Below are 70,841 nucleotides of genomic sequence, written 5' to 3' on the forward strand. Positions count from 1 at the left end.
CCGGCCAGCTGGGAGCTGCCTTCCTCCCTGTCGGGGCTATGAGCTGCCTCCTTTAGGGATGGTTCATCTGGCACCTGATTGCTGCCATCCCCCTTCCCATGGCTCCCACAGATCCCCATAAAACCAGTGCATTGTGTCCCAAATTGGTGCCCCATTGCTGCTGCTCAGAGCTCATCAGCGCTGCTGCGTCTTGAGGCTGCCCAAGTAGGAAAAAAAATTATTCCGTGGCAAAGATGAGTCTGTGGAAAGTATGGCCTGAAGCAGACTGTCAAAACCCAGAGCAGGAAAGAGAGTTTTCAGTCTTTTTTGGATCTGCGTGGGCAGCCAGGACCTCGTATCACCTCTGACTCCGGCAGGCAGGGGCTTGCCCTGGTGTGGGAGATGCTTTTTTCTCAAGGGGTGCCTCTGTGATTTGGGCTGCATCAGCTGCAGCGGGGTGAGTGAAGGCACAGCCTGAGCTGGCTGGAGGACGCTGAGGCTCCTGCAGGCTTATCTGATGAGCAGCAGTTCAACAGGGATCCTGTGATAACGAGGACACTGTGATTTGCTGCTCCTGCTGCTGGATGTCAGCGTATTTTTAATGCCTCAAGGACAGCGTTTGACTAGGGAGAGAATTCCAGAAATGGCAGATTGTACTTAATTGGTGATGTAATTAGTAACGCAATTATAAATTGTCTAATGCCAGCAGTGTATTGTGGCTAATAACAGCCTGTGCCATGAGAATACATTTGGATCCTGGCTCTGGGCTTGCATCCTGTGCTGGCTGCTCCCACAGCTCATCAGCAAGTTACAAAGACCAAATCCTGGTGGATCCTTCCCTGGAAGGAGGCTGGGTGAATGGCTGCTGGTGGAACTCCTGCAGTACTCCAGCAGCATGTGCTGACAACGCTCTCCTTGTTTATTCCTTGAAATCCCAGCTGCGTGGAACACAATCGTCCTCCTTTCCTTTTTCCCCTCCTTTAGATCACAGGCTCTCTGCACACAGGCAATATTACTGTCTCTGAATCTGTGCTTGGGTTTTTAAGCCTTGAAACCCCTGAAAGTTCCCATTTCTGTGTGGTTCATCACTGAGATGGCAGGAACTGGCTGGGCTCCACGACCAATATCAAGAGCAGTGGCAAAGTGTGATAACCTCCTGGAGGTGCTTGGAGGAGAGGAGGAAGGAGCACAGAGCCCAATAATTTGAGAGTGGACTTAACAGTGTGGCTTGGGTATTTTTCAACACACTGATTTCAGGACAGGAGATTTATGTTTGCATGAGTACCCATGGAAATGAATGTGTCTGGCCATATGCCTCCCGTTACAGGATTAAGATCTTAGTCAAAAATTCTGGCATGAAGAATACTCCTATTGGATGTAGCTCTAAGAAAGAAAATAGTTTTGACCATACGAGGAGAGATTATGAGAACAAAGATGGTTCTTTCTTGCATAATTATTAAATTATCATTATCCCATAAGTGCAAGCTTCTGGGTAGCTCAGTTAGTGTCTTAAAGCAAACATTTGTTATAACTTGCTCCAGAGTTTTCATCACATGGCTTTAGATTTCTCTAACCTCTTATTCTTCCACCAGTCAGCTGAATAATTAAATTGCTAGTCTGGGGGTTTTATTGTGCTGAAAATCTGCAATTGAGCATTTGTTGCACTGAAAATGGACACATTTCTTTTCCAGATACATTTGGACACAGTAGGGATCTGGATCTCTAGTGATTTCATTTATAGAAGTTCCACAAGTGTTAAATGGTATTAAATTAAGTGAAATGAAACACTCTGAGTCTAAATATTTCACTTCTCTGTATAAATAGCTTCTTCCATTATTGAAGCATAAAAAGTTGCAGGCTTGCCCCTACATTTCATCACGGTGAGTGAAGATTTAGCCCTGGGACACCTCGTAAAGGTGATGAGTGTCAGTGTGCCCATGCACCACTTTCCCATCTGTGCAAGGTGAAACGCAGGCAAACAGCCTTTTCATTTCCTCACCTTCACAAAACGCCTCACAGTTTGTTTTCCCCTGGCCTATCTGGAGCTCTGGGCTGTTGACACTACACATTAATTTTTCTTTCGGAAGCTGTTTGTATTACGGAGCCTGGCACCGTATCTTCCACAACCCAGTGAGTAACACTCTGTGGTAGGAGCTGATCCTGCAGAACGGGTTTGACACAACCCCGTGGCCTCTGCTTTCAGAGGTGGACATGCACAGACATCAGGGCAGGGAGCAAGTGCTGCCCAGGACACAGAGGGATGAAGGATGAAAGCTCAAGCTTTGGGGTTTATTTAAAAAGCAGCCTCCAGTGAAGCTTATTAAAGGCTGAAAGAAGGAAACTAATGACTCGGCTTTCAGGAGCAGCAGCTGGCCAGCTGTTCCCCCCACAGCTAATCCCTGTGTCCTGGTGGAGGTTTACCAAAATTAGTACTTGCTGACTTTCATGTCAGGGAAGCCTTTAATATTTGGTTCCTCAAAACCTGAGCCCTGACATTAGCAGGGGTTATGGAGGCTGCGTTGAGGTAAATCTTATTATTTCACAAGGTTGATTGAGTTTGTCTTGATTTTAGACGGCTCAGTGTGTGTGTGGTGCTCTCCTCAGGCTTGACCCACTGCCTATTGAAGTCACTAAAAGACTTGTGTGGATGTCAGCAGGGTTTGGGTCGGGCATTCAGAATGATAATGATGCCTTTTTAACCCAGTGACATCACTCAGAACCTGTTCATTACATAAAAAACCAAACAGATTTTGGGATATGTAACCAACCCTTGCCATTCTGTTGGCAGCAGTGTTTGGGGAGGTGCCCACCCCGTGCCAGGGTGTAACAGATGGGGATGTGTGCTGACAACAGCACATTCACAGCACAGAATGGAAAAATACCTGCCTTGGTTTGCTTAAACTCTTGTCATTTAAAAAAAAAATCTTCAATTACCGGTGACTAACCCTTTGAGTAGGGCGTTTTTGAGTAAAACTGGGCTGAGCTTTGCTCCGTGGTGGTTTGTGAAGCTTTGTGAGCATTGTCGGGATGTCTTTTGAACAAACACTAAACAAATGGTGCCAACCAGAGGCAGTTGGGTGTTCTCAGTGTTTGGATCTCCTGTCCCTGGTGTATTTTCTCCTCTGAATTATAATCTCCCTCCCCTTGGTACACAGACCTTTTGAGCTGACCCATCTGTTAAGCATCGTGTGTCTCCTGTAAAAGAAAAGCTTTTTTCTCTGCTCAGCTATCTGAGCCCCTGGAAATCTCTTGGGTCTACATCCTTTAAGGTTTGATGCCTTCCAAATCTCTTCTCTCACCTTGATTTCTGTCTGTGGTTTGGGCACTCCCTGCCTCGGCCACTCTGCTTCAAAATACACAGAGAAGAAAAATTTGCTGCTTTTTAGACAGAAACCACTGGTGTTGTTCCTCCCTTGGTGGTTTCTTCCCTGGAATGGGAGTCACCAAGGTTTCATAATAATTTGTTATCACTGTTTTGAGAGCTACACATCTGAGACCCATGAGCAAACACTGACCCCAGACATGGTCACTGAAGGAGCTGAAAAACACCCTCCAGTAATTAACTGTTCATCCTGAAATATTAATTACCCATCTCAGAAGAAAATTAGGAGGGAGAAATCAGGGTGCTTCCCTGCAAGCAGGGTAAGGACAGGACAGCTACAGGTCTCCAGAGGGTTGGGGTAGCACTGTGCCCTAAACTTGGGGTTGTCCTCAGTGTCCTGCCCCCCACCACACTGCCTGCCTTCTGCCAGCCCACCTGCCTTTCACACACCACTGGGAAAAGCATTTATTTCGTTCCAGCTCATGTGAGTGACTGAGAAGTCTCCAAAGACACTTAAAGTATTTAATGTGTCTCACAGGACCTATTGGCAGGTTTCTGCAGGCTTTCCTTGGGAAGTTGTGGCTGCTGAGGGATGGTGGGAAGTGGGTGGGGGACAGACCAGGAGGTTTTGGAAGCCTGGGCTGCTCCCTGTGGTGCCACCACCAGCCACTGCTCAGGAGCAAGAGCTGAGTCTGGCCTCACCCCATGCTCTTGCCATGGCTCCTACTGCTGCCCCGTGTTTCACTTCAAATTAGGATGATTTGCATAGAGAACGCTGGCTGTGTGGGTATTTTTAGGCTGATAAAATTACAGAGATAAGCTGGGACAATGAATTGAATCAAGGGAGTGGCTTTGGGCTCCTGTTTCCCCTGCAAACAGCTCCTGCTTTATTTATAGCTGCACGTATGTGCGTGCATGGCTACGTGTTCACCTCTTTCCCGAAATCAGATCAAATCTTCCTGGCACAGATGACTCCCAGTCCATGTTCCCTTATTTATCAAAGGCCCATCACATCATGTTTCATGTCTGAGCCATACCTAGAAACGCATGAAGCAGAGCTTTTTTGAGCTGAATTAAGATCAAATGAGTAGGAGGTGCAGCTACGAGCCTTTGATGTAGACAAGCCAGGAAAGCTCTCTCCACGGCGAGGGGCTGGGAGACACCCTCTCCTTCCCAGCACAACTCAATTCCCTCTTCTTATAAATTGCTCAAGTAACTAATAGCTTAAAAGGGTGGCTCCCATGTGCACTCATTGGCTTTCTGATCGCTTCAGAGCTGTCCATCTGACTCGCAACGAGATCTTTGTCTCCATAATGCTGCTACAGGAGTTGGAAGAGTAATTAATAACATTACAACCACTCTCGATTTACAACCACTGCTAAGGCTGGCCAGGGAGTAAAACTGTGTTTGGATTTAGGCCCGCTTGTTTTAATCAGGCTGCTGAAACACTTTTAACTTGTTTAAATACCTGTGAGCCTTGGTCTAAAGTGATTGTTTCTCTTAGTCACGAGGATGTATTGCTCCGGGATTGAGCTTCAGCGTGAGCTGTATGGCTGGGGAATGGGTTGGGCTGTAAATACCCATAACATGGTGGGCATGGGCTGTGCAGGGTGGAGGTTTTGTGGTTACAGGACCGCCTGTGATGATTTGCACGTTTCAGACAGAACTGGGAAAAGGAAATGGAAGCAAAGCCCACGCTGTCAGGGCTGGAGGGAGAGAGGAGCTCAAGGCTTTACTTTGTTTTACAGGATTTTAGGTCAGGGCTGGTCTGCGAGGGAGGTGGGAGACAGTGCTGTAAGTTTTGTCAGTCACAAATCTCTCTGCCTTTCCTAAGTAAAGCAGGCCTATTAAACAAAAACCCCAGGTGCTGCCCTGACTCGTGCCGGCTCAGGAGCTGCTTATTCTTGAATATCAGGTTGAAAACCTTCAGCTGCCTTTGTGCAGATGAAGCAAATAGATCAGAGTCCCTCTTGTTGGACTCTGAGGCAAAACAAACACAGCAATGTGCTCCAACCTGCAAGAAGGGGATTTCTCTGGCTGTTTATCTCCTTATTGGGAGAGCTGTCCCTGCCTGTTTGCTGTGCTCTCTGCTGGACCGGGTCCTCTTTGCCTTTCCTTTGCCCCCTTGCCTCTCTTCTTTTTGCTTCTCTCACAGAGCCACTGGGGCTGATAAAAGTCAGCAGGGAGGCAAGGCAGACTCCTTTGAGTGGGGTTCTTCTGTCCCAGTTGTCCAGAGTCCTGTGCAATCATAGAACTCAGACACTTAAAATTACATCTGGGTGAAGAAACAAAATAAAGCCTAACGTACAGTTCATTCTCCCCCAAAAAGGAATAATATTGGAAGTTAATGGCTTGTCTAAAGCCATCCATCTCTTTCAAGGCTTTGAGACTTCAAAAAGGCCAGGCTGGGCAAATGCCCTGAGATGACTGCTTCTACTAGCAATCCTGCTGCCCCTTGAATTTATTCTTTTAGGTTTTATTGTATTTTCTAAATCACAAAATTAAGTTCTTTCTTTTGTATGTCTAGTGCAAGGTGTCCCTGCCCACAGTGGGGAGGTCAGAAGGCAATTATCTACAAGGTCTCTTCCAGCCCAAACCATTCTGTCACCATTTGCGAGGACTGACTGATCTCCAGCAATCATTCTATCATTTTGTGTCCTTTTGGTCCAGTACAACCCTCCTCAAAGGACTGGCATGATCAGCATTTCTTGTCCAGGAAAGTGAGCACTGTACAGAGATGTCACCTCCATAGACATTGAGATCTGATGCAACTTACAGACTTGAGACTCAATTTCAGAAGTTTAAAATGCTTCAACTGCAAACCAGAGGGGTTTGTGTCCTAAACTCTTTTGACAGACATTTAGCTACTTTTTCTTGTCTCATCTTTTTCCTACTAGCAGCATTTCACAGTAGTTTTAAGCACATGGATAGAAGATATGAAAGAATATTGAGTGGATTGAATTATTTAATTTAATAACTTATAACTCATTTGATTTCCATAAAAGTGACAAACAATTATTGCACATTCCTCAGGTCAGCCGAACACCAAGATGAGAAATATCATGTTCTCATGCCCTTACTTTGATAAAATAGATTTTATGGTCTTGAACAGGGAGAAGGGGTTACCAATGAAGAGCCAAAAGTGAGATCAGCTCATGTTGTTTGTCTTTGGGCAGAGGATAAGTCCAAACAACCAAGCTGAAGTCTCACTTTTATCCTACATGATATTTCTGACAGTTAGAAACCAGGGTGTTGCAACACTGATTTAAACGAACACAAAATGTGGATCCAGTTCTGACTGTAAAGTTTGGGATCACCTTTATTTCTCTGGCTTCTTCAACCCTGACATGGAGGACAGTGATTCGGTCAAAGCTGCCTAGAAAAGTACTCTCTGTACTTTTTTATCAGCAGAAGTTTCCTTGATCACCATGTTCCTGCTATTTTCCAGGCTCTGATATTAACAGCATGAGTTGCCTGTAAAGTAGCACAAGAGAGGGAAACACCACAGCATCTCTTCCTTCTGAGCAGCCTTTCCAGACTCCTTTTCTTGGTTGCTAGGACAATCTGGGTACAGCAGCACTTGAAATGACAAATTAAAAAATAAGTCCCTTTTCCCAATTTTAGGTGCTACAGCAATTAAACACAAACAAATTAAATGAAAATAATTAAAGTTCAAATAGAACCTCGGTATCATTAAAGATCTGCAATCATATCTGTGCAGAGCCATAGTAATTACAATGCATGCACAGTAATAGAAGCCTAATGGTTGCAAAATGTTCTTTGGATTAATTGGCTTTGGCAGCTTACACACTCACATGATTTTCTACATTTTTGCCCATCCTGACAATCATTCTGTGCTCTAGGCAAGCTTTGCCTGAGCTGTCTGTCTTTATAACCATCACATTATTCTGGCTTTTTGAACATCATAGTGCAGTAGTTTGCCTCTCAGCATCCAGTATGGTTTAATCATGTCCTTATTTGTGCACTATTGTGCAGGGGATGGCTGCTCCTTCCCCTTGGAGAGCAGGCAGCTCACACAGGAATGCCAACGGTGTTCCTGGAGCCATGGAAGGAGACTGCTGGGGCCTGTGGGACTGTGGGCAGTGACTGTGATCACAGAGAGGGGCAACACTCAGGGATCAGCACAGAAACAACAGGAGATCCTAGCGTGGGCTAGGGAAAGAATGCCAAACCATGGCTATTTCCATGTGAATAATGTTCATTGTAAAAAAAACACCGAGCAAGGGCTGGGAGCGTGGCCTCCAAACCCACTCTGGTCTGATAAACTCATTCCAGAGCTGCTGCAGCTGGGAGAGAGACATCATTGCCTCTAATTCCCCTCAAACCCAGGGCAGCTCCAGGTCAGCAGGACCATGACCCAGAGACATCCTGTGCCCCACGGAGGGGACACCACGTCACACATTGCCCCGTCCTCACAGCAGGAGAGGATTTTACAGAGCTGTAACTCTGACTCTGCAAGAGCTAAGGCCCATGCATTGAATTAGATGACACTTAAGCACAGACTTAAGTGCCTCGCTGCATCAGGGGCTAAATTGCTTGGAATAAGGGAAGATGACTTGCAACAGAGAGGCCACAGCACGGCAGATTAAGCCTGCCTTTAAAAGTTAGAGTTATGGAATTAAATCAGCACCAGTGTTGGCACTAAAGGGAACCTGCAGGAGGATGCGGAGTGGTGGAAGCAATTTTTTTGTTGCTCCTTGCTGCGAGTTTCAGAAACGCTGCAATGTGGTCCTACCACAAAGGTGCTATCACTTCTGAAAAGAACAATGGCGTTGCTGGTATCTTACAGAACGTCTTGAGGGAAATGAGGAAAACGTCCTCAAACTGATCTACAGCTTGGATCCTGCAAGTGACGTGGGTTTATTTCTGTCACAATTAAGCTGTGCAGTGCATTAAGCAGGGAGCAGCAGGGGCTGTGCACCGTGGGAAGCTGCAGGGAAATCCTTAACCTGCGTGGTCTGCATGCAGAGCAATGTGTGTGCTGGAACTTTGAAATCTGGGCTTGTTTGAAGCTGAAACTTGAAAGCAAACCTCCAGGGAGGAAGCAATGTGAACTTTTTTTTTTTTCTCCAAACCCTGGAAACTAAGAGCACTTTCTGCTCACAGCTTCACATAAAGTCAACTAGATGGGCTCTGAAAAGTCTCTTGACTAAGCATCGATTCAGGATTTCAGATCTGCTCCTGCACCCAAATACAATGGTGTGACTGGAGCTGAGCCATCTCTTTGTGGTTCTGGACTCCAACTAAAGCAGGAGCAGAGTGAGAGGATCCTCAGCAGGTGCTGCTCCTGTGGTGGGTAGAGGAACATTCCTGCAGCAGGAAAAAGCCCTGGCTGGTGGCACTGAAGGTGTGACAGGGTCAGGTCCACAGCACAGTGACCTCCAGGTACCAAACAGCCTCATCCCAGCCCCTTTTGTCATTGCTAACAGGGAATGTTGGTTGGAAGTTTGAAGAAATGTCTTAAAGCTTTCCCTTCCAGAATTTGGGCTGAAATAGTCCAGAATGTCCCATCCTGTTGCGTTTGGGCCTCTTCCAGCTACCCTGCAGGTTGTGGGACACTGCAGCCAGCTTTAGGAGGGCTGTGCTGTATCCCCTGTCACCTGCAGTTGTGGTATGAGCACACTGCAGCTCTACAGCCCCTCCCTCTGTACCAGCCCCTGGCTGGAATGGGCCACTGAGGGCACTGACCCTGTGTCTTTGGAGTCTCAGAGATGAGCCACAGGCTGCTGGTTTCCCAAGCCAGTTTAGCACAGCCAGGGCTGCACGAGGGGTTCCTGTCAGTGCTCGTTGTGCTCATTCTTGCAAAGCCCATCAGCAGGGCTCTCTGTATGGACTAGAGAGTGTCCATGGGGGGACCCAAACAGCACAGACCACCACGGACCCCAACCCCATCAGCAGGGTCAGTAGTGGGCACTGGGAGTGGGGCATGATGCAAATTCCAAAGCAGGTCCTATTTTGGGACACGAGCTGCACAAGCCAGCGGGACCTCGCTGCCTGGAAACCTCTACACTGTGTTCCAAATTGCTAATCAGCTTGCCTGGCAGAGCTCAGATACCTTCTAAGAAACACATTCATTTTCAGAACCCAGCCCTGGAGCCAAGGTCACCTCTCTGACGCACCCAGACAGTACAGCCTGTTGTGACAGTCCTTTAAAGAAAGATTAAACACACGTAATAGGCAGGCAAGGCTATGGAGGTCCCATCTGTCTGAGGAAGAGTCAGAAGTTAATTTAAGTGACTCCTCCAACATGTTGCCTAATTCCAGTGGCAGCAGAGCTAATTAAGATGGAGTTGGTCCAGGAGAGTGGTGGTGTGTCAGTGGCATGGAGCAAACACTGCCACAAAGGCACCAGCAAATCACAGCCACTCTAACGAGTCAGTCACTGGGCATCCAGAGCCAGAGGAACTGCTCAGCAGCATCATTACCCAGATATCTTGGTCCCATTGATACCTTCATGAATATTTCATACTCGTTTCCCAGCAGTCTGTACTGACAACTTGTGACACGGGACTAGCTGGAGTAAAATGCACTTAATATGCTGTTGCTGGAGCTGTAAATTTATCATCAGATGTTATTTTCTTAAGAATACTCTTCCAAGAGCCTGACCAGCTACTCAGCGACTCAAATGAGCTCCAAAGGCCAAAGAGCAAGCAGAGCACTTCTCTAATGAGTGTTTTAATGGTTGTGATAGCACAGAGCAAGTCAGCAGTGTGGGTCTGCAGCTCTTCTCAGGGAATGTGAAATTAGCAGATCCCCGAGGATGGCAGCAGCAGCTTGAAGGGGCTGTGCCTGGAGAGCAGATGCACATGGGGCTCATTTTTCTCTGATGGGAATGAGTGACTTGGTGCAAAATTTGATGGCTTTTGTAGAAGGGTGATGTGATGGGAGGTCGTGTGTTTCTGTGCCAGATTTGGGGTCATTTTCTTTTGGTTTTTTTTACTGTCTACTTCACTTAAACTCTGCTTTTAAAACCCCTCCATGTGGGGAGGGTGAGGAGTGTCAGGCAGGGAAGCTGAGGCTCTGCTGCCATCATCGCTCTCCCAGAAGTGAAGCCAAGGAGGATGCTGTAGTCTCTCCCAGGAAAACCAGCCATGGAAGAGTGAAGGATTTGAGGTACTTGGTCCAGGGACAGCTGTGGGCAACTTTTCCCACCAACCCCAGCTGAACGAGCAAATGAACTCTGTGTATTTTACTGCAACTCCCAGCAAAACTGAAGCATTTTGTATGGATAAAATATGTAAGAAGACCCTGGAACAGTGAGGAGCAGTGGAAGGTGGCATTGGGCTGGAGAGGTAGAGCAGGAGCCACAGCAGCGGTAAAGCAGGTTCTGCTTGGGCGTGCTGGAAAGCTGAGAACTTGCTGGGAGAACTTGCTGTGACTCTGTTGAGGGAAGTGTCAGGCTCGCCAAAGGCTGGCTCCGTGTTCAGCGCTTGGATGGGATGGGAGCCAGCACGGTCAAGGCACCTGCCAGCGCCGCAGATGGCCGGGGCAGCCAGGGGCCGGTGGCCGGGGGTGACAGGAGCCCCGGTGACACAGCGGTCCCCGCGGGCAGGTGTGACTCAGAGCCCGCAGCCCCGGCTGTCACCGTGGGGATGCTCCGGCTGCTCTCCTTGCGGTCCTGTGAACCAGCAGTCCCGCGGCGGCTGCCCCGGCAGTGAGTAATGGCAAAGGTTTTCTCTTCCTTTCGCTTGTTTTCATAAGTCTTTGAAGAAGCTGCTCCTCCTCTGCCCGCTGCCCTCCAGCCGCGGCTCCCGGGGCAGCAGCAGGAATCTCCTCCGGCCGTGCAGGACTTTTCCTGCCCGGGGAAACACCAGAGCCACAGGAGCACGGGGATTTCTATCAGCCATGGGTTTTAATTAATTGCCCCCATCCCAGCTCCAAGCACCGGCCGTGTCTGCGCCAGGCAGGTTCCAACTCTGGCAGTGACATGGGGAAAAAAACCACAAACAAAAAAACTAAACCCATAACTTTTCAGTAGAGAAGAAGGAATTGCAGCTTCAGATTGAAAGCAAGCTATACGTGTTTACATAAACCTTTGGTTTTTAAGCCAAGGCTGTGATTCAAGGGGAGGGCCCGGGCTGCCGGGAATGAAAGCAGATCCTTTCCTGTCCTGTCTGAGCTCCTGGGTTCATCCGCGCAGTAAACACGCTGCAGGAGGCTGGCATGTCCCACACTGTCACCTCTTGCAGCCGGCAGTGGAACAAATGGCAGTGATCTCAGCCTCGTTGAGGACAGCTCCGGAAGGGCACTGATCCCCTCTTTTTCCATCACTGGATTTACACCTGGTGCAAAGGGGCTGGGAGCAGAACAGACATTGTCTGAAGTGAAGAGCTCCAAGAGCCCTTGAGGCAATCTGGCCATGAACCTGGTTGGCTCTAATGCCCCTCGTCCATGGCCTTTGCACTGCTCTCTTCAGCAATTTAGGGGCTCAGACATTGCGCCGTTTTTTCCAGCACACAAAACGGGTTACTAAGGAACACGGAGATAAAAACCACAACTGCAGTGTTGTGCATCATTGTTTCCCTGTGTGCCTACATCAGAATTTCCCTGCAGAGGAGCCGGTGCTCCTCAGGCTTGGCAAGGAGCTGGCCAAGGGCCGGCAGGAGCGGGTGGCAGGGGGGATGCGGATGAGCAGACAGAAAGCCCTGTGCTGGTGGAGGCAGGGCGCGTCGAACGGGCGATCTAGACGTGGAGAGGAGGCAGGAGCAATCTGGGAGGAATCAGCTGTCAGGGAGGGTCTGCCAGGGCAGATCGTGCTCTGGGGCAGGGCACTGGCTGCCTGGGCTCCGCAGGTCCCTGGCAGCCCCGCAGCTCCGTGCTGCAGCTCGGTGAGCGATGCTGACAGTCGCATATGGCATCGGGCACAGCCCCGTCAGCCCCCGGCGGGTCCCTGCAGCAGCGTCCTGCCAGCCGCTGCACCCAGCTCTGCCGGCACAGAGCTCCCCTCGACCTTCCTCAACCCGCCCTGACCTTCCTCAGCGCACCGAGAAACTCAATTCCCCCGTGCGCTGGGATCCCAGGGAGCTGCGGCGTGCTTCTCACTTCCTCACTCCCAAAACTTGTCGGGTTTGGGGGGTTTGGCTGAACCGTACAGCTGTGTTTGCAAACAAAAACTGGCCAGGGTTGTGTCCTCGCGTGTTGGGAAGCTGTGGGGCTGCCTTGGTGTGGGGAAGGTGCGCAGCTCCCAGCCAGGCACAGGACCAAAGGGATGGTGTCCCACCAAGTGTCACCCACAGAGATGCTGAGCTGCGATCTTGGGACGTGGCTGGCAGGACATCTCCACTTTTAAGGCAGATTTGGATTGTCTGGGCTGGTCATTTACTTTGCCTCTAGTTACAATGCAATCGATTTTAAATTTGTTGCATGTTTAAGCAGCACTTAATCAGAAGGGTCAGATGTTAATACTATATAATTTGTTTCTTCTCAGTTAACTTTCAAGCAATACGCTGAGAAAGATTAATTCTGCATCTCCCTGTCACCTCTGCAACTGGGGCAGCAGCAGAATTGCCACAGACATTGCGAGTAGCTTCCTACATTTTATTCAGTTGAGTTCATTTTTATCTCTTTAATCATAAAAATATAAAAACAGGATGATATTGCCACTAGTAATTATGTAACAAGCCACTGGGCAAGAAAGAGCACATTTAAAGTTGTGGTATAAGCAAAGGATATTTTGGGGGTTTTAACGACCTTGAGTATTGAAGCTGAGAGAGTGAAACAAATGTATGGGGTTACAATGCATTTAAAATACAGGAGGGAAATAATAAATCAGCTGAATAGTTGTAAGGAAATTGAAAATTGTGGAGAGAGAGTAACAAAACTACATGGAGATTGAAGGACTTACGTCTGTTGCTAAGAATGGTAATGAGAATATGCAATTTGAATAGGTCTAAACTGCCCTTGAAATATCATTATAACTTATTTGAAAAGACATATACCATTTGTATGGTTTTCCCAAATGCAATATATTTCCTTGCATCTTCGTTCATTGAAAGCCTCGGAAATATGTCTGAAATAAACCCATAGTGGAGCTGAAAACAACAGAATGTTCCAGGAAATCAAATCAAAAGAATTTTTTTTAATCAGTAGGGCTTCCACAAGGAAGTTTCATAGCTTAGAGACAGAGCAGCAGGATCCAGGTTAATTCTCCTTTCTTTTGTTTTCCTCCTGTTAATAAATGACCAAAGGGAATGAGGAGCATCGTTCGCTTTGCAGAGCAAACCATCGCAGCAGTGCTCTGCTGAACATCAAAATGCTGAGTGCTCATTTTGTTAGTGCTGCTTATTTCTCTCTCTGTCCCACCAGTGGCTGGACACACAGACTGCTGCAGCTGCTGCCACTGCCCGTGGTGTGTGTCAGCAGGAAAACGGGAATGCCAAGGAGCAGCGGGGAAGTCAAAGAGGCAAAGGGATTTAGAACTTCATCCAGGGGTAATCAAAGTCATCAGGAACCATCCCAGAGCCTCTGCAAAGGCCCTTTCCCTGTAACCACCTCTGAGCCACTGCAACAGGGGTTACTTCATACCTTTCAGCAGAGAAACAGGAGAAATTTTGTTTGAAATTTACTTTGAAAGTATGTGCCAATCTCCCAAATATTATTTCCAGCAAAAAGGCCACTTAACAACTACTGCCACTGCAGACAGAAGAGGAAAATGAAGTGTTCCTCACCTCTCAATTGCCACTGTGCAATGAGTGCTGGTAAATGGCTCTGAAATAGGGGTTCTGGGTTGCTCCAGTTGCATTTTGATAAACTTCGAACTGATGTTGTAAGCAGTTCCAGACAGGGATAGCTTAGACATTGTTGCAAGTCACCCACAAGAAAGTGGCGGGGTTTATTTTAAAAGGTTGCTGCAAGAAATAGTTCAGTAATGAGAACTTAGAGGGCTTCAGTGTTTCTAATGCAGCCTCTCCAGCCCAGTCCTGTAAGGGCTGGAACTGTGTGGGCAGAGGTTGCCTCTTCCAAAGAATCAGAGAATCCTTCAGAAAAGATCTCTAAGGTCATCGAGTCCAGCTGTTACCCCGGCAGTGCCGTGGTCATCAGTAAACCATGTCCCTCAGTGTCACATCTGCACACCTTTTACATCCCACCAGGGACAGTGACTCCATCACTGCCCTGGGCAACCTGTTCCAGTGACTTTCAGTCAGGAATTTTCCCTGAACAAGGCACAGGTTGCTTCTTTTTAACAACTATTCCTCTTCATGTGGGTAAAGTCCACAGTTTTAACTGGCTGTGAAGAGGCAGAGGAACAGAAAAGGAAGTGGAAATAAAGTGAGAGAAAGACATTTGCTACCATCCAAACAAGCAGGTTGGGTTTTTTTCCTTTCCTGAAGGTTTGATGAAAATCAAACTTACAGTTCCCCCAGTAGCCATAACTCTGCTCCTGGCAGAGAAAGAGCAAGACATAAATATAACCTCATACCCAGTAGCACGTGTGACATATGTGCAAGGAGGTGAGTTATGGGTACTGTGGGGACCATGATTTTGAATGCTCTGACTTGGGAGTTTGAGTTTTCAAGTCCAGTGTTTTGTGGAGTTTCTTTCTTTCCTTTTTCCTCCCTATAGTTATAAAGTGTATTACTGCTCTTGCTTTGCTTTGCTCAGGCAGGGCAATTTGGATCCTGCAAGTTGCTGAGAACTGTGTTTTTTATGAGAATTACAGAAACATAGAATGGTTTGGGTTGGAACCTTAAAGCTCCCCTAGTCCTAGCCCCCCCTACCATGGCAGAGACACCTTCCACTACACCAGGTTACTCCAAGCCCCTCATCTTGTGCCGAGAAAGGCAGTAAAAGGAGGATGAAATCCAGGGCTGTTCAGTGGTTGGAAATCATGCAGACCCGTGGTACATAAGTGGCGATTCTGATCATATACATGTGAATGCAAACACGACCCTAAATGCCCAAATCATTTCCTTCCAGTGTTGTACAGATTACCAGGAGAGTTTCTCCCGTGGATAGCTACATATGTTCTGGTTTTGGAGGTAAATCCCAACCTGATACTGCATCTAAGGAGACATCTGTGTTTCTCTATGAGGTCAAAGCCGTTTTTAAGACTTTTTATGTTTCCAGGACTGCTTCAAATATCTTCCTCCAGCAAATCCACTTGGCTAGAGTAAAATGGAAGCTACAGAACTTTTGTGTTAACATGTGTTTTGAAAAAAGATTTGGCTGAGGCTAAGAGAACTTTAGTGGAATTCATCCCCAAGCTGGAGAGTGTCTCAGATCCACAGGTGTAAGTTCACTGAGCAGAGATAAGTTCAGATAAGCTCTTAAATGCTCTGTAGATTTTTGAGCAGAGTTTGTAAATTTGAGTCTGTGCCGTATCACCATGTTAAAAATACATCCAAGCAGGCAGGTCATCCTCTAAATATCCTACCCTGCTGCAAATCCTCACTCCAGGAATATTTAACCATTCCAGGCTTACTGGAGACCTATGTAAGAGGGAATAATGTGGCATAAATATGCTCCATCTGACTGTTTCTTGCTATGCTTTGTGTAAATTTAACATTCGCGTCAGGTGTCAGCGTAGCTGTTGGAAATCTGTAACGCTGACACTATTTGGTAATAAAATAATAATCGCCGCGTGTATCTCTGATGGAAAGAGATTCACATCCTTTTGAATCCCTAATTGTGTGCCACACTACATTAGAGACAGATAGTTCATTGTCTCCACCTTTCAGAGATGGGGAATTCAGAGCAACACGGAAGACGTTCCAGAAATAAGCCGGTTTAATGAAGCAGCAAATTAGACCCTTCTATCTCTTTATTTAACATGTAGTCCCCTGAATTTATCAGAGTTCATTACAGAGGTACAAAATGGAAAAGAAGCTGCAAAATTCATTTGTGATTAGAGCTAATGATTTTGAAAATGGCTTTTCATATTTTCCTAGATAACAGCTAATATTTATTATTAAATTTATGTCACGTTTGCTCTAATGAAATTATATTCCCTGCCTTCACTTGTTTCTGTTGTTTATGGTTTGGATTTTATGAAAGGAAGAATCATAAAGATGCTATATGTTTCTTGCCAACTGCAGTGCCTTTGACATGGTTTCTGATAGCTTACTCCTGTGACTCATGTCAGAAGAATGGTTTTAAAATTTCCTTCCCAATTTATTCCTTCTATACCTCCTGACAGATAATGAATCCAAGCAAATGCACAGAAGATTTTTTTCCCCCCCATAATTTCAATTTCAGACACGGAGTGAATAATGGACTTAAGGCTGTAAAGTTAAAGGAGGAAAAAACATTTAAACAGCAAAATAAAAACATTCAGAGTTCCTGTCTACTTCCAAGCTCTGCTCCCCATCCTGCTCCTGGCAGGCCAATGGGTGCAAACTGAGGGAGGTTTATATCCATCCTGCTGCACATCCCTGACAGCACTCATCCTGCTCAGGGCTGAAAGGAGGGAACTGGGGAATGGCAACATTAATTTTGCTGTTATTCATCAAATCTTATCACGTGCTGGGGTACAGGAGCCACCCAACTGCAGCTGGAGTGGGAATGGGGACCTCTTGTGAGACCCTTCCAGGGCACAAAGGGCTTTAGCAGTTTTGCTGATTTTGCCAGCTTTTTCTTTAGTACTATCATAGTTCCCTGCAGGAGGGTTTGTGTCATGGTATGAGTTTGATAAAATGCTTTCAAAATGCTTCATAATAATTAGAGTTAAGATGAGGGTTGAAACCAGATGATCATTAAGGTCCCTTCCAACCCCAGCCTTTCTGTGATTCTAAGAAGTGTAACGTCAGCCTGTTAGTTCACTTACCTGTGCAACAGCAGAGAAACGCTTTGTTTAACATTTGCAAATGTTATTAATACTTAATGATCCTTATTCCTGGATACCAGACGTGGAATCAACATTTCTGACGTAGGATGTTAAGCGAGCTGCCTGTGTTACTTTTGGGAAGGATCTCCTGAATCATTGTTTATAATGACTGCTACTTTGCTCTGCTCTCTCTTTCCAGCCTCCCTCTCTTTGCAGCGTTTCTCCTCTTTCTTTTTCATGTGGTGAAATCCAAGTATGAATGGGAAAAGTTCATTTGTAACGTGGCCAGCCCTGTGGTGCCAAGCTGAGAAAGTTTGTGGTTATTATTTCCTCCTATGGGGAGTTTGTGGATGACCATTTGAGCTTTGAGAGAAACAGTTTCTTTGGCAGAGCACATGCAATCTCTGGGCAACCCAACCCAAAATGTCCCCAAGGTAATGCTGTAAGGCCAGCAGTGCCCTGGGTCAGACAGCCACTCCATCCCCAGGGACGAGGCATTACAGCATTTATTCCACAGGCTTTTTCTGTCTGGGTTTCTGATGAACTCAGAGATCTTGTGCTTTTTTGTTTCTAATTCTCTTTGCCCACAGGGCTCACATATGTGACATGTGACCAAGTGACCTTGCTTGTAGGTTTGTTAAATACATGGCTAGGAATTAGCTGTAGCAATATCCCCACAGAGCTCAAGCACTGAAAGGAAAAACTCATTATTCAATACCTTACTTCATGCTTTGGAAACAGAAGTAACAACCTTAGCACTTCCTCCTTTTACAGCCTCGTGGTTTCCGTCATTCTTTTCAACCCATAATGAGATTTAGTGTTGGAGAGAGATGGTTGTGCCAGAAAAACCAAGGTGGGATGGTTTTGGCAAAAAAAAAAAAAAAAAAAAAAAATTGAAATTTGTAGAAAAGCTCGATTTCAGCATGGAAGAACAAAACTAATGCCACCTTTTGAAGGTCTTTGGCGTTGTCTCCCGACTCCTGCTACGTCAGGAATATGTTTGTGGAAAGTCTGCGAGGTCTCAGTGAGTGAACTTGCCAGAGATTTTCTTCATGCCAAAAGAAACGCAGTCCCATGGATGCTCCATCAGCTAATGGATTAGGTCAGGCTGGAGACGTTGGGAACACGCAGCAGTTCTCTATTCCTCTCTGTCCCTGCGTCATCGGGCAGAATCGCTGCTGCCAACGAGCTGACAAAGAGGAGAGGCTTTTTTCAGGGTGATCAGTATCACATCGCAGAGAGAAAAGGGAGAAAAACCCCTCTGTGGCCGTGCACCTCCTGCAGTAGATTGGATCTGAAGGCAGGAGTGCAGGAAAAGTATGTTTTCTGCTAATAAACTGAGCAGAAGTGACAGGGAAGTCAGTGCAACACGGAACATGCATCTTACTTTTTGCCATTTTCCTGATGATCTTGTCTTACCCAGGGCGTTTTGCAGACAAGTGCAGTTATCTCTTATCCTTGCTAAGGATGCAAGGGGAAATACAAACACTTGAAGGGTCAGGATGCTGTAAAGCTGTAATAACTCACAGATTTTGCGGCTATGCAGAACTATAAGAGTAATAAATCTACAAATATCACACAGCAATCTTAAAATTGTTCATTTCAAATTTTTATTTTAAATTTTTAAATATCCAGAGGACTAAAAATGTGGATTAATTTCTCTCAGTTATGACTAAGGGTGATGTCAGGAAGGGGCAGTATGGGGTTTGAGGTGCAGAGATGTGCATGTACCATACCCAGTGTGCAGCATCCCATGGTCCAGCTCCTGCCTGTTTGTGACCCAGTCCCAAAGGAGCAGCTTTTTATCCCTGCTCCTGTCCCCCCTGCAGAAGGACCAGCACCCCAATACCTGATATCTGCCACTCATCCAGCGAGACCACCCCACTTGCTACCCTCAGTGGAGAGGCACTAGCGATGGGGTGGAGACAACAAATACCAGATTGGAAGATCATGGCAGCAGTAGCAGTGGTTCAATGGTCTCCCTTTAGTTTAACTGCTTTGGTCACTATTAAAACACCACAAGGGCAAAGGTGGGAGCACACAAATGCCTCGGGATTGCTCATTCCTGGTGCTGTGCCATGGAGTGGTGTGTAGGCCTGGGATGGCTGCTGTCCCTCCTCCTGCCCCAGCAAACCGAGCTTGTGGTCAGGATTCCAGAGCCCTTGGCTATCTCATCAGCCCTGGAGGAGCCCTGCTCCAGGCTGGAGCTGGCCAGGCTGTGCTGAGCACACCTTCACGTCACCCAAGGGCACAGCCTCACGGGAGCCACCATCAAAGCTCAGCCGTGTGCTCTAAAATGATTCATTTCCACACCAACAAGGCCCTGATGAATACATTCAGGGCTCAAACCTTAATGAGTCACACAAAATGTTATGCCTTTTGGAAAGGCAAATACAACCCCAGTGATTACGAGCTGCTTTAGTTTCTGCCTTGACGTCCAGCTCTGCCTTTTGGGTTTGCTGCCTCTACGTGCCATGTTTTGTGAGCAGACCTTTGGATCACCAGGGAGCTGTGACACTGAGGTCACCTGCAGCACCAGCGTGTGTCTGGAGGTGTAGGAGCAGATGCTGGAGGTACAAAGCAGAGATGGTAATTACTCACTCGTTTCCTAAACGGACCCAAACTCAGTGCTGCCGTGAGAGTAACCCCAAAGTGAAGAAACCCAGAGCCAAGGAACGAGCCTCCCTTCCTTCGGAGCTGTGGGTGGGCAGCAGCCTGAGCTGGGCAGCTGGAGCAGCCTGGGGGAGCCGGGGTGCTGAGCACAGAGCTGTGGTGTGGCCTGGCATGCAAAGGGCTCCAGCAGCTGCGGGGGTGGCCCCGCTCTCCCTGAGGGACCTCCATGGCATAGCCCAGCCTTTGAAGCTGCAGCAGTCAGGGCTGGTGCTGGGGGAAAGAACTGAGGATTTGGTTTGTTCTTTTTCAAAGGCTTTATTCCTCTGACAGTTGAGCGGGAGTCAAACCCGACTGTCCGCTGAATCCAGCCCTTTTATTTTTCCCTCTTTAAGTTCCGAGTTTGCACTTTACATACACTCATGGCAGGCTTAAGCTTGACTGTCAGAATAAAAGCCTTTTCTTTTCATAAAGCTTCCTCTCTGCAGTTCAAAACACCTCCAACCCAAGTGATGTCAGCTTCAAAGGCTTGCCCACACTGCACCCAGGGCTTTCCCCTGTGCTGCCTATTTAGGGGTCTCTTGATGGCCTGTGGATCTGAGGGAATTCTGTGGGGCTCCAGCTGTTTAAATGAGAGCTGTCAGGGTGCAGCAGAGAGTGGGGTGGTAGATTCCAGCCAGGGTCAGGAACTCCCAGTGTGCTGGGAGCCGCAGTGGGGACGCCAAGGCCAGGGGGGCTGTGTTTCTGATGCAGGGAGATCGTTCCTTCCTGCCACTGAGAGAGCCAGGATGGATTTGTCCTGGAAAATAGAAACCTCAAGAGCTTCTCCAGCTTATATTGCAATAGAGGCAGAAGCATAAAAAATCATAACCATTCCCAGAGCAAAGGAAAGCCACAGGTCCCAGGACATGAGGAGTTAATTCCTGGGTGCTGCTGGTTGAACTGGAGTTAGGATTTGTCTGTGGCAAAGTTTGCTCTTCCCTCCACATTCTGGGCAGCTTTTCTGGTAGAGGAAGTTGTTTAAGATGCTGATAAAGACAATAATGTACAGAGGGATTTCTTTAAGTTCCTCATTTATTGAAACCACACACTTTCCTTTATTTTCTCCTCAGTTTGTGCTTAATATTAAGCAAGTAGGACTGTTCAGTTGAAAAAAAATTACACACATAGTTGAATATTGCTCCATTTCACCTTATTTCCAACAGAATATCCTGCTTATGCTGTTCAGAAAAAGTAAAATCCATGTCCACGAAAATTGTACCTGCTCATTTAAAAAACCCAATCAGATTTCTGGCCATGTCACCCCAAGCTGTAACCAGGAAGTGCAGAACAAGGAGTAAACACGGGGAAGTTTCAGCTAATAGTGTTCATTCACAGAGGAGAAGGAAACAGCAGGAAAAGGTCAGCATAGACTAACACTTATGTGGGTTTTTTTTTCAATGAAGGATACACTCCTCTCTCTTTTCTCCTAGGCAATTAGTGTAATTACAGAAACCAGCCATTTAGCAGACTTCTAACTGAGCACTATCAGCAGTGGCTAGGAGAGGTAAGGCACTTGACTTTATGCCAGTCAGACACAAAGCACTTGCTGCTTAAAATGTCATCTCAGACAAGATGATGAAATGAGCTGGAACCATCCCAGCTCTGACTATTAACCTTGGCAGGATGAGGCGTGTAAGGACACCCTGATGGCAGATGTGAAAGGCATCTGAATAGGTAAAACAGAAAAGGTTTTATTGGGGGATTTAAATACCAAAGCGATCCACCGAGAATTGATTTGTTCACGCTCTTTACTGTGTTAGGTGATGCAAAACTAAAGGATGGCTGGTTACATCACTCGCTGGAATTTAGGGTAAACTGAAGGAAGTATTTCATCATCTGGAGTGTGATTGCTCCGTCTTGCTGCAGGAAGTTGAGAAACTGGGTTTAGAAAGAGCAGGATTTAGAAAGAGCTGGAGCAGTACCTGCCTGTTCCTCTCTCGATGCTTCCAACAGGTCTGAAGACAGTCAGTGGTTCATGCAACCTCACATCGTGGGACCTTGAGCTGATGGCTCAATGCTTCTCAGAAAAGGGACTCCTGAACCTCCAGCACTGCAGGATAATCCTGGCTACTCAATGACCCTCATAAGAAAGCCTATTTCTTATTTATTCATGGAGCTCCTACATGGAGTGAGAAGGGAGGAGTCACTCTAGGAAATGGTGCTGCTCCCCAGAGACCAAGTAATGGACTGAGCTTAGGCAGCCACGTTTAACTGCTTTCTCACTGCTGCATGCTCCTGTCATGGCACTGAAGTGTATTGGTCACCCAGGAATTCCTAAATTAGATGTGCCATGATTGGAATTAATAGCAATGTAAAAGAAACAGTGCTCTAGAAAATAGGAATTCTATTCTTCTGTGAGCAGCAGCCTGTTGGTTAAATCCCCCTAAGCCCATGAATGTTGGCTGCAGGTCATCTTCAGACTCAACAGATTTTGCAGGAGGCTCTAGCTAAAGAACATGAGTGTTTTGGATATTTGGGATTACTTCTGTATTTTCAAAAAACAGTGGAGTACTGGGGAGGGATTTGCTATATAGTACCTGAAAATTCAGTCTTTAGAGGGAGAGACTGGAGATTCTTCCCTGGCAAAGAGCCAGTCCCTCTCTGGAGGCCAAACTCCTCTTATCCTGTGATCCTACACTCGTGTGAAAACTTGGTCTTGTGAGGCTAGTTGCTTGCCTTGCTTCCAGCAGAGTTTCACCAGCCAGTTTTGCCCCAACACAGGGTTAAAATGGATCTCTTGTGCTTCAGTGTATTGTCAAGGCAACCAGAAAAAGTGTTATAGTCTTATTCAGCCATTCCCCACAACTCTGCTGTCCTCAGGCAAAGCTGTTTTGGTGGCACCCTGGTCACAGGAGGAGACAAAAGGAGTTTTGGCTCTGAGAGAAATGGAAAATGTCATTGCCACATCTGCCTGAGCTGGCCTTGCTGTTTTGGTGTAGTTGGTAGAATGGGAACTTGGGAAAATGGGAAATTTGGGAACTTGGGCAGCAAAAGAGGTGGTGCAGGTCCACATCCTCAGCATGGGGACATGGGCTAATGGGGCAGGTCCGTGGTGGGGAAAGATGAACCCACCTGAGTGTGCATGGCCCAAAACCCCTGCCATGCTGCAAAGTCACCCCAGAATCAGAGTTAAGACAATACCAGCACCCAGTAAAGTGGTTTTGAGACAGCAGAGCTGCTGCTGGACTGTGTGGTCTAGCGTGGACAACCTCTGTCACACCTTTCACCTGTCACACTTCAGCCACACTCCTTTTGCTGCTTCCTTTCCCTCAGCCTTGTGCCATCCTCATCCTCCTGTGCCTTCATTCCTCCCCGTGCGTCTTCTGGCAACTTCTGCCCAGATAATGAGCTGTTGGGAGGATGAAATGCATCTTCCCAGCACGGTGCTGGCGGCTGAGGCAGGCAGCCAAGGCCAGCCCGCATTGCTGGGGGTTTGCTTTCGTTTGATCTTGGCCATAAAAGGAACCAATTTGAATTCCTGGAATAATTAGCTGCCCTTTGCACTAGTGGCTCTTGAAAAGCGAGCTGGCAGCAGAACAGAGTGGGAAGTGGGAGGATGAGGTGGATAATTTGTCCTTTCTAGCAGGTCCTTTTCAGGAGATGACGCTGTAGGTCACGCTCTTCCCTCGAAAGCTTGGGCTTCCCTGCTGCCTCCTGCCCTGATCTGGGGCTTCTGCATCTCTGCTCAGACCCAGTCAAGCCACGGGTTTGGGACTTCAGGGCAGGATTTCACTGCAGCCCCAGGCAGTGCCCTCACCTGCATGTGCAGAGCTCACCCTCGTGATGGCTGTTTGTCAGCTGCATCCAGCTAAAAGATAAACCCGAGGTGCTGTTTTCTTCTGATGCTAAAAACCCCATGGGATTTCCTGAAAATAGCCCAAACAGATCTAAGCTCCACATTAGCACTTTATTTTCTCCATCCTAAGAGAAAACCACAAACTGCATCACTACCAAGCCGGGGGTGAGGTTCTTTCTCTTGTGTAGCCAAATTTCCTTTTTAACGAGGGCATGTTAAACACTTGCCAGTTGTCACCCCAGTTCTGGTTATACCCCACTCATAGCTGAAGGAAGTCAGAAGAATGTAATTTACTAAGTGCTTTGGGATTCTTAGAAATACAACTCACTGGAGAGACATTGCAATTTTCTAAGTTCATCCTTAAGGGAGCAGTAAGTGAAGTTTCTGTGTTGGAGGTGGCTCTGGTGAGGGAAAGCATTTTGCAGCCATCCCCACAGGGTTGTTAATGCATGCTTTTTGCTAACATGCCATTTCACTGGAATTTTCACCCTTCTGAGCAATCTTGCATACGGATGAAAAGGAGTAAAAGGAACTCGGTGGTACTCCAAGCCCTGGAGGCACCTCAGATGGGCTCTGCTGGGAATACCCACCTTCCCAGGGCAGTGACAGATGAAGCAGTGCAAAGCACAGAGATGAGAGGAAAAACCTCAGAAACGAGAAAAATAGGAGAGAAATTAAAATTTAAAAAATCTCATGGGGGACCTGAAAGCCAAGGCAGGTGGGTAAGTGGGCGAGACCCTCTGTGTGTGTGTGTCCTCCCTGTTTGTGCCTTGGATAACCAACGCCCAGAGCATCGGGGAAGGCTGGAGAGCCATGGAGCTGCCAGAACCACACCAGCAGTGGGGAATGCCCCATCCAGTGAGACAGGCAGAGATGTGCTCCCAGCTGCCTCTACTTCCCTCTCTGCAGATGACACCCCACACCCTGCCACACACACAACACCAGCATACCCCAAATTAACAGGAGAACAGCTACAACAGCCACTGGCCTTGGCAACACAGTGGGACAGGACAGAGATGCAGAGGAAGAGATTCTGGTGGTGAAATTCTGTCAATTTGCAGGAACAACTGGCTCTTTTCTCTCTTTTCTCTCTTTGTTGGATAATTCTTTCCAGACCTAATATGCTAATGGGGAGGAGCACAACCTGCCCTGTATCCTCTCGCTGGCCACCACCACATTCCAGCCAAGGACTGGAAAAGCAAAGCAACAAAACCAAAACAGAAACTAAACTGTGTGTTAAGGAAAAAAACAAAACAAAACAAAACAAAAAACCTGATCCCTTCAGGCAATATAAGGAAGCCATGTGGCACCAGTACAGTACATAAAAACTGAAACAGTGACCTCTTCTTGGTCCCTCTGGAGACAGTGGCAAGCCAGGGATTAGCAGCATTCACAGTGTTCCCAGAGGTTTCCATGACGAGGGACACAGAGGAGCCTTTTGTGGTGCCTGGGGAAGTGGGGAGGTGGAACTGGAAGGAACCAGAGGGACCCATGAGCAGCCTGGCAGAGAGGAGAGGTGGGCTGGTTTGTTTATCGAATATGAGCCTACAAAACCTGCTCGGCTTTGGTCTCACCAGTTCCCATTGAGGCATAGGATAAATTGCCTGTCCGTGGTGGGAACAGACCTACAACAATGCCCTCCTGAGTAACTCCTCTGAGTTCTTGTGTTTGGTAGATTTCTGTGGCCGTGGAACCCTCCCCAGCTCCTTCCCCCATGGCCCAGTAAATCCCATTTCAATGAAAAATGGCCTCACTCTCTAGATTAGGTGTGCAGGGAGAGACCCCGGCTCCACTGGGGGATCCTCTGCCCACAGCTCACAGTTTATGACCCATTTTGGTGTGGAGGGGAAAGTTGTTTCCCAACAAAAGCAATCAGTGAGAAGAAAAATGCCTGAAAGAATGTTCCCCCAAAGTCCAGCAAACTCCCCCAACCAATTCTGTATCTTCTTGGCAGGAACTCTACATTTTTTAAAAGACATATCTGAAAATTACAGAAAGGCATTGAGTCTCTGCCCATCACATAAATCCACAGTTCCTGCTGAATCACTCGGAATTGTGCTGCCCTGGATTTTGCCAACGCTGTCATGTCTGCACAAAAGTCTAAATAAAATCTGTGTGTAAATCAAAGGAGTAAATTTCATGAGTAACTAGAAATTGTTAGGTTTTGTGGTATGTTTGCAGCTTTTTCTTATTCTAGCACTGTTTCCTGAGCAGACTCTGTAATATTCCACTTCAATCCCTCTAAGCTGTACTTCGCAATCAAAGTGATTCATGCAATTACATGAGCCAGTGCAGAGTAAGGGAGTGAGAATCCCTAATCTAGAACATTAGCACTTATCTGCTAAATGCTCTTTTTTAACACACTGCAGAACCATCATCTTATTCCTTACATAAGGTTCTTCAGGGACTACTATGACAACAGCAGTGCTGAAAAGCAGCGTAATGAGACACCAGGAGCACTGGGAACAGATTGCTACAACACAGCTCATTATAACTATTTCTTGTCTGACCCCAGAAATAAAATCACCCGTGGATGCTTTTTTAATGCTGAAGTTCTTTGTCAATCTCTTTCATTTTTATTATAGTGTATTCACTATATTTTCTGTTTATACACCAATTGTTGACTTGGTCTGCAAGATTGTATAGCTCAGAATAGAACAGTGTGGCTATTCCCAGGGGATGACAATATTCCTGAAATCATGCCAGAGACTTTGCAAACTTTGTGGATTTATTGGAAAGGTCATGGAGATGAGCTACCAGAATCACTTGTTGGTGACAAAAATATTGCTGTGTAGTGAAACAGGTATTGTGGAATTTGTTCCCAGCTTATTACACACGGAAGGTGAAAATTCCTGATATTAGAGAGCTTAATGTCATATGCTGGTCCAGATGAGCGAAATTTAAACAGGAAATGAGGTTTGAAGAGTCGGAGTAGTTTGCTGAGGGAAGTTGTCTTCATTGTTGTAAGTCAGTGCTTGATATCTCTTGAGATAAGAGCTAAAGTTTAAAACTAAGCTAAGAGTTTAAAATACAATTTCTCTCATATTTTGGACTCGCTAATGAAATTTATGGATTGATTTGGTAGGAATTCAGACAACGGAGCCTCTTCTAATCCCAAACTCAGCATTTGTGTTTAGACTTTTTTAGAAGTTAGTTTATTTGACGTCAGAAGAGGCCAGGCACGAGCATGAGGTGCGTGGATGCTGCTGCTCTGCTCACCTGCATCCCATCCCAGGGCAGAAATGTGCTGACCTCCCAGCCAATGCTACAAGTTCCCACAAGCAGCAGCCCCGTGGAACAGCCTCCAAAGGCAATTCCACGTGTGAGAATTGCGTCTCACAGCCTGAACTGCCTCTCATTTTCCCCACATGATGCAAACAGCTCTCGGTGTGACCCAGCATCACACCGGGGGTGCCCAGACTTGCTAAGCCACTCACACCTCTCACATCCCAGCTGGCTTTTCCAGCCTCAGTGAGAGCTGAAGGTATGAAAGCTTCCATTTCTCTGCCAGACAGCTGCTGGTAACTTGAGAAGGCACTGGCCAACTCCAGCCACATCAGAGAGAGAGAGAGAGGCAGGAAACTTAGAAGTCATTTACGAAAATATTTGCAACTCAAAAAAACCATAAATGGTGGTTGAGTAACTGCTGGGGGCCCAAATTTATGTCAGCAGAAATGGTCTATTCTGCCTCGTGTACAGACCCCAAGAGAGAAGACAAATGATTGAGAAGAGGCTGTTTGTCTGTCAACCTCCACTGAACATTAATTACTGACCTAAAGCAGAAATGTTGGATGAAATAAGGACTACATCCCAACTCAGGATACAGCTTAGAAATTTATTCTTGAATGACTTGTGTGTTTGGGTTATTTCAGGCATGACAGGCAACTAATTTGAGATCTTTCATACCTTGGGTGAATTTTACACCTTTATATACATCTGATATAAATAAATACATTCTTCCTCTACAAGAGTCAGCAAGCTTTCATCATTTTGCTGAATCAAGACCATTTTTGGATACACATTGTGAAAGATTAAACAAATTAGATACTGTCATTATTAAGAGAGTTTTTAGGGCAAAAAGATAATTCTCCTGTCTCACATTACATGCTTTTTCATATTTCTTTTATGAGAAAATTATCTTTTTAGATAGCTGATGTATTCACATTCTTAGTCTTCAAAATTCTGTAAATTCCATAGTGCATTATCACTTGAATAGGCCAAAAATTATTTGAATGCCTATTCATAGATAGTCTTCAGTAAAACTGAGGCTTTGAGAGGAACCAGAGAGACCCACCAACTTCACTGAAAGCTAAAAGCAGGTCTTTCACTCCAGATTCTTAAAGCAACTCAGAACTTCATATGATCATTATCATACTGTGTCAAATCTAAAGTATGGTGATTAATTCAGAGTGATGTTTCCTAATCCTGATATCAGAATTTTTACGGTGGAAGGTGTTCAATGGATTTGTGAAGGCGATCTGAAAATGGAACTTTTTGGGTTTCCTCCTGGGAGGAAGCTGAACCCTTCCCAAGCACAGCCAAAGCAGGAGCTCCACCAAAGCCTTACCCACAGTGGCTGCACTGCATCCTCCTGCTGAATTTGAGTTTTATATCTTCTTTTCTTCTGTTGGAGCCAGGATAAAATGCTTGAGAGATGCAGTTTTTGTGTTTGGACTCAGATGTTTATTAATTCTTATCTATAGCACAGTGTCACAACTTGTGAGTTCTAGCTTACATGGTAGAAAATGGCTCTATCTCTTTCCAAGGTCTTTTAAGCACAAATTATCCAATTAAGAAATGACACCTAAATTATTTTTACTTTTAACCCAATAACCAACTACCCGTGGCCCACAATGCAGATTTTTCTACCCATTTACAAAAAAACCACCCAAACGCAGGAAGAAGAAGGTAAGAAAGAAGGACTTAGCCTGTGCCCTTAATCCTCCATCTTGCTTTATATATACTACTATATAGTAAAATCTTAAACTGTATTCCACCCTGTGATATTGCACGCTTCTATTCAAACTCCACACCCACAATCCCAGGGCTGTCACTCAATTTTGGAAGCCTTTTCCCCAGCCTCAGGTCAAATGTAGTGTTTTCTTGAGGGTCAGTGCCTGTCAGCACAGAAAGTCTCTAATTCTCAGCTTCCAGGGTTCCAGCAGCTGGATGCTCCCACAGGGAAGGACAAAGGTTCTCCTGAGGTGGATTCCTTTACAGCAGGGTAGTATCAGGGCTGTCAGTGGACAAGGATTTATGTGGAGGACTGGGGGCTGTCTCTGTGTTATTTGTGATAAAGTAAGAGAGGCTGGAGAGCTGTTTCTGCTGTCCCCAGGTGTCCTACAGAGTGCTCTCAGTCTTGTACCAGCGAAGACTGAAAGGATACAGAGAGAAATGTTATATATTTCAACATGAATTTGTTCAGTAAAAACCCAGCTATGCAAAAAAACTTTTAAATGAAAAAAAAAGAGTAACATGAGGTACTCTTCAAAGTGAAGCAAAGAATTAAAAAAAATAAATCTGAAACTCTGGTGCATTCATGAGATGGGCACTGTGAGGATTTACATTTCAGACACGTTGTAGATTTTTTACTACTTTTGCAGTAAAATAATTGTAATGACACTGAAATTCAGAAAGTCATCCCCTCAACTTTCACCTTTTCTTTAAGAATGGGAATGATTTAACTGGAACTAATTAATATTTCACAACAATTTTGTGATCACTTAAAGGCCATATAGATGTGAAAGGTCTCTTCTGATAACAAACCAGTTTTAGCACAAGCTGGTAGTAAGAATATTGAGATTAGGATGGCTACTAGTAAGTCTGTAGCATCCTGATTATACATTATACCTTGTAATGTGTGATGCTGCCCTTCCAGGCTCAGGACTGACAACTTTTCATAAATTATACTTTTTATGTCAAATGTCTTTTACAAGAACTGACTGAGTCTACACCAACCTGAACAAAATTCTTCCCTTCTCCCTAATTATTTTTCCTCAATTCTATAGTGTTTTTAGAGGATCAGGAGGTTTAGAGCTGGAAGTGATTATTTGTTTTTGAAAGTTTTGGGCACCTGGAGATTTTGAAAATAATCATTCCTGGCTTGCATTCATTTTTAGTTTCTAGGATACAAACAGAACTTAAAACAAGCTAATCCCTTCACCTGGTTTAAACTGCCAGTGCTTCAGGCAGCAACATGAGTTTACAACAGCTAAGGATACATCCCAGTTATTTTTAATCCTCCCACGTCAAAATTGGCTTATCCCAATTTGCTTTCAAAGCATCCTTGGAGTAAAGCTCCATTTACCCAGCCCCTATTTGTCTCGAGTGCACTTGTACGAAATAACCCTAAGCACCCAAAAAAAAGGCCACTTTTTTGGTAATGAAAACACCTCCAGACAGACTGACCCCCCGAGGGGAGGCCACCAAGGAATCGATTGGACAGCTCCTGGCCGGGAATGAACCGAGCAGGAGACACTCAGTGTGTCCCTGCTCCCTTCCAGCCCCAGCCAAGGAACGAGGCTGGCTGAGGGGGAAACGTGGGCTCTGCAAAGGCTCCCCCGTTGGAACAAAAATATAAATTGAAAAATCTGGGGGAAAAGACACCTGCTTGTGAGAACTGGACACGCTGGAGGAGGGGAGTAGAACAAAGGGGCCAGAGAGATGGAAGTATTGGCAGAGGAAAAGGGAGTTAGGAGGGAGAAGAAAGGCAAAAAAGAAGCATAAAGAGCTGGAGAAGTAAGGAAAATAAAGAAGAAAAAGTGAGAGAAGAAGGGAAGGAAATACTGCATGTTTTACTGATGTTCTCCTCTCACAGAGGACAGAAGTGCCCAAAGGTACCACCATTAGTGGTTAGACCTTGGTTTGTACTGAATTTCAGTTGTGTGTATGTAGAAACAGGGGCTCATTGGGATGGACAAGACCACGGCCTGGCATTTGTGCTGCAAGGAGCCAGTGAGGCACTGCTTCTGACACTGGGGCTCTCTGCTCCCAGTGCTCCATCTTCTCACTGTCTTCCCAAGGATCTTTGGTGGGAGCCAGCCCTGCTGAAGATGAGAGCTGTTTTCTCTTGTGCCCCTGGGTGCCGTGGAGCAGCAGGGCTTCGGCAGAGGCAGGGATTGCCTGTGGCAAGGAGGGGAGAGCCACAGGAGAACAGGAATCCAAAGGGGTTCTGGGCTTCCAGCAGGAACTGGCATTGGTCCGATTCTTACTCAGGCTGTGGGATACATTTGGTGCTGCTCTGCCCCAGACAAGATGAGCACAGCACTTCCCCACACGGCCATACCCACAGTTCTGCCAGGTATCAGCAGAGGCTGGATTGAGGTCTACAGGTGGTTTCTGTTCGCAGAGGGAGCAGTGGCAGCACTGGGTCTGGGTCTGCTGCTGGCCAGTGAGCAGAGGCAGTGTGGGCACTGGTCCATGCTGGCTGCAGTGGCTGTGGGCTACCACTGTGGGATGTGCTCTGTCTGACCTGCTGTGGAATCCTCCCATCCTGCTGCAGGATCTCCCCGGGACCTGCTGTGTCCTGTCCCCAACTTGCTGCATGATGTCCCCCAATATGTTGTGGGATGTTTTCCCCTCTAACCTGCTGTTGGGGGGGAAACCTCCTGTTCCCTGCTCCCTGATCAGCTGTGGGATGTGCATAGCCAGCCTCGGGATGAACTGCTGTGGGACATCCTCACACCTGCTACACGGTGTACCCCGGCCAGCCCTGGAACGATCCCAGCACACCTCCAGCCCCACTGTGGGATGTTCCCCCAAGCCGCGGGATGTTCCCCCAGAACTGCTGTGCGATGTTACCCCCTACGCCCAGCTCCCCCAGAGCTGATGCGGGATGTCCGCAGCCCGCTGTGGGATGTCCCCCACACTCTGTTGGATGTCCCCAGCCCGCCGTGGGATGTCCCCCACACTCTGTGGGATGTCCCCAGCCCGCCGTGGGATGTCCCCACAGCCAGCCCCGGGCTGGCCCCATCCCTGCGCGGTCCCCCCGCCCTTTTCCCCGCAGCCGCGCACCTGGGCGCGGTGTGTGCGCACGGCGCCCGCGGCCGCGGCGCTGCCGGGCGGGGGTGACTCAGCCCCGGCTTTATAACGCCGGGACGGCTCCGAGGCCGGCTCCGCTGCGCCGCACCGCGCCCGCGGGGAGCGCCGGGCCACCGCACCGCACCATGCGGAGCCTGCGCGGAGCCCCGCCGCCGCCGCCGCTGCTACTGCTGCTTCTGCTGCTGCTTCTGGCCGCGGGGCACGGCGCCGTCATCACCGGGGTGAGCGCCGCCGCTCGGCACCGACGGCACCGACGGGAGCCGGCCCCGGCACCGGGAGGGCTGGGGGGAGCTGCGGGGCAGGGAGAGCTCTGCCGCGGCCCCGGGGACGGGAGCCGGGGTTTGCTGGCGGGGAGTGACAGCGGGACTGGGGGAACCTCCTGCGGTAATGGGTGCCCGGAGAGAGGGGAGCGCTCTGCCGTGCGGGATGTCCGGACAGAGGGAACCGCTCTGCCGTGCGGGATGTCCGGACAGAGGGAACCGCTCTGCCGTGCGGGATGTCCGGAGAGAGGGAACCGCTCTGCCGTGCGGGATGCCCCGAGAGAGGGGAGCGCTCTGCCGTGCGGGATGCCCCGAGAGAGGGGAGCGCTCTGCCGTGCGGGATGTCCCGAGAGAGGGGAGCGCTCTGCCGTGCGGGATGCCCCGAGAGAAGGGAGCGCTCTGCCGTGCGGGATGCCCGGAGAGAGGGGAGCGCTCTGCCGTGCGGGATGTCCCGAGAGAGGGGAGCGCTCTGCCGTGCGGGATGTCCGGACAGAGGGAACCGCTCTGCCGTGCGGGATGTCCCGAGAGAGGGGAGCGCTCTGCCGTGCGGGATGTCCGGACAGAGGGGAGCGCTCGGCCGTGCGGGATGTCCGGAGAGAGGGGAGCTCTCGGCCGTGCGGGATGCCCCGAGAGAGGGGAGCGCTCTGCCGTGCGGGATGCCCGGAGAGAGGGGAGCGCTCTGCCGTGCGGGATGCTCGGGGCCGGTCTCTCTGGGTGAGCATCGCCGAGACTCGGGCTCTGTCCACAATCAGGACGGAGCGGTGTCCAGTGTGCTGACGGCCGGCCGGAGCTGGGATAAGGGATAACGTGGGAGGGAAGGTAGTGCCGGGTGATGAGAGGTGACAGGGCTTGAGGGGTCCGTCTGGGATAAGTGATACAGGACGTGGCATCTCTTTAGGGCTGAGGGATGCCCGGAGCTGCGGGTCGGTCTGGATTAAGTGGTATCAGAGCCTGGGGGTCACTCTGCAGTGAGTGATGCCAGGATGTGTCAGTCTCTGCATGGGCAATGCCAGGACTCGTGGGTCTCTGAGGTGAGGGGATGCCACAACGTGGGGTCTGTTCCTTTGGTGTGAGGGATGTCTGGACTCGGAGGGATTGTCTCCAGGCTGGCTCGGGAGTGTGCAGAGATTCCTGCTGCTTTTCCAGGGCTGGAGCTGTCTCCCCATGGAGCCCCAGCTGTCCTCAAACCTGCTCTGAGAGGGTCTGGCTCAGGGCATTGCACTGCCCACTGTGCACCCCAAGTTCCTCCAGCCCCTCCGTGTATGGGGCAGGATTACAGTCCTCAGAAAATGTTCTTATCCTTCTTTTTTTTCTTCTTTGTCTATGACTGTGCTGCTTTTTCCCCTCAATGGCCACCCCTTGCAAACAACTCTATGTTGTTGTTTTCAGGCTCAAGGTTCACTCTGGTTGTAAAAACATTTTTCCTCAAGACGTTATTAAACCCAAAGCATTGCATCACTTTTTAGTTTAAATGATTTTTTAAGTGTTTGCTTTGGATTAATAACTCAGCACTTGCATTCCTTTGAGAGTTTACATGTCTCTTGTAACCACCAGAAGTTGCACTCCCAGCAGTGGATTTCTCTGTGGCTGTCCAGGCTCATTGTCCGGACCCCTGAAGTCCATGAAACAGCTCGTGAGCATTTTTCTGGAAGTCGGATCACTTCCCGGGACTAATTATTTTTTTTTTAGAGCAGACAATGTGAAGGAATTTTTTAATATTTGAGGATTTCAAGTTTATTTTAAGTAGAAACATTCCCAGCAACAGAGGAACAGTTTATCTGTTATTAGAGTTGTGGCTACACCTTTAAAGCATAATTAATCCATTAAATAAAGTAATTGTGAGGCACTGAATAATAGATCAAGGACAAGGCAGATTCAAAAAGTAAAAAGAGATTAGGACTAGAAAATGTTACTTTATTAACAATTGCTGAGTATTTCTCTTAAACCACTTTGATTCATTTTTGGCTTTTGATGAACAGACAAATCTCAGATGAGAGCTGACGTAGGTGTTCCCCAACCTCTGAGCCTGCAAGGTGTTTTCCTTTGCAATTTAAGGATTTTTTGCAAACTTTCCTCACTTCAGTGGCGGTTCTTGTGCTGACACCTGTTGCCTTTGCAGCTGGCATTTCACTTGGGATATATTCTTGGGCTGATTTTCCAGAAAATTGTGTTTAAATGAAGTGCTCATGTGGTGTTTGGGGAAGTTTAGGAGTAGCAGCAGGAATTACACATTGCAGATAAGGTGTGGGCAGGAATGCTTGGGTTGAATAGTTTTAAAACTTGTCATACATTTTTGGAAAGGGAGCCCTAGAAGTTCTGCCAGATGTAAATATATGTGTGTGAGTTTAGGAAAGAAACAGTTCAGCCTGGACATTCAAGACCGTTGCTTGGTAGAACATACTCAAGTAGGTTTTTCAATTGAGTGGTATTTCACCCCAGGACCAGTCCCACAGAGATGAATGGAGTTTGAGATCTATAACTGAGGAAAAAAAAAAAGGGAGTCAGCAGCTGACAGGTGAGGAATAGCAGAGCTTGTGACTCCAGCTGAGCAGTGGACAGGGCTGTGCTGGGGGCAGCCAAAATCACTGGACCTGCATTTTTATATTTTTATTTGTGACTAGGGCAAAGTAGCATCATGAGTGTTTTTTTAAGAGAGAGGTCAGGAAGTGGATATTATCTACCTGGCAGGGTGGAGTTGTAGTTTATGGCTCTGTGTTTAGGAGCTGTTTGGGTCACACACACTACTCAATAGTGATCCTAACACAACAGCTTCTTCCTAAACTACTGACCGATCTTCACACACGTGTTTTGGTCTGGCTTCTGCTGGTCAGTGCAATATTTACTCAGTGAGTACAGTCTGAAGTCATTTATCATATAAAATCCCAGGGTAGGATCAGTGGGGTTTTTCCCTGAAGAGAATGTTTACTCTGAAATGCGCTTTCCCCAGAGCTGTTATCATAATTTATGGATGTTTTTGTGAGTTTCCCATTTACGTAGTGCTGACCAGTGCCTTCAGTCTCTCACTGCTGCTGTCAGACACCCAGGGCAGTGAGTAAATCAAGCTTACATTTGGGGTGTAATCAGAACCTTTAAGTGATGGCATCTCACTGGAGAAAGGCAACTGGTTTTTGCATCAAATCTATACAAGCTTTTGATTAAAAAGTAACTGAAAGATGTACAGTTACTTGTTTTCAGACCCTAATGTGGCAATTGCTCTTCATGGTTTGTGGGTTTGAAAACATATCCACTGATTTGCATTTTGGTTTTTGCTTATCTAAGCTGTATTGGGTAAGTGGTGAAAATATTTTTTTGCCTCCCGTGAAGGGGAATGCTACCACAGCAGCTTTTTTTTTTTTTTTTTTTGGATATGAACACTTATGCAAAGCCTTTCTTAAGACCTCTTTTAGCTATGTGTAATCCTAGATAACCACAGAATCCATATTTAAACTTTTGGTTTAGCTACTTCCACTTGGACTTCTCTAACAAAACTATCATGCAGCCTTGCAAGGGCACTCACAACCATGGTATTAGCATATGAAGTTAGAACGAATAGTTACCTAAAAGACATTAAATTAATGGATTATTTCCTACCTTAGCTTCTCCATAAGACTGCTTTAGTGACTCTTTTGGTGACAAATTTATTGTGGTTGGTCCTTGCTCCTGCCTGAGCTCACTCAGGCACTGATCTGGAAACTGGTAAAGTGAGTGGCACATCCTATGGTCTATCAGTGCTCAGAAGTTGGGATTATAAATCACTGACAGTCGTGGGTTTTGCCCAGAGCAGCTCCATGTGTGGTCCTGGCTTTAAACAATTTGGTCTCAACTCCAAAATGTGCCAGGAGCCCGCACGTTCCAATCCATGGGAGACACAAGTATTGCAAATCAGCCTTAAATCTTATTATTGAGCCTTAATGAGCCATGATAACTTAGGGGTGCCAGAGGCAGCTCCTGAGCCCCTGACCTGTCCTATTTCTGGACGACATTTATTACTCATTTAATTTGCCTAATGCTGTGTTGAACCCCAGGCCTGTGAACGGGACCAGCAGTGCGGAGGCGGGATGTGCTGCGCCGTCAGCCTCTGGATCCGCAGCCTGAGGATGTGCACCCCGATGGGAAACCTGGGAGACGAGTGCCATCCCTTCAGTCACAGAGTGAGTACCTCACCTGGATAGGGCCTGTGGGGCTGGGGGAATGTCCTGAGCTATGCATCACATGGCACAAAACCCATAGGTGGAGGAAAGGCAGGGAAATTTTTACAACACCCAGCCATCTGCATCTGTATGGGAACAGCGATGAAGGTGCCGACGTAAGGAAGTGCATTACTGTCAGAATTATGCCGAAGAGAATCAGAGGATGAAAGCACTACATGCTTCCCAGATTGTTTTCTTATTAGTTTGTTGTTGCTGCTTTGTTTTGCTAAGTGATCCGAAACAGCGTCAGCAGCTCCCAAGCCCAGCCCTGCCAATCCTTACTGGTGAGAGCAGGAACACAGCAAGTGCCAACCTCAGTGGTAGTGGGCAAGATCCTGTCACAAGCCTAAAAATGTCACCAGTGTTGGTGTTGGGACACCTGGTGTGTTGAGAAGGCATTGACACACGTTTGGACTTGAGTAAAGTCCCCACAGGTTCTCTTTGTTTCTATTCTACCTATTAATTTCAAATATATATGTATGCATACATATATACACACACACTGTATTATTAATACAGTGATTTTAACAAATGTGTTTATTTAAGGCTATGTAATTATGTATTTGTTATGCAGTATGAAAAAGCTCCTTATTTTAAACACAAAAGACTGAATAAGATGTTACCAGGGAGCTCGAGAACCTGGTGGTCTTCAGAGCCATCCTCAGGAGAGAGCACAGCCCAAGAGCCATCACAAGTGGAGGATAGAAGTCAATAAATTCAGATCATAAATGTGCAGCTAGTTAGCTGCCTCTCTCAGCGTTCTGTCCTGGCTTTTCAGCTCGGTATTAACAGTTTATTTTCTCAGTTTTAGGAAGGTTAAGGCTCTATTTTATTGCAGTTTAACTTTTAGAATTTCTGCTGTGATATTCGGGACCAAAGTGACGTTTTAACTATGTGATGTAGCAGATTTTTCTTGTAAGGGCTCTTTCCATTACCAGGAATTAGGATAAGAGAAATCGTCTTCTAGAGGGTTTTATGAGCTTATTGTTATTGGGCAATAATTTAAACTGTCTGATATATTTCAAGCTGATTGCCTGGATAATTACAATCAGAGAAGATGCCTGTCCACCCCAGATTTAGTCACTGATGTTTATAAGCTTTATGAGGTTAATTTTAGATTTTTGATCCCTCACCCCACTGATCTTCCTGAGAAACACAAAGCAAATTGATTTACTATAAAACATGAAATGAGGTTATTTTAAGGATGGAGGGTTTTCTCAGTGGTTCCTCACTTGTAAATACTTGTGTAGGGAGCAGCTGGGTGCCCTGATCACAAAAACCTTTCATTTACCTGCAGGAGAGGTCAAAAGCAGGTACCACCAAGGCCATGGCACCTCAGGGACATCCAGAGGAGCCAGGAGATAACTGGAAGAGATGACTGGCAGTTGGGGCTTCACCTTCCAGTTTCCTTCTCAGCAGCTAGATGGTGATGGACTGATGCCATCAGCAGTCCCAGCTGGAATTTCCAGGCTGGGTTTGAGGCAGGGCCAGGCAGATGAGGTTTGGCAGCATGGGAGTCCCACTGAGACTGGCAGGTTTTGAATAAATCCCCCAAGTTGTCAGAAAGTTGAGAGCTCAGGGTTTGGGTTTTGCTGCAGGGCTGTGTGTGGGGCACCCAAAGGGGTGATTCCCATGGGGAGTCCCCAGCAAATGTGGTTGTTGACTCTCTTCTCACACTGAAGCAGAAGGGCTGTGGTGGGTTGTGAAGGTTCTTGCTTCCATTTTTCCTTGCTAAAGTCAGGATTAATACACGGGAAACACAGATTTCAAGTTTGGACTTGGATGTTTTTTATTTCTTCTCTATAGTATAGTCTCATGTGTTGTGAACTCTAACAAGGAAGGTGAGACATGGTTCTGTCTGTAACTCTTTCCAAGGTCTTTTAAACATAGTCTGTCCAATAATGAGATGACACTTAGATTATTTATATTTTTCACCCAATAATGACCACTCAAGGCCAACAATGCAGACCTTTTTCACCCAATTATAATAAACCACCTGAAACCATGAAAAAGGAGAAAGGTGAAGAAAGAACAACTAACCTCCACCCTAAAGTCTCCATCTTGCCCCATATATATCACTATGTACTAAAACCTAAAATCCTCAGTTTCCAGAATTCCAAGAGCAGGTGGCATGGGGAAACCCATGACATGCCTTGCCCTGGGGCTGCTCTGGGCAGGAGGCTGGTGCTGGCCCAGGGCACTGCAGCAGATGTGAGCCCTCTGCCCACCTCCTGCACCCAGTGGGGTGTCATTGGAGTCAGGCTGATGCTTGGCATCATGCACAGAGTTCTGTGTGGGACTTTGTTTAAGACAGAATTTGTACACTGACACAAGAAAATCTTGGAATATTAAAATTCTAGGCTTCGACCACACAGAAATCTGGAGGTGAGGGAATTAGGGCTGCCTGCCTGGCTGGTAGAAGTGGTTTTGTACTTCTGTGCCTCCTTTGCTGCATCCAGGGAATGCTCAGTGTGTGCTGCCAGCTGGCAGCACCACAGCTCCCAGACATTTCCCACTGGGCTGTCCTGCTTGGCTCCTGTAAGAGACAGAGCTTGTGACCAAGTTGTTGAAGAGTGTCAGTACATGTGCATGTCATGGCACAATTAAATTTGTCTAATGTACTCCATATGTGCTCCCTGCGGCACACTGAGGCTGGAGGAGGGTGGGAAGAAATGAGAAACCTCTGCCCTGTGGTGAAAAGGATCCTGCTCAAAGGGAGGTCAGGCGAGGTGACATCCAGAGGTCCCTTCCAGCCTGTTTACCACGGGACACCGAGCCTCCCAGATCCTGCCCTGTGCCGTGTGACAAGGCAGGATTCGGGACACACAGGAAACCCTGCACAGTGGCACCGCAAAACGTGATGTTAAAGGCCACTGTAGTTTCACAACAAACTCCTTTATGAAACAGGAGTAAATGGAGAATATGTGTCATCCCAGATGTAGATTTACACAGCTAACATCCTGCTCTGCATGGACGAGGGCGTACGACGGGGCTGCCTTTGCCATCCGCTCTGTGCTGCAGCTCCCGGGGAGCTCTGCCTGTGAACGGGCAGCATTGCCCATATCCCCACTATTCCTCCCATTTCATCCCCCCTCAACCCCCAGTGCTGTGGGTCTGCCTGTCACTGATGTCCTTGCTTTGTCCCCAGGTCCCCTTCTCCGGGCGGCGGACGCACCACAGCTGCCCGTGCCTGGCGGGTCTGGCCTGCCTACGGACTGCTCACAGCAGGTTCAGGTGTTTGCCTGCCTTCAGGAAAGAAGATGTCTTCTTTTAGAAGGAACTCTTCTGCACTAGAAAGAGCCATCAGTCAGTATTTTCGTTCTTTCGTTGTTGTGACCAAAAGAAAAAATAATTAAAAAATGGTACTTGCCAGGGGAAACCCTTCACCACACTTTCCTGCCTCACCAACATCCGCTGGAGATGAGACGATGAGATGCTGCTGTTGTGGCCAAGGTTTTCAGGAGGGATTCGCAGTGGAGGACGCTTTCATTTTGGGGTAGCCAAACCACATCTACTAGAGCAGGGGCTTGACCATTCCTGAATCATTTTGTGGGCTTCATGGTTCCAGTTTAACCCCAGAATGAAAAAAATTCCAAGTTTATAGCCAGTTTTGGGAAAATTTGGCCACATTTTTACACTTTGGAATACCTGAATTGGACTGAGAGTTGGATAACTGCATGGTGTGAAGCATATGACAGTTGCCAAAAGAACTGTATTTACATTGTATTTTGTATTTTATTAATATAATTTTATTTGTAAGTTAGGCACACCTCTAGGGTAAAGATTTAACCAATAGATGTAGTTCTACACTTTTAAAAAGTGGCAGGTGGAACCAAAGCATTTCAGTATTCAGAGCATTAAAAGACTTTGTTATTTTAGTATTGTAAGATGAGAAGTTGTTGTTACTTGAACTGGTGTAAAACTACCTGATCATCTCAAACTATGTATTAAGATGTAGTTTACATTAAAGAAAAAAGGAACCCTGAAGTTTATTGTAATAGGCTGCCTGACTTCTTGTATATGTATCAAATTTGCTGTGCAAAAATTCTGTATCAGAATAATGGCAGTGTATGATTTGATTTATTTTAATATTATAACATTATTTTGTCATTGTGGTTTTTCATTTTTATTCAGTGTAATCTGTTATCCCACACTTGATTCACCCAAGCTAGCAGAGCTCCTTATGGATAGCTTAGCAAAAGATTATGTGCCTCTGGCTGCTTCTTGGGAAACTTGGAGTTTACAAGGCATGAACTCCTCAATCAAGCTGCAGTTTCAGAATTTGGAGGAATCTTAGTGTAAATAATACAAGAGGTTTTTCTTGGCTCGTGCCTCAAAGGATCAACTTCAGCCCAGCAAACGTAAGATTTGTGGGTTTTCTATGGAATACTGTGTGACTTCATGTTTACTTGTCAGTCCCCAGAGCTGGAATTCCAATAGTTTGTGTGAATTCAGGTTTCTTGCTCTCAGACATGCAAACACATGCCAGAACTGAAAAAGTGAAGTCATTACTCTTTCAACAACCAGTGCTTTGCTACTGGTGGAGATGGGCGGAGGTTGGAGAAGTGAGCACACCATATCCAGGCCAGACCTGGAAAAAGTAGAGGAGAAACATCCCTGTGAGTTACCAGGCCCCTTCTGCTGGGCTCCACAACCTTCCTCAGGAGACAGATAAGAATAATTGGATTAGTTCTTGCCAGATCCTCATGGCTTCTGTGTATGTTAGGGATATAAAAGTCTTGAGAGAGATCATATCCTCCTGGCTGAAGACAGCCCATCCCCAGGGTCCCCTCTGTATTTTGCCTCCCCCTTTGCAGTGGTGATACTGCAGCTGTGCAAGTGGTGACAGAAAAAAAAAAAAAAAAGGACTGAAGTGCCACTAAAGGGTAACTTTACATCTGGTTTGCATTAATATGCTCAGGTACAAAGTGCCTGCATTCGATCTGAAGTCTCAGAGGGGCTCAACACTAACCCAAGGGGTTGGTGAAAGGCCAAGTGATTTATTGAGTTCAAAGTGACATGCCAGCACTGCAGAAATTCCATAACCTGGGTTTAAAACCAAACCCCAAGCCTGATTCTACCATTGTCACTAAATAGGGGGCTCCTCAGACACCATGTGCACCCACAAACTCTGGGTTTGCAGGGGAGGAACACACTGAAAGCGGGGGGGTTGCTCTTCATGTCTGTGCCCGTAAAATAAGCTCAATACCATTGACTTCAATTTACGTAAAAACAAGAAGAAAAAATAGAAGCAGTCCAAAAGTCCCTGTGTCCCATCTCTTGCTCCATTTTTAAAAATCAGAGCACACAAAATGAACCCTAGCAGGAAACAGAAGCCCTACTCCTCCTCTCCTGCCGGCATAATCCACCAGTGACTCCACTGAAGGCAGTAACCCTGGTTTATATCATTGTAAATGAGTGGACACTTATACCTAAGGACTGCCTCAGACCTGCCAAACTGAAATCCTAGGAGAGTTTATCAGACAAGAGCAGAGCAAGTCTGCAGTTGTAATTTGTGCCAATTAACTTGTGGGATTAAGCATTTATCTGGGTAATGAGAACAGCCCCAATTACAGGAGTTCAAAGTTCACACCATCTGTAGCAGGTGGAAATTCCTGTGTCCTGGACAGAGTATTTGGATGGTGCAGCTTTGAGAGATTCATTATCTCATACTTGTCCTTGAGAGGCTTCTCCACATCTTCCCAGCTGACGTAGGAGAGATAAAGGCAAAACCTCACTGTCCTACATCCCCACTATATTCACTCAGCAATAATTATTACGATTCCCCTTTTAGTAATTTAATTTCCATTAATTGACACTCAAAGCGGAGGTTAGTTGAATTGAAAAAATCATTCTGGAAGGAAGATGAAGCTTTTGCATCCCCATTATTTCCTAAACTCTGCCCTAATCAATTATCTTTTCTCCCATCCTAGGGGAGAAAAGCACACCTGCAAAATCCCTTTCATTTCTGTCTGCAGTGGAAGAGGCTGGGGGGACACCCTTTTACCTTTGCTTTACTCTGATAATAGGCAAACCAGTGACCACAAGTATTTCCAAATGTGAATGGCCATGCAGCCCCCTCTGCTTTTCCCTGGGGCCAACTTTTGTTTTGAGTTGCACAACAAATGACTCAGGATGACCCATAGAAAAGGTGGCCAGCCTCAAACCAACCCTGCCACAAAAAGCTTTCTGCAGTTCCCTGTGCAGCTCAGTTTGCCCCAGAATCAGCCTGGAAATTATTCCAGGCCAGGGACAGCCTCCTCACCTGCCTCAAAGAAAGAGAAAGGCCCTTGCAGGAGAAATCAGATGAGAAAATAGAACAGAACTTCTGCAGCCCTGGAACCTCCTTGGTGCAGGGGAAAAGCCTCACTCCCCATACCCACAGCTTGTGAAGAGAGAGGCTGGTTTAAACACTTCCCTTTATTCACTGCACTTAGATCTGTGCCAATGTGTGTTTTAACTTTATTAATATTGCAGTAATTTCATTATTAATAGAAACACGTGCATTAATTTTTAATATTATATGAATATTGATATTACAGATATGCTATAGAATAATGTTGATATCCCACCACACTGGAGGCATTTCTGTGTTTATTACCAGGTTTTGGGTTAGCAGAGAGGCCGTGCAGGAAAGGGCACCACCACATATAATGAGCTGCTGCCTTAATTTGATTACATGCTTATTAGGAAAGGGGAAACGAGGTGTTTGGGGTTTGAGGGTGCACAGCTGGCTGAGCCAGCACACGCCTGTGAGCCTGGGGGACTGCAGGGAAGGCTCTGCTGCTGAGCACCAGCAACCTCAGCTGAAACTCAGCTTCATCTGCGTCCTCCTGCCCACAATTCACCCCTGGGAAATTCTGCCACTTCCAAAAAACAGTGTTATCAATCTTTGAGGGAGGAGGTGACACAAAAGTAAATTATTCAGGTTGTGTGGCAAGGAGGGATTTAACTCTGCATGGGTCCATACAGAAGAGACAGGTCACTCTAAGCAAATACTGGTTTTACAGAACTAATAACTGAAAGATTAACTGGCTGCAGGGTATCGTGGTGTTTGAGAAGATAAAAGGGAATACTGCATACCTCCATGGAGAACACTTTAAGGTAAGAAAAGTGATTATTGTTGGTATTGTTAGTTTGTAGTGGTGTGGGAAACAGTAATCTTGTTGTAGACCCCAAAGCTCTAGTGTGTTTGAAGATCATATAACATTCCCTGTCAAGAGGTGCTTTGCTAATTTTCCACATCAGCACAATCCAACAAAGCAAAGGATGACTCCAGCATGTGTGACCCCATCTGAGGTCCTTGCCAGTGCCTCTCCCCTGCCCCAGGAGCTCTGGGATTTTGTTGTTTCTGCACAGATGGATATTCAAAAGAAACAGAAGGTGCTAAGAACCCCTTGATTTAAACAAGATGTCTCAGGAATTTGATCTTGACAATGTGTAATGGGTTTTGCAGAAGGAATTAGAAAATTGCAAGAAGAGAATAGACTGTGCAAATGCAAGAGGATTTTGGTAACAGCAAAATCAATGTGCCTTTCTCTGTGACATAGCTATGAAATGGCAAAGCAGCGGGGCTACAGTCGTTAGACTGATCAATAATTCTGAGCATGGGAATGGAGATGAGTTTAATGCACATCAGCAAATCACCTGTGGTTTCTCAAGGAGAGGCTTGAGTGCAGGCAGACTAGCCCAGTGCAGTGGGACACACTCCAACGATTTGGCAGGGCAGGGACAATGCCTGCCTTGGAGGATGGTGGCAGCCTTTGGGTCACTCTGCCCAGTCACCAGGGCTGGGAAAGGCTGAAGCTGAGTAATCCTGGTGCACTGAAGGGAAGAGGACAGATGGCAGCTTGTTTTGTGACAAGGAGTACAATGCAGGGTGACAGCAAAGTGTGCAGGAGAGGAGGAAAGAGCAGTATAACCACAGGGGACAGGTGTAAACCCCCCTCTGGCAGGGGTTTCCCAAAAATCTGAGTGTGAGCAGCTTAGTGAGGCAGAAAACGAAGGCAAGCACAATGTCTAAAGGACAGAAAGTCTCCTCTGCAAAACCTGGGCAACTCTGTGCACATTAACTCTGTGCTAGGAATGCCCAGAGCACCCCAGACTGATGCTCCATTGCACTGTGGCACCAGATATCAGAGTGTTACAGGCATGTCCCTGTCCCCAGAAGTTTAAAAATCCCACAGACAATAGAAAGCAAGTGCCTGTGCTGTACTCAGCGTGTACCTGCACCGCTGCAGCCTGAGCTAGCCTGGGATGCAATGCTGTCCTTGCCCTGCATCCCAGCACACGGCACAGGAAGGATGGGCCCTGTAGAGCTCTGCACTGCACTCCTTGGGCAGTGTCTCTCTTCCTGAGCTGGGAATTCCACCAGGTCTCCCAAACTCTGGTTCTGTGCATCCGCTTCAGCATCGTAACACACAGAAAGGATTAAATCTGCTTTTAAAGCATAATGTGGCTTTGTAAATCCCAAGGCAGTAACTCAGTGCAGAAGCAGACTGAAAATATGGCCTTGTTCCAGCCCAGCAAGCAGGGTTGGATCTTCTCTGTTTACTTTTTCTCTTGCACATGTGAGAGCACTCATGCCATTTCATGCATAGATTTGTGGGCTCTTTCACCACGAACAGGCAGATGTGCCTCTTGCTGCAAGGAGTTTCCAAACCAGCAAAGCTGATATTAATTCCAGGGGGTGCAGGATTCACTCTTTATTTACTCCTCCAGGCTACTTGGGAGCCCAGGCAGCAGAGCACACCTCTGACCTCTTTCATGGGGCCAGAAGGGTCAGCTCAGGGAAAGGTGTCAGTGAGGCAGCTGCCAACATTCTGACTCTTTCCAAAAATTTCACCACATCCTGTAAAACTAGCAGGTTTTTAATTTTTTTCCTCCCTAATTTCTTTTCTCACATGGATGAAACCTTGACAGAAAGGTCCCCCCACCCCCCTTCAAATCCAACAGCAAAATGTCTTAACTGTGGTGGTGCCATAATTCCAGCTCCCTTCCCCACCTTTTTATTAAACTCTACAAAGTCGCTAACAAACCTTCCACACATTACAGCCCAGACTTCAACTGTTTGGATTTGGTTTACAGCAGCACTTAGGTTCAGACAAATATTGAACAAACAGTAAGAAAAGGTCTGTCTTGCCGAGTATTTAGGATCTTCTGAGGAGGAAAATCATTGCCAAACCCTCTGTCCCCACTGGCAGCTCTGTTGGCAGGTCCTGCAGAGCCTGGTTTCTGCAGCCTCCCTCATCACCCTTTGGTGCTGCTCAGCCCAAACATGTCCCTCCTTGCTATCACACCACAGCTCCAGCTTTACCCCTGCCTGTGATGCTGCTGGTTCCTTGGCCCAGGGGCCCTTGTTCTCCCCCTGTAGTCACTGCAGCTTGGCTGAACACATTCCCTCTTTGTCCACACCCAGATGTCTCCTGGGGCTCTGCTGGAACTGGCTCCCGGGGGCAGCTCAGCCCTGTGGGCACCTAGAGCTGGTTCTGTGTCCCACAGCACCCTGTGGCACCCAGGGGACTGTCCCCTCACCCTTGGCAGAGCACACCGAGGGACCTCCTGTGTAGTGTGAGTGTGCAAAGCTTAATGAGAGAGGGAAAGGAAAAAGCCCAGTTGATTTACTCGACTATCAAGCTACTCAACAGTTTCCTTTCCAGCACCCTCCTGCAAGTGCTCAGTGACAGATGGGGACAGATTGAGTGGTTCGATGCTGTGAGGTAATATTCCACTAAATCATTCTTCTTTCTCTCACTGTCAGAAGGCACCCAGACTTCAGCCCTTCCTCTGAATCTTCCTGTGTTTCCCTCTTTAATGACAAAGCCATTTTGGCTCTACCTCTACTAAAATTTCTGAGAGAAGCGAGCACTTGCTGTTTATATGCTATGAGAAAATGGGTGTTGTAAAGCAGTTAGCAAAAGGAAGGAGTGAATCACCCTGACAGAGAGGGTTCTGGTGCTGTTTCCTGGTGTTTCTGATTTCTTTTTCCTGCCTTGTGCTGGGGCTGAGCCCCAGCCCCTGGTGCAGGGACCTGGCTGGGCAGGCAGCAGGCTCAGGGCAGGTGTGCCGTGGGCAGGCGCGCAGGCTCACACTGCACATCTCACAGATGGAGGATCCGTTTTTTTCCTCTGGGTGATTTGTTCCAATGGTTAATCATTCTCACACAAACAAAGGATTTTTTTTTTTTTTAATGACATACCAGTAAATAACCCTCAGAAACTTTAGGATGGGCTTTCTCTCCACTGGGCAATCTCTTGATTTCTGCCTACTCTATGAATGCCATGATGAGTGCCTAAAATTAGCTGTGGCTTCACAGCTTCCCTGTGCCCTTGCAAGACTAGCTTTGAACTTGAAAGCCTCCTACACAAAGTGCTTTGTGCTGTCAACCTGGTCACGGCAGACGAGAAAAAATGTGGCACTGAAGACAGTGGTCTTCCAATAAATACATCCACAGTACAGCCATGCATGACTCGAGATCAAAGAGAGAGTGCAAGTGCTGAGGTCATTAAACATTAATAGAAATACAGAAATGCAACAGCTTGCATGAAAGGCTGAGCTTGACTTTAAAGTGATGAAAGCTTGTGTAGTCAGCGATTGTTCACCCGTGATAATGCTCCTGCCATCAGTGGTTCTGTGCATTGGAAAGGTGAATAACTAATCATCCTTGGGACAAAGCATCGAGGTGTGGGGCAGTTAATGACTTGTACCTAGTGAAAACAGGCTCGGAGATGCTCAGCATCAGCTCTAGGGAAAGTCAGAGTGCCACAGATGTCAAGTTGGAAAATCAGGTCCGGGTCACCAGTTCTACAACTGATGGATGAGTAAGGATTTACTCCACACACAAGTCCTTCAGGAATGACATGGCATCAGAAGTCACCAGCATAAAAGGAGGTTTGGGGTAAGATATCCATAGACAGCCCCAACCCAGCACGACTTAGCACTAACTTTTAGGAGACCAACTTCACGGATGGTCTTTCTCAGATGGCTGCATTTCTTCAACATATCATATATTTTTTTAATATTCTGAAGCATAAGAATGCTTCAGCATTCTTAGCATGGGAAATGCTTCCTGGTTCCTATCACAATAGAGTTAATTATAGCCTGTGCAGTGTTTTGAGCAACTACAAAGGAAGCTGTGCTAAAAATGATGACTTTAGGAAACCTCTATTAGAAAACAGCCCCCCTGCCATGTTTCTAATAATTTTTTGATTAGCAGCATAACTATCTAATAAGGTTTCTGGGGTATTCTGATACTGTGTGGAATGATCCAATCTGCAGCCTGAGCTAATGAAGTGATACTTAGCATTGCATTCTGCCAATATGGGTCTGTTACTCTTGTCTGGAGCCACTTCCCTCAGGGCAGTATTTTGGCAATTCTGAGCAAGCGCAGGTGCCCCCAAAGAGCAAGGTGACTGTGCTTAACAATGTGGGGTGAGTGGCAGAGGTCCAGCCACATCCTTTTCTGGGAAAAGAGGGAAAATGCCAGCTTTGCTCTCCTCTGAGCTCTGCACAATGTGTCCCAGAGCAGCCCCACAGCATATGGCAGAGCAGCCTTCTGAAGATGTAGCTGTACCACATCCAGGTAGAGCCTCAGGAAGGAACTGTTGCCATCAGACTAAGCCAAATTCCTGCCCTTTTCCTCGAGGCTACTGGCTTCACACCATTTTGGGAGGCAGCTTTGCCTCCTCTGTGCAGACCTGGTTTTGGAAAAGCAAATGATGACAGCTTGTGGGTTACACATCCCCTGCTCATCCTCCACCTCTAGCATGACCACTGAATGAGACCTTTACCCAACAACAAAATTTGGCTGAGGACAAATGTTCCAGCTCCTTTCCTAGCAAACTCTTTCCAAATCTAACAGCAGAGCTACAAGCACCCCAGAGTACTGCAGGCACTGAGTGCTGTAAATCAGAGATCATCTTAGCTGCTAACTGGGATTTCAGACCAGTGTCATTTTTCAAGCTGGCCTGACATTTAAGTCTTTACTAAAAACCTCCGCTGACTTCAAGATTTTGACAGGAAACGCTTGTAAGGAATGTGTTAAATACCTGGTGAGTGAGTGAAGATGCCAGCAGCAATCAAGATTTTTCTGGAGCAGCACTCAGCACAACTGCAATCCCTCACCGCAGATATGCAGAAGCAGCATGCTGTGACCTCTGAGCCAGACTGTGAAGAATCTCTGGGGGAGATGATATTGGTATTTCCTGTGGTATTCAGCACTTGTGGTGCCCAGAATATGGGAAACTATCATGCAGCTGCCTGGAGGGGTGGAGAGAAAACTGAATGTAGATTCTGGTGAAGCACAGGTCAGTGGAAGAGCTGGGAGAGCCCCGCTGCTGTGCAGCCCACCAAACCTTCTGAGTACTTTGTGTTTTGGCCAGTGGGGATGGGGAGAAGGGTTCAAACCATCTGAGCCTTTGCAAGAGAGCCCAGGACTTGTACAAGCAGCAACAGCTTCCCATGTGGGAATAATTATTAACACCCAGATCTCACTCAACCACTGGCACTTCCCAGTGACAACAAAAGTGCTCTGGTTTTTGTTGGATGGAGGATTTACAGCCACACCTCACAGTCCCAACAGCAGCAACCATCTCTCCCCGTGCTCATTCCATTCTCCCCAACATCATTTCTTTCTTTTTGGTTTTTTTTTTAATCCAGAGCAGGTTTTCATCCACCCTGACACCCCTTCTCTGATCTTGGCCAAAGCATTTAATCTCTGTGACCCACTTTCCCCATATGCAGACTAAAAGCTGCTGTGAGAACACGTGAATGCTGTGCTTAGGAAGTGGTTTTGGTTGTTTTAACTTTCTTATATTATCTCAGATTTCAGAAGGAATATTTACCCTCTGGTGCCTCTCCAGCCCTTTCTGGTTTTCCTTACTTTCTTGGTGCACTCTCAGCCAGCAAAGTGATGTTGGTGTGCTGGCACTGAACACTCCTTAGTTTTCTGCCACGTCCTTGGCATTTTCACATAGTTTCACATCTTCTGGAATTAAGCCTTATTGTACAACACCCATGTAAACCCTGAATTAAAGCAACTGGAGTTCCTTCTCTTTTGTACTACCACAGCCAGGATCATAATTTGACTGACATCACAAGTACCTAAAATATAAAATTAACTTCAAACATGAACTTCAAACAGCACTGATTTTGCCCTCAGAGTATATCAGGAGTCCTGAGACAGCCCTGGAAGCTGTGTGCAAGCAAAAGGCATGGTATAAAGATAATTTTTTTTTCTTTTTTGTATGCTTGTGCTGTATCAAGGCTGGTCTGGCTGACACTGATGGGTGATAGCAAAGCACCCTTTATCTTCACCAGATAAGAACCAACTCACCCATCTCGTGAGGCCATCACTGAGCTGGGGATGCCTCTGCACAGAGCCTGGCATTCAATACAGCAGCACTGCTTGATAAGCCAAGCCTAAATAAAACCATCAGGTCACCCAAAGGTGAGTTTTCATCCCCCGCATACACGACTGACTCTACAACTTGTGCTCATTTTGTCTACAAGTGAAAAATCTGGTCCTTGCAGCTTTTAAGGAGGTTTTAAAATAACTATTTTCCCATCTCTGTGGTTTAAATAGCATCATAACCATACTACTTATAGCCTGGAAGAGAGAGAGAGGATGCCAAAATATCAGACATTTTTAATAGAGTAAAGAGAAAGAAAATATTGGCTTGGTTACCAGCAGGATTAGGAAAAAGATGGCAAGATCTGAGTTACAGATCACAGTCGTAGGCCCCTACTATGTAGGCAGCTTCTGAGGGAAATATGAGAAAAGTTCCAAAAGTTGGAACCCTGCAGAAAAGGCCTAAAAGTCAATCAGGGGTATAAAGTGTACTTGGAATACAATTCCTAGCAACAGCATCCATGCCTTGGCCCATAGTCTCTGTAACACAGCTCTACCCCATTGCTGTCCAAGAGTCACTATTATCTCATTTTCCAGCCTGAAAATATAATTAGCACTGATAGCCAACTGCTGTTGTGATCTGAAGTCTGTGACAGCTTTCCTTCTGTACCCAGGCACATTTTCAAAATACTTTAGAAGATTTAGAAATGATCATTAAGTCTTTCTTTGTTTTAAAGATAGCCCATCCATGGTCATATTTCTTAGCCCAGTTCTGGCAGCATTGGTACTGCAACTCTACCAAAAAACTCAAATTGCAACCTTCTCCTTATGCACTGCAGAAAATGTTGCCTTTCTGGTGTCCAAATCCCAGCTGGGGGTGGAAAACAAGACTTAAACCAAACCAGGAGTCCCACCTCATTTCATTCCCTGTCTCAATCTGAAGCTGCCACCTTTGCCCCCTTCTGATCTGCCATGTCTCTTGTGCTCCCTTCAGAGTCACAGGACATTTCTCAGTTGATGTCTACCAGTTTTGGACTACTCTCTGCAGAAACACTCAGCAGATGCAGATTTCTTCATGTCAGCTGAGGTTGTATCCCTGCCATTTTGTGTGAGACTTGCTCCAGCACGTGTTTGCTAAATGTTACATGATCCATCAGAAAGGGAGGCACCTCAGGGACAGCCTCCTATGAGAGAAGTTGTGCCAGGGTCCTGCCATCAGGTTACTGGTTAAAACACTTTTCAGAGATGTTTTTTGTAGAACAACAGAGCAGGTTAAAAATGCCATGCTTAATAAATGTAAGCTTCCCATTAGGAATATAGTTTATAAGTGAGTATGGTATTGACCAAGCCACAGCGTTAAAAAACTGCTTTGGCAACTAAAATTAGCCATCCACAATTACACACTCTTTCCTATCATTAACAGAGAAGCAATTAGCTACAACAGAAATTTGGTTTCAGCAGACACAAAGAATTGTGCTATTTAAACCTGTTGCCCATCATGAATTTAAGTCTTCTTAAAAATAGCTTTAGTCACTTTTATTGGTATAAACACCTAAATTGAGATCTAACAGCAAATAAGGATTGTGCTTGTCCATAATAACCTTAGCTGTGAAATCTACTCAGACACAAGACATACAACCTTCCACATACACAAGTTATTTGTCAGCAAAGCAGAATGCTGCCATTCTGAAACAATTACATACAGTAAAGGTTTTCAATATTTTATTAAAGAAAACAGTCAAAATGTACAAGTATTACCCAGGTTTGTAGATAACTTCCTATAAAGGCAGTAAAATATGAATTTCAATCTAGGTTTTAAAAACTGCTATAGTTGCTTATTTTTAAAGTTGGTATTTTAAAATCACGTTTCACAAATAGTTCTGAAATATTACCAAATGAATAGTGCAACAAGAAAAATTGAAATTAGTTCTACACTGTTTGCATGTCAAGCAAAAGTTATAACTAACGGCTTCAAATACTCAAACCATTTGAGAATGAATGAACCCAACAGCTCCCACCAAAACTGACTTTTGACCACATTAGGAATGTCCTCTTCATGTTCTTCACTTAAAATCAAATAATAATAAAACAACACCTCTTGAGGTCATCAAAAATAATTTTAGTATAAAATTGTCTTGGCCCTTATCAAATATTACATGAGTAAAATTGTTAAGCCTTTATCAAAACAGACAGGAATAGGGAAACAAAAAAAATGTCATGGCCTTAATCCGTATCTGTTGGAATTATGTTTAGAAACGTTAGAAGCAAGACCAGAAACTCGGAGCCCTGTTTTGTTTTTAAAAACCACACAATCACAAAGGAAAAAAAAAAAACAGCTTCTTACTGCCTAAGGTTTAGGGGTGTTCTGCTCAAGTACCTGTTCCCATAGACAGCAACCTGTTATGTTCTGAGGAGAGCATACGCAAAATATAGAAAAATAAATAAAATAGCTTCTTACAGCCTAAGGTTTGGGTGCTGGGTGGTGGTTTAGTATGTCCCCCAGAGGTCACACTCTCTTGAGCTCATATGCAGAAACATGGAAATGTATATCCATCTTTCTCGTTTAGAAAGAGAAAAGCCCCCCTACATCCCAAAGCTCTTGAGATCGCAAAGGATGGTGCCCTGGGTGCTCTGGATGCTTTGGCAGCATGGGAAGTGGGCTCGCAGGCAGACCCTGAGCTCCTTGTTGAAGATGAAGCACAGGATGGGGTTGACCCCTGCCTGGGCAAACGTCATCCACACGGAGGTGGTCAGGTACACCTGGGGGATGGAGCTGGCCTTAATGAAGACCCGCAGGTAGCAGGCCACAATGTAGGGGGACCAGAGCAGCAGGAAGAGCAAGGTGATCATGTAGAACATCTTGCAGAGCCTTTTCTCCATCTTAAACTCCTCCAGCACCAGCAACCTCTTGATCTGGCTGTGGGTGGCCTGCCTTATGCCCACGAGGGTGGGCGGCGTGGGCCCCCTGCCAAAGCCAGCCGTCCAGTTCGCAGCCGCTTGGCCGGTGGCTCCCGGCCCGTGGAAGGTCCAGTTCTGGCTGATGGCCGGTACCAGCTGGGCCGGCTTCATCTTGCGGTGGCCGTGGATGAAGAAGAGCAGCTTGATGTAGACCAGGTGGGTGGCGGCGATGACGGCCGCCAGCATGAGCATGAAGCCCAGCGTGTCGTTGGCCTTGACGTAGCGGTGCTCGAAGATGCACTGTTCCTCCTCCCGGATGAACTTGTAGGTGCCCACGTCAAAGACGGGGGGAAAGGCCATGGCCATGGAGAGGGTCCACACCATGCACACCACAGCCAGGCAGGTCCAGCCCGTCATGCGCTTGGCGTAGAAGCGGTGGTGGGCGATGGCCATGTAACGCGTGACCCCCACGCAGAAGAGCAGGAAGGCGGCGTGGAAGCAGAAGAGCACGGCCAGGAAGGCCAGCACCTTGCAGCTGAGGGGCCCGTGGGGCCAGGCGGCCCCGCTGCGCACCGACAGCATGACGAAGGGGAAGCAGGCGAGCGAGCGGAGCCCGTCGGCCAGGCAGAGGTCCAGCAGCAGGTAGTAGGGCGCGCGGTGCAGGTGCCGGTCCTTGAGGATGAGCCAGGCGAAGAGCACGTTGCCGGCCAGGCTGACGCAGAGGATCAGCCCCAGCGTGGCGAGCTTCAGCCCGGAGGCGCTCAGCAGGCCGCCGGCGCTGGGCAGGTGCGGGCTGCTGCTGCTCCCCAGCTCGCTGCTGTTCGCCATCGGGTCCTTCCTCCTCCTCCTCCTCCTGTCCTCTCCTCCTCCGCGCGGGCAGGGCCGGGCGCTCAGCGCCGGGGGCTCAGCGCCGCGGCAGCGCGCCGGGGCCGAGGGCCGCGCCGCCCGGCGCCCCCATGCCCGCAGCCGCGCTGCCGCCGCCGCCCCGGCCGCCCCGGCGAGGCGGGGCGCTGCCGCCGCGCTCCCCGCGGGCCATGCGGCTCCCGCGGCCGCGCTAGCTCCGCGCCCGCCGCCGCCGCCGCCCCGGGGGCATCGGGGATGCGCTGGGGGGAAAGGGGGGGGGGCGCGGAGCGCAGCGGAGCCTCCCCTTACCGCCGGCAGCTGCTCCTCCGCGCCGGGAGAGGGGCCGGACGAGCCTGCGCACAGCGGCGGCGGCGGCTCTGCCCAGCTCCCGCCGAGGACAATGGGGTAAATCCCCCTCCCTCTCGCCTTCTTTTTTTTTTTTTTTTTTTTTTTTCCTCCCCTTCCCTCCTCCTGCTGCTGCTCCTCCGTCCCTCCGCCCACGCCTCCGCCCCCCGCGCAGCCCGGCCCCTGCGGAGCGCGGCGCTGAGCCAGCGCGCAGCGGCGCGGAGCGGCGCGGAGGTCCCGCTGCCGCAGCGGGGATGGGAGCGGGGCTGGGCGGAGCGGAGCCGCCCGCAGCCGGAGCACCCCCGGCCGCCGCCCTTCTCCCGCCGGCGGCGAGCGCAGGGATGGGGCTCGGGGGCAGCCGCGGGGCGCGGTGAGGTGCGGTGGGGCGCGGTGTCCAGCCCCAGAGACCGTGGCGAGGATCCCCTGCATCCCCTTCCGGAGGAGCAGGGGAGCGTGATGCCGTGCACAGCTGATGGAGACAGTGTATCTGGGCATGAGATAGGTGTCTGTGTTTCCATATACATACGTACCGGCACCTATGGCATGTGAATTGCTTCCGTGTAGCGACACATTAGTGATACGCCCATGCCACAGTCATCAGTGTGCTTCTGCTGGATTTGGCCATGTTAAATGGCCATTTAACTTCATGCTCAAAAGCAAGTCCAGCGGCACCTGTTGCAGCGCAGCATCCGGGTGTGCTATCCCTTGCTGGGCAGGGGGTTTTGCAGGGGAGCCTTGCAGCAAGCTTCCAGGGCAAATATTTCAGTGTGAACATCAAGGAAAAGGTGCTTCTGCAAGTCAGGAGCCTGACATTCGGGTTCCTAGTGGAACCTGTCATTTGGGGGCTGACTAGGGTTCTTAAGAAGTGCAAACAGGATGCTCTCCATGTTTCTGTGTTGTTCAGGGGCTTACCAGCTCCCAGGCTCAGTTACACAGGACCCACAGAGGGCTGGGCAGGTTTTGTGAGCTAGATAAACCACATTTGACCTGATGAGAGCATCTGCTGATGCACCTGTGCCATTGGTGCAGGTTTATAATGGGCAGTTTAATGTAGGCCAGTGAGACACAGATCCTCGTCCTCTGTCTCCCACTTTGCCATCCTTGTGTATGTAGGGCAAGGCCTCTCTGTGTGCCTTGTAAGGCACGCACCAACGCACGGCCCTGGGCTCACTGGAGATGCTAATGCAATTATCGTCCTATTACTGAGTTTCCTTCATGGCCTCTTGTGAAGGACACGTCTGAAATCCTTTTTGAGCATTCTATTAAAAGCCATCAGTAAATTCACCGTTATTCCAGAAACTGTAGCAATTAAATCATCTGCATCAGCCCCCCAAAGTGAAGGTTGGTGGCGCATCTTTCGAGCAGATCTTTCTGGCTGGTTTCAGAAAGTCTCTCTGCATGTATTTGGGACCAGGCTCTGACCCTGATCATGCCACCAGACGTCCAGAGTAGCTCTGCTGAACTCCTGGCATTTTACCAGTGGTGAACCAAAGCCAGACTTTGGCCCAAGGATGTGTCGAGGGCAATCTGTATCACACAGCACTTTATTTGCTCCTGGATCTTGTTTGTGTCCGTTATTTATTGCAGTATTAGGAGACCAAAGAAATCCTGAGAGGGGGGGAAAAAAAATAGGTGGTAGATAATTGAGGCTGTTTTTTGCTTCCTACCAGTGCATATGAGCTGTTTGCAGTTGTTAGGTTTCTCATTTGCACCGAAGTTTTACTGTGACAGAGAATTGCCCACGGGTTGTTCAGTGCTTTGTGCAATTTTCCAGGCGTTTCTCACATCCGTGCAGTGACTCGGTTCGCGGTGTCCCCTCGGCAGCCCCGGCGCCTGTGTCGGGAGCGGTGTCTTCGCGGAGGAGCCGGGACACCGCGTGTGTCGCCGGCCCCCGGTGCAGCACAGCACGGAACAGGCTCTGCCAAGGCGGGCTGCCAGGAGCCGATGTGCTTTGCCAAACACGAGTACGAGGATCGATCGTCCTTGGGGGCATGTGGCTTTTCAGAGGAGCCCTTACGGGCTGTGTTAGCTCTGTGATCTCTGCCATCAAGTGAACAAAAGGGAATAACACACCTGCTTCCCTCCTCCGCTCCTGCGGGAAGGGTTTCTCCTCTCCCTGAACGCTCGCCAGCGCAGCTGAGCTGGCTCAGGAGCTGCCGTAATTCATTGCTATCTTGCCAGGCCAGCAGCAAATTGCTAGCTCATCTTTCTTCCACCTGTAGCGAGAAGAGAGCCGGCAGGGAATGGTGTTTCATCCATTTTCCCAGGGCTGCTTCCCTGATGAGGCTGTTATATAGTGCTACAGGAGGTGCGAGCCTAGAATTTGGCTGGCTGAGAGATGTGACACTAAAGGGACAGCCAGAAGGAACGGAGAAAATAAGGGGCAGACGGGGGGTTAATAGTCTTTATATGAGCAGGCTTCTCGCCTCCCAAAGGGGCTGACCTGGCATTAGACCCACCAGGATAACTCTGCCTGTTAGTTACACCCTGCCGGGAGAAGACCCTCCCTGCCCCAAATGGGTGACCCCACACCGGCAAGCCAACACCAATTCAGACTGCTTCATGTCTTGTTGCATCAAACCCATCAACTTCAAATAAATTCAAATAAATTGTCCAGATTCAGTCTCAGCTTGGACATTAGTCCCAGACTTACAGCATTTAACAAAAAAAAATAGAAATAGGGTATATTGTAACCCCTTTGCTGTTGCAGAGGTGCTCAAGGAGCTCTTCCCACCTGCAGGGACTGCAGTGCCTGTGGAAGTGTCAACCACTGAGAGCCCAAAAGGAGCAGCAGGGACTGCTGTATCCACATGGCAAAGCCTTCATCTTTGGTGCTGCTTGGCTCTGCCAGGTGTCCAGCCTCCTGCCAGGCAAGGACACCTCTGTGCATGGTGTACCCCTGGACACTGAAACACAGAGCACCTGCCTCCAGTGCCCTGGCAGGAGCTGGAAACACGGTGCTCTCCATTGATTTGGGCATAGCCAGACAAAAGCCAGACCCATCACAGCAGTCGTGGGGAACAGGTAATTCTCAGAGATTGTAAGGAGAGTGTTAAACTATTTTCCTTTTTCCCTTCAATCACTTTCACAAAAGGAGTTTAATGAAGAGCTATTCTCTGCTTACAAAATGGTGCTGCACAAGCTAGATGGATTCCTCTGACCTTTCAGTGTGCTTTACTTGAATTGGCTGCCTCTTCATGTTCTCCTCTCACTGCCTTGAGCAGGAAAGACAGCTGAAATAGGGACTCTTACAGCAAATACTGTGGCATATTGCCTTCTTTCTATCAATCACTGGTGTGCTTCCTGAATCCTTATCCATTTATTATTAGTGGTTTTATTTGTGTATTTTATTTGTATTTATTCTGTGGCTGGGAGCTCTGCATAACATTTCTGGAAAGAGAAGCGTCCTGTACCCCTGTAACAGTGTAGTAGAAATAATTTTTGTCCCTGGTGTGATGTAAGGGAAGAAGTAGGAAATGTCTGGACATGCCTGAAGGACAATCCCTGAGCTCCACCATAGCTGACGTGCCACAGGGAAGCAGGACAGGTGAGAGCAGTCAGCCAAAGCAATTTTGCTGTCACAGATAATTCAGGCAAGGAAAAGTTTTCAGGCTTTGCAATCAAGGAGATGGAAAGGTCAGTCTGGAGCAAAAAGGGATAACAGAGGCTTGAGTTGGATCTGGCACAAAAAGATTAAAGGTCCTCCTTCCCAGCTTCCTGTAATTCCCAGAAAGCTCTCTGGATGACACTCATTATTTGTGTTATCTTTGCACCTACTGGAGTGAGTCAGGGACCAGGGTGCTACACAAGCAAAACAAAGAGCTGTCCTTTTGCCAAGGAAACTTAAAATCCAACCGTGCAGTGGGAGAGAGAGCTGATAGGAACCCTACAGAAGAGGGAGAATGAGCAAACCACGAGGTTGCAGCCTTGGGAATGGCATCGGCACAAACGGTGGCTATCAGTCATCCCTGGAAGGGGAGGAGGGAGTGTCAGGAGCTAATGAGGCAGGTTTGTGGGTGTTTACAAGGATCATGATAATACTTTGTGGCAATGACAGAACAGAAGATGACACATTAAGGTAATGTTTGGGCACTGGGTAATGTGAAAGCAGCGTGAGAAGATTAAAATCTGCAAAATTTACAGTGCTACCCAAAATAACTGCTCTGCACAGGAGCCATGCTTGCCCTCTCTAACCAGGGCACTTGCCAGCAAAATGAAGGCAGATTTAAACAATGCTGGAAAACCTCCACCCTGCCTCTTGCTTGCAGAGGATCCAGATGTCAGGCTGGGAATGGGGCACTGGGCACTGCCATCAGGCTGGGAAGGGCGTAAGCCAGCAGAGCCCAGATCTGTGCTCAGCAAAACACTAATGAAGGATTTTGGATGTGGTTTTTTTTTTTTTTTCCCATAATTATTAGCAGAGTAATGCAAAATGTACAGATGACACCAGAGTGGATGGGACTATTAATGTCACTGTTGAATGCTGATTTCCTGGATGGCAGCAGAGGATCTGCAGGGGAACAGTCACAGAGCTGCATCTCTGTGACAGAGGGTTATCTGACAGCTAGCGATCACATTTTTCAAGGGCTTATTCCTGGCTGTTTAATACTTCATATGCTCTCTTGGGGAGGGAGGAGGGAAGAACGGAGGAGTATATTTGGCACAGCAGGGAAGTGGACTCGGGTCTTTTCCATCCCTTAGTGCTGTGCTGTTGCAGGGGGAGAGAAAGCCTCCTTCCACAGCAGTACTAATCCTCCTCCACAGCAAGATGAACGTTTTGAACTTGAACAACTCCTCTCATTTTTCCCCCATGTGATTGTGAGTCAGGCTGAGCTTCTCTATTCTTCTCCATAATTGAGTAGGAGATTATTTTGACTGGAAATAACCAGACACAGGTATCATGGCTGTGAAAGCCCTCCATGCATGCCACTTGCTAAAAGTTCTGTAGCCTTCTGCAAAGGGACCTGGTCTTTAAAGGCTTTGCTCAATGGAGAGGGAAGAAAAGCAGAGGGGAAGAATAGCTCCTTCCTGCTCACTTCTATCACTGTCTCTGCTATGCTTAACCTGCTGAATTGTTGGTGACATGCTGTTCTTCAGAAGCAGCTCCTTTGTGGAAGACCTCCCCTGTGACACGGGGAATAGCTGCTGTGAGACAGGAAATATCCCTGACATGATGGCTTTCTACAGGAGCTCGTAGCTGCTATCCAGTCCCATAGGCATGCTGAGATAGTTAGAAAAGCCATTCCTGTAAAATCTCCCCAAGGCACAGATTTTCCTGTCCTTCTCTTCCTGTATCCATACTTGTCTTCCATGGGATGCAGTCCAGTTGCTTGGGTTGCATTCCCTCCCCTCTGTCCCAGAGGCAGAGAGTGATGGAGGAGTGCAGGGCAAGCGAGAAGCAGATGCAACAGGAGGCTGTGTCAGGGCACGTGGCTGCCTCTGCTGCCAGATGTCAGTTCTGGCTCTTGGTGGGCACCAAGGAAGGGGGTACAGCCTTGTGCCAGGGCTGAGTTTTAGCTACACACACTCCTACCAGCAAAGCCAGACACTAAGGAGCATTTCAGAAGATCAGGCTTTCTCCAGTTTATACATAAGTGGGATTGCTTCAGGCTATTGAACCAGCCTGCTGCAGACTAGCCAAGCCCAGAAGTTTTATCTGTGCTCTAGCAAACTCAAGCCACTGCTGTTCTGCTTGTGCATCTAATGTCTCAGCTGCTTGCTGGAGAGCTAATGAGCTTTTGGGGATACATGGGTGCTATAAACTCCTTAGGCCAGAGATAAGCAGCTTATTGCCTTCAGGAGCACTGCCAGCCCTTGGCTCTGCTGCTGTGGTGCCTCTCAGGCCCAAGTTCTTCGTTAGCAGGAAGGGTTGTGAAGTGTTGAAAGAAGTGTGTTGCTGGTGACATGTGCACATGTGCATGCTGCAGCCATCTCCACACGGTGAGGTAAAACCAGGCAGTGGGACAAGAAGGCAACACCAGGGTTTTCACACTGTTGTCACATCCCCTCTCTGTGTGACATCAAAAACCACATTCCCTACACTGAGGCTGTGCTTTCTCATGTGCACAGGATGAATCCACCACCCTCATGACAGCAAAATGGCCTTTGGCACCCAACAGGAAATTCATTATGGACAGTGTGGGCAGCTTCAGAACAAAAGGTGGCTATGTTGGTCATGAGCCAAATTATTTCCATTGCTATCCTCTCTTTGCTTTGGATAGGCCTATTGTGAATGTCTGTCTAGAAAATTCACTGGGCGAAAGAAAAATGGAGATAATGCACAACTGAAAGTTCACTTGCAAAGCCACTGTGAAGGCAAGTTTTTATTTTCTTCAGATGAATGCAGCTCTTGCTGTTCTCCACTCATTGCCTGCAGTGCCTACCACCAAAAACAATCCCACTGCAATTGGACAACAGGCTGAGGTTGCTACTCCTACTAAATACTACAGAGAGCCTTCAATTCTGCTTGGCAAGTCAAAGCATCTTCATCCTTATTGTGTGTTTTAATTTTTTCCTCCTCTTTTACCCAGGTATAAAGTAATCAAAGAGCCTTCTTTCAAGGCATTACTAGGAGTATAATTTGGCATGCAACTCTCAATTTTTTATTCAGTTGCTCTTGTTGGGGCAGTTTTGGAATTAATCTAGCCATCAGGGAGAGTTATTGGAGGTGCTGGAAGTACCTTCTGATACCATCTTTTAATTTGAGTAGACAAAATCTGAAATCTGATTTCTTTGCTGCTCCATTGTCCTTATATGTTACCTTTCCTGTTGGTTTCCACTGTGCACAGCTTAGCTAAAGCCAGAACTACTCCCTTATTTTGGCACTCTGTGCAAATGGATATCCTCTCCTTGCCTGTGGCCCCTTCCCCCCACAGCTGATGGAAACAAAAGGATGAGCAATGTAAAACCTTTGGTGTGACTAAAACTGTGAGATTTAACTGTACCAGAGAGTCCACCAGCACTGCTTGAATGCCGAATTCACAGTTAAATGGGTGTTGTCCGCTGAGATAACGCCCTTGCTGGGGTGTTGGAGTGGGATGATGATCTGGCAGCGTTCCTGTGACACCGTGAGGTCAGCTCAAGGCTCTCCACCACCTGCACAGACAGATCAGAGCCATGCCTGAATTCAGATCCAGCCATCACCAGATTCATGCTCACGGGCTGAGAGTCACTAACTGACCCTTCTGTATTTAAATCACTTCTTCAACAAAGGAGTTCTCTTGCCATTTAACTTTGAACTGTAGGAACATAGCACATGAAAAGGTTTTGCAGTTTTAAAGTGGTAGTGGGTCTCAACCAACTTTGCGGGATAAGTAAAGCATTAGGAACATTTTTCACCAGACTATCCTATCAACTGAGCTTTTAAGGCAGAATGAGGAAAAGGAAGCTATTCTTTTAATAGTGCTTTCTCTCTGGTAAAAGGTCTTGCTAACTTGTTGAAGCAGAGCTTGAAATAACAGATGAAAACTGTCAGAAAAGCTGTGATGTACTTTGGATCTGAGTGAAAATTGTGACCAAAATCTGAGTCTGCTCAAACCCTGAGTTATATGCCAAAAAGGCCCAGGATTCCTTGGATCATCATGCAAGTTGATAAGGGTAAGGGCTTATATGTTTGGGCTTGGGTTTTTTCTTAGGCATTCCTTTTGTGCAAAGAGTTTTTCTTTGGAAAGACTGGGTCATTTCATTTTTTATTTATTTGGCCTTTTCCCTTTGCATTTTATCTAACAAAGTTCACTTCAGTGATGCAGGACTGATGAGGAAAACCCTCCCAGAGCTGTGTTAAACCTCAAGTCTCCATACCTGAGAGAAGCAGGGCCTGGGCTTTTGGGAAGATCCAGCAGGATTCCACATTTTTTGAGATCTTGAAAAAGTTTTTTGGGATTAAACAAAAACAAATCTTAGGTGAAAACAAAAGGACGCTGGTTATATGCATGGCACAAAAGCCTTGTAGAAAGCCTCTGGATGTCACTGGCATGCCAATTGATTTACCTTTGTAATAAGGATGTGATGACTGGGAGGATCACGGAGAGCTGCATGAATTCTACCCGTGCAATACGTGAGCTCAGCCTGGGAAACAAACCTCATCTGCCAAGTTCTGTAGGGCCATTTCCAGCTTTTCTCCTTGAAGGAGAGGCTCTGCTACCAATGAATAAAGTGGGAATTTTGACTCTGATTTCAAAGGAAGCTAAATTGAGCTCCACGAAAAGGGAGCAGTAGCACGCAATGCTGCTCTTCATTTTTTCTTATTAATGTGACTAATTAAATGTTTGTATTTTTAAAGCACTAACAGTTTTTTTGATGGTCGTTTAGAGACTTTGAGAAAGTCAATAATTTTGATGAAATAGGACTGTAGACTCCAGAACAAAGTCCACATGGAATCCGTGATGTTGCTAGGATACAGCTATTAGTATTTTCAGTGGCTGGGTTATTTTTTGGTTTTTTGTTATTTTTTTTTTAATAGAGTTGGCCTAACCTCTCCTACAATCTGTAGAAGAACATATGACTGCCTGATCCCATTTACATGATGCTCCCTCGGTTTACCTTGATGAAGCCAAACCTGACCCTTTAATTTCAGCCACTTTTATGTGTGAAGAAGAAACACGAAGAGCAATTTTGACCCAAATCTTGTTTTTTTTTTAATGAATGTGCAGGATTTTCTCCCTGTGGGTGTTCCATTGCTGAAGCCAGTCTCCCTCTAGTGGTTTATTTCCAGAGGGGGCCTTTGCTTTACTGGCTTGGACAGGTACCAGTTGTGCTGGTGTGATGCAGAAAGTGGAATGACCCTTACAAGATAAACCATAGAGCAGAAAGCTCATATAAAAATACTATGTCCTGCAAATTTTATCTGTTAAAATGTACTTTTTTTTTTTTTTACAATATCCATAGTAGTGGGGAGTTTCCATCAGACTCACTCTGCAGTCCAGGCTAACATGGTTTGTGCAGTGTGTAGGATGTGACTCTTGCACATTATTTCCTTCAGCTGTCTGCTGGGAAGCCTGTAAAAAAAAAAGATCAGTATTTAAGCTCATGTTCCACATCAAAGCCAGTGCCAGATGTGGTGCCAATAACATTATGACACAGAATAGCATTGAGGATGGTGCTATTTTGGGATCCTCATGTTTGAGGAAGCAATATCTAAGTGAAACACTGCAGATATTTTACTGGAAAATCAGGAATAGCAAGGTGTTTGGAGTTTGTTTCCAACATGTAACTTTGAGATCTGTCAGGTTTCTTGCATTTATGCTCCTGACCTCACTTTTCCTGGGCATCTCTTTAGTGCCCCTGAGAGCCCCAGTGCTTTCCAAGTGTGGGGAACAGGGAAGGATAAAAGCAGAAGCCCAGTATCCAAAGCTAGGTAAGAAATTCCAATCTCTTGATAAGTGATGCAGGGACTGGATGCTGGGTTAAGCCAGTTCAGCCCCCCAAAGATGGTTAAGTAAAGAAATAAAGATCTAATCTAAAGCATGATGAAGTCAGTCCATGCCCTTATTTAACTGTAAAGGGTTTTGGATGAGGCTCAGCCTTCCTTCACAAGTGGTGGTAACCAGAGAGAGCTGTGATTCTGTAATGCATCAAGGATCCTGGAAAGACTGATGTCTTTCCAACTTGTACACTAACTTGAGGTAAGTACTGCCTTCTTCATGCTCATATCTGGCAGAATTCCATCCTGTGATTTGCTTTTAATAGACCAAAAGAGTTATTGGACTCATTTTTTTTCCTTTATTAACTGTAATTAGAAAGCCTGTTGAAATCTAGGATTACCTGCCCCAGAAGTTAGCAAGCTCCTGTTCCATTTCCACTGGAGGTCATGAGTGCCATCTCCTTCCCATGAAGCATTTTACAGAAGGCTCCATTATGTAACAACTTGAAGGGTAAGGTTTTACTTTTGTTTGCCTTTTACTTAATGCTCAGCTGCTATTGGGCAATCAGGAATCTTGGTCCCTTGGGAGATGTTAAACCACCTTCCTTTGGATGCTGCTTCATAAAGTCTGCACAGTGGTTTCCATGAGAGTGATTTTTGAGCCAATTTTGGATTTCATTTTTGTTTCCACTCTTCAGGATAGAGTTTCTACACAGTGTCCTAGCCAAAGCTGACTTGTTTTTAGTTTGTAACTTGAGCAAGAACTATTCAATTTATTTTTGGCTATATTAAAAAAAAATGCATTTACTCCTAGGATGTGGACAAAGTTCCTTGTTTGACTTGGGCAGGTTCATGTATTTGAAGGAAGACTTCTCTGGGAGCTTGCTGGCACCAGCTGCTTGAGGAGCCTCTCCTGTGGAGCAGCTACTGTGTGGAAAACGTTCTGTCCCAAGCAGGACTGGACACAAGCCTGTCAGAAAACCATGGGCAGTGAGCCAGGTTGTTTTTAAGAAAACAAAGTTATGCAATATCATTTAGTTCTGACATGTTCCCAATATGCAGCAAATGAAGAACTCACTAAATACAGTATATCTCTGGCCATATCATTTGAATAAAACTTGTTTCCATGACAACCTCTGCTTAACAGCTTGGCTGATATGAAATCATTCCTAGATGAGGGAGCTTTTGCCAAAAGCATTGGGATTCAACACTTTAGTATTGTCTTTTAGGGTTTAAAAAACCATTTATTTAAGCCTCTGGAAGCAAATAGCAACTAAAATCCCTTCATCCTCACCTCTGTTTCGGCTCTCGGTTGATCAGTTCATCTTCCTGGGAACCTCTCAGAAGCAGCTCCTGTGTTACTTAATATGCTTCTGAAGTCCCAGGCAGTGTTTCAAGAGCAAGTGATCGTGACACCAGCATTTGGTAGAGAAATTACATTTCATGGCTGTTGGCTCAGGCTGTGAGGCAGCAGCGGCAGCAGCTGGGCACAGCAGCCGAGGCTTGTGCTCCAGCCATCCCTCAAGTCCACCAAGGTTTATGTTCCAACCAGCTCTGCCTCAGAGTGAAAAAGAGGATCTTCAGCAGGAGAGAGGTCTAGCTGAGGTTTCACACCATCCATTTTTTTTTTTGTCAGCAGCACTGAACAAACCCCAGGTTATCTCTTAGATATTTTTTAAGGTGCGGTACCTGTCGCCTCACACAGCTGTGGAACACTTCCAGGGTGGAAATGCCCTGTGACTGCTCATATGGTGCTTGTTCCCTTCCTCCCTTCCAGGTGCTACACTGTTAGAATATAGCTAAAATAAGCCTAATGCTTGCCTAATATTTCTTATGTACGCAGGCATTGCGGTTGCCACAGTGATGGTGCACAACTGTCAGCAGGGGAAAGGAAGGTCCTGATGGTTTTAAGAGGCATTCTGCCCCCTCAAAACACCATTGTATTGTAGCAGAGGGATTTCCTACACCAGCTGGGAGCAGGGACTACAGCAAAATCTACTGGAACAGGCAAATAATGTTTCAAGCACATGTAATGTGCCCGTTGCTGTCAAGATTTTGGGATCAGCAAGGATTATAAGGGTAGGGATTTAAATCTTAAATAAAACCATAGAAAGAGGTATTAAGTACTTATTGTTTCTTCTGGCTATAATGTACCTTCTTCAGCTTTAATTCGCCCCAGCATGGGGCAACTTGGCCCTTCATGTGGCAAAAAGGTTAAGTGGTGAAACTGGGTGCAGACAAGCAGTGCTAGGAGAACAAAATATGGGCCAGAGCAGTGTTTCCTGCTCCAATGTGTTGGGGTTTTTTTCTTCCCAGTTGTTACCTGGGAAGTTTTCAGCTGTTAGCCATTGGAAATGAGCTGAGCTAATCTAATCCTGCTCTCCACCCTACAGTCCTGCTTTGTAGGGCCTTCACAGAAAATTAGCAGCTTACCTGCAGAGCCCTGCAAGGGAAAGGAAGATGTGGCTGGGAGGAGGTGTGAGAAATGGAGCCACAAGCCCCTTCTGTGGTGGTGAGCTTTAAGCAACTCATCTCTGCCCCATCTTGTAGCACAGGGCTGCACCGTAACACAATTTGCTTCTGGTAAAGCTGCTTGAGAAGGTACAAGAGCACAGGAGGCATCACCAAGGTTTCCTTAAAAAGAAACCTTCCAAATATGTAGCAAACACAGATAAAACACATTTTTAATTCAAGTCCTATAAATACCTCTCTGAAAGCGATAATAACTTCCTGGGATTTTTAATCTCTGAAATGATTTCACTCAAGGTGTGCTGGCAGCATGAGGTAGCTGAGCAGAATCAGGATGCTGTGCTCGTGATCATTTTTCCTTGTGAGATTCATCTCAGGAGACTCTTTTTTCCCTCTGTGTCACGACTTCTTAGAAGTCTCTGTAGGCAAAGGATGCGTTAATTTGATGCATCCTGTGATTGCCCTTCCTCCACAACCAAATTAATTTACTGTTAGTTGAGATTCCCACAATGTTCCTTGTGCCACTGTGAAGACTGGTATTTACCGATGTAAATAAGGAATAAATGGAGGCTTTACATATCTCATTTGGAATAATGATACAGGCTGTGCCTCCTGGCTCTCACTCTGTGTCTCAGAGGTGTGGGGGTTTTATTTCTATAGCGTTCCTTGCAGCCCAGGTTGTTTATAACAGAATGATTTGTTTTCAGCATGAGCTGTAATGTTTTAACTGATGAGCAGCTCCCTCTTAATGGAATCTGGAATTTTTCACTGAAGCGTGTGGTTCCATCAGAGGCAGGTGCTGGATTCAAAGATAGTTTTTGTAACAGAGTCTGGTGGGGTTGGCCTTATTTCCAGAGTGATGCTGCTGCATATCCAAAATTTAATACTGCGTTGGCAACCTCAGCAGAGGACACCAAAAATGTGTTAGGCGTGGAGAGTGTCATTGGCAGTCACAGAGGCAAGATGTGGCCCTTCTGGGTCATAAGAAATTAACACTCTCCTCCTCTCCTCCTGTCTTCTCCAGCTCTTCTGAGAAAATCTGTGCCTAGATACAGCCATTTATTGTACAGGTTTTTTTTTCAGGATTAACATTTTTGGTGGGCTCATAATTAAAATAGAGAGTAAATGCTCAGAGTGGGCATACCAATGAATTTTTAGATTCCAAGCTCTCCCAAATGGTCATTATCTTGCCTTCTATTTAAAGAGGAATAAATTAAATTGCAAGAGATGGTGCAACTGGTTTTGCAGATCTTATTTAATTTGGACTAGCAGTTTCCATTTTCCATCTGTACAACATAATCATTAACTTTTCGTGTTTCTTCATTGTCACTGTGTAGACTGCTTTTTATGGGTGAACTCTGCCCTTTCTTATTGTTAGACTTTTATTTCTTTAAAGGAGTGTGTCTTTATTGATTTTTCTTTTAGGATGAAGTATATATAAAATTATTCATCCTACTAAATGTGCCTGCAAAGAACCTTATGTGATTCATGGTCTTTGATCCTGTTATCACTTATGTGGGTGTTTAACTTTACTACTGTGCACAGTCCCAATGGGAAAAATCTTAATTTAAAAAGTACTCTTCTAAAAATAATGTGAGGGGGTTTTCACATGTCCACGTTTGATTGTGAGGAACATCTCCCTGTAAAACCAGGCATGTAAATTAAATGGGCTGTAGAAAAGATGGGAAAACAGAGAAATTATTATCCCCTAAGTCTGAAAAGATTTAATGTTGCACTGTCTCTATCCATGGTCAGTTGCACAGCAGCCATCTCTTCATCGTGTGAATGTAGAAAATGTTTTGTCTTAAAACTTGGGTTTTGGGAGAGATTTAGTGTTTTGGTCAGCATTGCCAAGCCAAACTGAGCACAAGGGTTATTTTGCTCAGTAAGGCAGCCCCAGAGACTGGGTCTGTGGTGTGACCTGAGTATGTGCAGAGAAGGGGCTGCCAGCAGCCTGTGTGAACGTGCAGGGGATTTGTGTCCTTAAAGTTGGAGTTTTGGAGAGGTTTAGTGTTTTGGTCAGCACTGCCAAGGCAAACTGAGCACGAAGGTTATTTTGCTCAGTCAGGCAGCCCCAGAGACTTGTCAGCTCTGCGGCGTGACCTGGGTATGTGCAGAAAAGGGGCTGCCAGCTGCGTGGCGGTGCAGGGTGGTGGCACTGGGTACCCCGTGTGCCCCCCACGCCTCGTGGCCGTGGGTTGTTGCACAGGTCTCAAGAAGAAGATCAGAGATTCCCTTCAGGCATACCCTGCAGGAGAGGATGGAGAGAGCGCCTGTGCCCCTTTGGGGCGCCACCCACGCTCTCCACTGGTCCCTTGGCCATGTCCATCTCTTGTCACGCACCACCCTGCCCCTTTCCCGTCTGTCTGTCCTTCCCATCTCTGTGTCTCGCCCAAGCCCGAATACCGAGTCCCTCCTCGCGGCGTCCCTTGTCCCCTCCCCGAGCCCGTCCCGCCCCTCGCCCCGCCGCCCGCCCGGGCCGATGGCGCTCAGCCCCCCCGAGCGGGACGCGCCGGGGCTGCCGCTGCACTCGCCGTGGACCTTCTGGCTGGACAAGTGAGTGGGGCCGGGGTGCGGAGGGAGCTGGGGAAACCCCCCGGGTCCGTCCAGGAAGGGATGCGCATCTCTGCGGTTATCGGTTCGCTCGCCCGAAGATTGGATGCGGGAAGTTAATGCTGGGCTGCGTTATGGGAAACGCGCTGCTGGCGAGGGACTGTCCCGGTGCCTGTCCCCATCGAGGGCGTCGGGAGCGGTTCCACGTAGTGAAACTGGTTTGGAAACGCTTTCGGTTCGGTAGTTCAGCGTACATACATTGGTCCGGGCGCGGTCGGCGCAGGTTTGAGCCCTAAATTTAGGGAGGATGCTCGCCAACCCCCGGAATAGAAGGGTAAAGGTTGTGCTTTGCTGCTGTGGTTTTTGCATCCCTGACATGCCGAATCTTACAACTCTTTAGTATTAGGTTTGGCTCCCGCGAGTGAATAGTTCTTAAAGTCCGAAGTGATACGTTTTGAAGGATTAGCTAAAATTTATTAATTACGGGCAGATTCTTATTACACGTCGTTTGCTTGAAGTTTGAGCCTTTAATGCCGTGGAAAGAGGCTGCCAAGGGAGATCACCCCTGTGCTGCACACAGCGAGGCATAGGGAAGAAGTGCCAAAGTCAAAACTGAAAGTTTCTTACCAGCATTTGATGCTGTTTTCATAGCATGTATTTTCTGGCACTTTGTTATTTAATCTCCAGCTTCCTTTTCTCAATGTTTTGGTGTATTTCTCCTCTCTCCTCATTGAAGAAGGCAAGTTTATCAGCTTTCCTGCCTCTGAACATACTGCCCCGTGCTACTGGTAAAATTCTCCTCTTTAGTTATTTTTCTGGTAACTTTTCAACTCATGACAGAGAAATAACAAGAAACTGTTGAAAATTCAGGTCCAGAAATTCAAATCTAGTATATAAACCCACCAATTATTTCTGATTACTCCTTTTGCAGTCATGACGCAGTTATGGTCAGGTTCGGGATCCAAGCTGTATTTTTGCTTCTTTGTTTTAAAAAAGCATCTTTTGAACTGGTGTTTAATCAAGTCTCCAGCCAGGTGTGTTTGTTTACATATGTCATGTGGAGATAAGCATGTCTATTTTTTATAATCAGTGTCAGCAGTTAAAATCCATTTTGAGTTCCTGAGTCCTTTCATTTTTTTTTCTTGTCTTATTTCCACAATGCTTTAGACATTTAAAATTTAGTTATTCTATAAATGTATTTTTTTTTACTTTTCAGATCACATGTAAATGCATTTAATTAGTAGGGTTGTTCCTTAACTTATATATCCAAGAGTATATATTAAAAAAAAAGAGGGACCATAATTACACAAAACTTGTGTTTTGTTTACCAGTAACAGGAATAGAATAACGACAGGAAACAAGAATGACAGCAAACAAGACATGTTTTACACACTCAAAAATCATTTAAGGCATTAAAAAGCACACAAGAAATGGAACCATGATCTTAATTTACTGCTGTGTGTGGAAATCCGTGTCTCTCCGCAGAGCCCCACAGAAGTGGCTGGGCACGTTTATTAGTACATCCACAGAGATTTGGTGGAGGCTTAGGCTTATATCTGTTGGACTTTCCGTAGAAAGTAACTGTGAGCACTTTTTAAACTGACTTCAGTAGCACCTAGTGTGGAGCAGTGCTGTTTCCTCAGGAGATGGTATTGATTTTTGACCGCTGCTACATTTTACCCTGTACTTACAGAGAAAAGCAGGAAGAAGTGATGCTTAAGGATAAATAGATGTTGAGATGGATACGTAGTTATCTCTTTCTATTAAATTACTGTGAGAGAGATCTGTGACATACAATTTTAAGATCTCTAAAACATATCTTTTCATTAAGTCATGCTGTTAAAATAAATATCCATCAGCTAAGTGGTACTTTCTGTAGCAACTAGTGATGTGCTACCCTTGGGGTTCATGGCCTTGCTTTTATCATAGCAGCACTGGATCCATCTCCAGCTTTGGAAGTAAATGCCTTTGTTTTATCTACATCAACACTTGTTTCTGTGAACGCCCTGGCACAGGCTGAACACCTGGAGGGTGGCATCCTGTGGCCAGGTCCTAGTTCATCATCCCACACGTGTCACAGAGCATCTGCATTTCCTGTTAGTGGTAAGCCTTTCTTGATACTGTGTCTGAAACAGCAACCATCTGATAGTGCTCTCTGCTATCTTATCTCGTAAATGCCTTAGGAAAATGAGCATGATGAAAGCTTTGGGAGAATATTATTCACCAGCTTGACAAAAAAGATCCTATCTATGATCTTGAAATGCTTGCAGGTCAGCAGTTCCAAAGAAGGTGCAGAGAAGCTGGCAGTTGTTTTCCTCTTAAGATGAATGATATTTCCTTTTTAACTGTAAAAATGTTCCAAGGTCAAGTGCTAAAAGTTTGAAAAACAGTTTAGATCTGCTGTTTATACAAGCCCATTCTATAGATTTCCAAGTTCATACCCACATGTCTCATTGGTAGGATTTTTGTCTGCAGTGATGTTAGGGAGCAGGGGGAATTTCAGCAAGGCTTTCAGGGGCTTTTAGTACCACCTTGGGAAGCTGATTCATGCCGCTGACTCTTTACACTTTGGCTTATCTCAGGAAGACTCTAGTTCTGCTTGTAGTGGCTTCTGGCTCTGAAAGGAAAGGTTGCCTTTTTAGGTTTTGCTACATTGTGTAGTCTTTCAGTTATTTTTTACAAGGAAGTGTCAATATGCATCACTGCATATAACAAATAAAATATGAGCATTATGCTATATTGTGTAGCACATTCAACACCAGAATTGCACAAAAGGAAAAGTCAAGTGATATCACCATCAAAGACTGGGCTGTCATGGATAACAAGCCACCTTATGCACTTGAAACCATCTCTTAATGGGATTTGGGGCTGTGGATCTGGGTGTGATATTTGTGTAAATACAAAGCTATGAAGATGGTTGTACTTTTTGATGTATATGTGGACACGATGCAAATACCCTACTTAATAAACTTTGCAAATCGCAGCTGTCACTTAGGCTGGGT

The 70,841-nt window shown here is 46.7% G+C and overlaps 3 protein-coding genes across 3 annotated transcripts in view; 2 read left to right on the top strand and 1 right to left on the bottom strand.

Annotated features, from left to right (window-relative positions):
- The first annotated feature begins 31,697 nt into the window (after positions 1-31,697).
- PROK2 (prokineticin 2) lies at positions 31,698-40,132 on the top strand. Its single transcript, XM_066327064.1, has 3 exons — positions 31,698-31,793; positions 35,858-35,983; positions 39,171-40,132. Exons 1-3 carry the CDS (start codon positions 31,698-31,700, stop codon positions 39,294-39,296), a joined length of 348 nt encoding a protein of 115 aa, XP_066183161.1. The 3' UTR covers positions 39,297-40,132.
- Positions 40,133-50,689: 10,557 nt separating this feature from the next.
- On the bottom strand, positions 50,690-53,097 carry GPR27 (G protein-coupled receptor 27). Its single transcript, XM_066327177.1, has one exon. The coding sequence runs from the start codon at positions 53,094-53,096 to the stop codon at positions 51,954-51,956; it is 1,143 nt and encodes a 380-aa protein (XP_066183274.1). The 5' UTR covers position 53,097; the 3' UTR covers positions 50,690-51,953.
- Positions 53,098-67,767: 14,670 nt separating this feature from the next.
- The window catches only part of EIF4E3 (eukaryotic translation initiation factor 4E family member 3), an 18,578-nt gene continuing 15,504 nt past the window's right edge, over positions 67,768-70,841 (top strand). Inside the window, exon 1 of the mRNA XM_066327178.1 lies at positions 67,768-67,842. Coding sequence (XP_066183275.1) covers positions 67,769-67,842 — 74 coding nt within the window. The 5' untranslated portion in view covers position 67,768. The remainder of the gene's footprint in view (positions 67,843-70,841) is intronic.

Source organism: Sylvia atricapilla, chromosome 11 (genome assembly GCF_009819655.1).
Source record: "Sylvia atricapilla isolate bSylAtr1 chromosome 11, bSylAtr1.pri, whole genome shotgun sequence".
NCBI classification, from domain to species: domain Eukaryota; kingdom Metazoa; phylum Chordata; class Aves; order Passeriformes; family Sylviidae; genus Sylvia; species Sylvia atricapilla.

What these genes read in the sequence shown, in the direction of transcription:
- PROK2 (XM_066327064.1), top strand. Translation starts at nt 31,698, where the DNA reads ATGCGGAGCCTGCGCGGAGCCCCGCCGCCGCCGCCGCTGCTACTGCTG. An exon ending in ACGGCGCCGTCATCACCGGG is followed by an intron (nt 31,794 to 35,857) that starts GTGAGCGCCGCC and finishes GTTGAACCCCAG; the next exon opens with GCCTGTGAACGGGACCAGCA. An exon ending in GCCATCCCTTCAGTCACAGA is followed by an intron (nt 35,984 to 39,170) that starts GTGAGTACCTCA and finishes CTTTGTCCCCAG; the next exon opens with GTCCCCTTCTCCGGGCGGCG.
- GPR27 (XM_066327177.1), bottom strand. Translation starts at nt 53,096, where the DNA reads ATGGCGAACAGCAGCGAGCTGGGGAGCAGCAGCAGCCCGCACCTGCCC.